This window comes from Dysidea avara, chromosome 2 (genome assembly GCF_963678975.1).
Source record: "Dysidea avara chromosome 2, odDysAvar1.4, whole genome shotgun sequence".
Lineage (NCBI taxonomy): Eukaryota > Metazoa > Porifera > Demospongiae > Dictyoceratida > Dysideidae > Dysidea > Dysidea avara.
The window spans coordinates 6,819,753-6,880,700 of record NC_089273.1 but is presented as its reverse complement, the minus strand read 5'-3'; the positions used below and the strand labels follow the sequence as shown (position 1 = coordinate 6,880,700).

The following is a 60,948-nucleotide window of genomic DNA, read 5'->3' as shown; positions in this document are numbered from 1 at the left end:
TATGTTTATTTGCTTTTCATTACAAAATGACAACTTTGTACTCATGTATCTACTGTGCGTAGGTACCACTTGGGCTGGCTCACTGGGCATTAATAACTGTATAACTGTATTCTCTACATGGCTGCTGGAGATTTTGTTTTAGAGCTTTGGCTATAGTCATGCACCGTTTAAAACAGGGAGCATGGTCTGTAAAGACTAGATGCAAATTTACAGGATTTTTTAACTTCTTAGTGGAAATAATTATGTGTCAAGTAACACAGTAAAAAATTTATTCAACTGTACAAGTCTCTATACGATGGTACCATTGTTCCTAATCAATTTTTCAAGGATCATAAAGTGTCATGTAAGGTTTTATTTGTCTATATTAGCATTATGATATAACACACTGTATAGTACTGTAGGTAGTTCAGGACTCAACATCAGTTAGAGCATGTACTACAAGTAATGACACTGTACTAACCTGCACACAGTGACTCATCCACACATACTCCATCTTGTCCTACAGCACAGAAACATCCTTCAGCACATCCTCCTTCACAAGGTTGGTCAAGATTATCACATGTCTGTGGATGTAATGGACCACATTGTTGATATATCATCCCAGCTGGACATGGAAGTGCTGTGGAGAAAGTTATAAGAAAGTTTTATGAACTAGCAACTTGGAACACTGCTTTTGCGAAAGTTAACATTAATATACATTCTTTACAAAATTACTTTTTTTTTTCGGAATCTAAATAATTTCAATTGGAATTAATAGTATGCATTTGCACATGGTGGTGGTATTTTAAAGCAAATCAAGACACACGGTAGGGTCCGCAATCCGAAAAATCAACTTCTACAAATCAATCCCCCTACCATTGTGGGATGTTCATTGTAGTATCCCATTGCTTGATCCACCATGAAACCGGAGGCACGATTGTTGTCTTCACAGAAATATCATTTTCAGTATCTCACAAGATGCAAGATTTATTTTTAAAATTTCGTGCTCCACACAAAGGACCGGATGAAACTTGCTACTTAGGCACATTGTATCCAGAGTTGTTGTAGTTGAAAACTACACACAGAAATACGTAAATGATTTGCTGGGTGCCCGGCACAGGGTTGCTTTCTTTGAAAAAACAGACAAAGAAATACGAAGTTTCGAATTCAAACTGCCCTACCACCCAGGGCAAGAGAAGCCAACTATTCCTCATAGTGTTTCGATACGGTTGGGTGCATAGTCCGTCTATGCTGTTAGTTTGGAAAAGATCTGAGACTTCTCACCATCTGGGTGACGAGCGTCAAAATTTTCTGCAACATCAAAGAATTGTGTCGCGCTTTCTAGCCATTTCCAGCGCTTCTGCAGCCTCAACAATCATCAATTATAGACTAAAACTATGGCAAAAGATGTCCCTGAACGTCTGATAATAGCGGTTGTCAATTATTGCTTCATCCACAGCTTCCACGTCTCGCTCTAAGCTATGCATCAAGGGAGGCAGCAAAATCGTCCAAAATTGACTTCACCTCTCACGCTCCACAGCAGCTTCAAATTTTCACTAGATCACCCTACATCACCATTATGCTGCAAAACATCCAAAAACAAACCGAAAAATGCACAAAATCTTTCATTTTTGATTCGAGCTGGGTGGAGCTCCTGGTGAGCTGCTGGTATACTGCATCATATGAAATCACAGAAATACCAACTACTACTACTACCAAACGTTTTGAACCATCTTTTATCATCATTCTAATCAAAATTAAGTGACCAGTGTGGCATCAGAAGTACTGGAAAGTACTTTGGTACTATTGAGAGAATCCCTTGAAATGATGCACGAAAATTTTGACGTTCTTCACCCAGATGGTGAGAAGTCTCAGATCCTTTCCAGACTAACAGCATAGACAGACTATGCATCCAACCTTATCACATCACTATGAGGAAGAGTTGGCTTTTCTTATCTTGGCTGGTAGGGCAGTTTGAATTTGAAAATTCGTATTTTGTTTTCTGCTTTTTGAGAGAAAGCAACCCTGTGCCGGTAACCCAGTGAATCATTTGCGTATTACTGTGCGTACTTTTTAACTACATTAACTCTAGATAATACCTAGCTAAGCTGCAGGTTCTATCCTGTTGTTTGTGTGGAGCACGAAATTTTAAAAATAACTTTTGCATCTCACGAAATACTAAAATCGATAGTTCTGTGAAGACAACAATCGTGCCTCCGGTTTCATGGTGGATCTAGCAATGGGATACTACAATGAACATCCCACAATGGTAGGGGGATTGATTTGTGAAAGTTGATTTTTCGGATTGCGGACCCTACACACGGTAGTGTGTCGTTCGGCCCAAGAAGCCGGCGCGTAACACCCGTGAGTATATTGACAGGAAGAAAGAAAACGCAATTTTCGCTCCTCCGTAGCTCTGTGCTTCCATGATGAAACAAGACGATTTTTGCTGTGGACATTCCCTCCAACTGCAGCACTCCACATTCCAAATTTGAGCGAAATCGCTTAGCGCGTTCCCGAGATATGCGACTTCAAAAATTGGCTCAGTTTCTTCGTTTTTTTTTCTTCTTCTTTTCTTGTCGCACACTTACAAAAACTGCTATAAAACTCGAACACGTTATCCGATTGCCTTGAAATTTGGCACACAGAAGGGGGATATAAAGGCACATCTCGGTACCAACTTTGGCTGGAATACGATAAACAGGCAAAGAGTTATGAGCGATTATTAACGAAAAATAACACCAATATGTTGTCACGCCTACAGGGTAAACCGCGTATGGGAAGAAGCTGAAAATCGGTGGGTGAATAGGTTAACTATTGAACCTCAAACCTTTTGTGGTTTAAAAGAAATCGAGCTAAAAACCAGGAAGATACAACGAAAAAACCAACAGTATGTAACAATTACGCAATCAAGATCAGCTAATGAAAAAACGACAGCTTGCCACGCCTACCAGATAAACCGCTTAGGGTAATGCTTTGAAAATCGTTGTACAGATGGAGTAATCATCTTAGAAAGGCTCATCAATGGTGTAGAAGAATCAGACTTAAAGCCACGTAGTTATAACACGAAATCCAACTTGGTGCGGCAAGTGCGAGATCGAGATACTCTAATAGAGCAGTCATCCTAATAGAGCAGTCACCCTGAAGAGAATTCAAGAGATCAGCTAGAAATAAGAAACCTGTATAGAGATCAGCTACACACAAGTCACCCTGTAGAGAGATCAGCTAGAAGAAGTTACCTTGTAGGGAGTTCATGCAACTATGGAAAGAGATAGTTCAGCTAGAAAAAATCACCTTGTAGAGTTCAGCTACAAAGAAACCACCATGTAGAGAGTTCAGCTACAAACAAATCGCCCTGTGGAGAGATCAATAGAAGAAGTTACCTTGCAAAGAGTTCAGCTACAAACAAATCTCCCTGTAGAGAGATTAGCTAGAAGAAGTTACCTTGTAGAGAGTTCAGCTACAAAGAAACCATCATGTAGAGAGTTCAGCTACAAACAAATCTCCCTGTAGAGAGATCAGCTAGAAGAAGTTACCTTGTAGAGAGTTCGGTTTTAAACAAATCACAATGTAGAAAGATCAGCTAGAAGAGGTCACCTTGTAGAGAGTTCAGTTACAAAAAAACCACCATGTAGAGAGCTCAGCTACAAACTAGTGACCCTGTAAAGACATCAGCTAGAAGAAGTTACCTTGAGAGAGTTCAGCTACAAAGAAACCATTATTTAAAGAGCTCAGCTGTAAACAAATCACCTATACAGAATTCAGCTACAAACAAATCACCATGTAGAGAGATCAGCTAGAAGAAGTTAACTTGTAGAGAGTTCAGCTACAAAGAAACCATCATTTAGAGAGTTCAGCTTCAAACAAATCACCCTGTAGAGAGATCAGCTAGAAGAAATTACTTTGTAGAGAGTTCAGCTACAAAGAAACCACCATGTAGAGAGTTCAGCTGCAAACAAATCACCCTGTAGAAAATACAGCCACAAACAAATTGCCCTGTAGAAAGATCAGTTAGAAGAAGTTACCTTTTAGAGAGTTCAGCTACAAAGAAACCACCCTGTTGAGAGATCAGCTAGAAGAAGTTACCTTGTAGATCGTTCAGCTACAAACAAATCACCCTGTAGAGAGATCAGCTAGAAGAAGTAACCTTGTAGAGAGTTCAGCTAGAAAGAAACCACCATGTAGAGAGTTCAGCTGCAAAGAAATCACCCTGTAGAAAATTCTGCCAAAAACAAATTGCCCTATAGAAAGATCAGTTAGAAGAAGTTACCTTTCAGAGAGTTCAGCTACAAAGAAACCATTCTGTAAAGAGCTCAGCTGCAAACAAATCACCTGTACAGAATTCATCTACAAACAAATCACCCTGTAGAGAGATCAGCTAGAAGAAGTTAACTTGTAGAGAGTTCAGCTACAAAGAAACCATCATTTAGAAAGTTCAGCTTCAAACAAATCACCTGTAGAGAGTTCAGTTACAAACAAATCTCCCTGTAGAGAGATCAGCTAGAAGAAGTTACCTTGTAGAGAGTGAAGCTACAAACAAATCACCCTATTGAAAGATCAGCTAGAAGAAGTCAACTTGTAGAAAGTTCAGTTACAAAGAAACCACCATGTAGAGAGTTCAGCTACAAACTAGCCACCTTTGACAGACATCAGCTAGAAAAGTTACCTTTGTAGAGAGTTCAGCTACAAAAAAACCATTCTGTAAAGAGCTCAGCTGCAAACAAATCACCTGTACAGAATTCAGCTACAAACAAATCACCCTGTAGAGAGATCAGCTAGAAGAAATTACCTTGTAGATAGTTCAGCTACAAACAAATCTCCCTGTAGAGAGATCAGCTAGAAGAAATTACCTTGTAGAGAGTTCAGCTACAAAGAAACCATTTTGTAAAGAGCTCAGCTGCAAACAAATCACCTGTACAGAATTCAGCTACAAACAAATCACCCTGTAGAGAGATCAGCTAGAAGATACTACCTTGTAGATAGTTCAGCTACAAACAAATCACCCTGTAGAAAGATCAGTTAGAAGAAGTTACCTTTTAGAGAGTTCAGCTACAAAGAAACCATTTTGTAAAGAGCTCAGCTGCAAACAAATCACCTGTACAGAATTCAGCTACAAACAAATCACCCTGTAGAGAGATCAGCTAGAAGAAATTACCTTGTAGATAGTTCAGCTACAAACAAATCACGCTGTAGAAAGATCAGTTAGAAGAAGTTACTTTGTAGAGAGTTCAGCTACAAAGAAACCATATTGTAAAGAGCTCAGCTGCAAACAAATCACCTGTACAGAATTCAGCTACAAACAAATCACCCTGTAGAGAGATCAGCTAGAAGAAATTACCTTGTAGATAGTTCAGCTACAAACAAATCTCCCTGTAGAGAGATCAGCTAGAAGAAATTACCTTGTAGAGATTTCAGCTACAAAGAAACCATTCTATAAAGAGCTCAGCTGCAAACAAATCACCTGTACAGAATTCAGCTACAAACAAATCACCCTGTCGAGAGATCAGCTAGAAGAAATTACCTTGTAGATAGTTCAGCTACAAACAAATCACGCTGTAGAAAGATCAGTTAGAAGAAGTTACTTTGTAGAGAGTTCAGCTACAAAGAAACCATATTGTAAAGAGCTCAGCTGCAAACAAATCACCTGTACAGAATTCAGCTACGAACAAATCACCCTGTAGAGAGATCAGCTAGAAGAAGTTACCTTGTAGATAGTTCAGCTACAAACAAATCTCCCTGTAGAGAGATCAGCTAGAAGAAATTGCCTTGTAGAGAGTTCAGCTACAAAGAAACCATCATGTGGAGAGTTCAGCTGCAAAGAAATCACCACTGCCCAAATTTCAAGGCAATAGCTCTTTCCAATCTGAAGTTATCAATTGTCAAAGTTGGCAAATTGGATGTGTGTGGAAGGCCCCTTTTTGCAAATCCGGTCACATATGTATTATATATATAATTTGTACATTTACTGATAAAATATTTAAAGTATATCTACTTCATCTTTACTTCTTCCTGTAGTAAAGAAAAAAAACATAGGTTAAAAAAGTCCCAAAGCTGGCCATAGGCCGGCTTTGGCGTATACAAATACAAAAAGAAATGAAATCTAATCCAAAACAGCCAAGCTGTAAAAAAAGTGTGCGGCCCTCAGAAAGGCTATGGTGAAAAAAGATGTGAAATCCAAGGTGGCGGCCAAGAAATGGCTGTGATGGTAGGTTAATGGTAAAAATTTTAATAATGACAATTCAGGTGAATTTTTGTGCTGCTTCACAAAATTTACCTGAATTGTCATTATTAAAATTTTTACCATTAACCTACCATCACAGCCATTTCTTGGCCGCCACCTTGGATTTCACATCTTTTTTCACCATAGCCTTTCTGAGGGCCGCACACTTTTTTTACAGCTTGGCTGTTTTGGATTAGATATATATATAACATTAAGAACAAGAAACCTTAGCATGATGAGATTGTCCACCATCAGGGATAACTCTAATACAATAATCAGTGTTGTAAGTTTGGTATACCTGTATAATGGATCACTAAACTAACAAGTGTTAGACTATGATATAGCTCATTTAGAGGGTTACTAAATCACTTAGTCACCTGACATGCTCATTTAGTCACCTACACATGTTCATTTAGTAACCCGCTCTCGGGCAATTTTGTACGTGAAAAATATTATAACACAAAAGGTACACTGGAGTACTTGATAATACTGTAATACAATTCTCCGTGTTCTGCGAATAATTCTGGAGAAATAGTAGACTAAGCGGCATATCTACTATAGCTCTAGCTGTTACTCTGGTTACCGGTCGAATAATTATTTTGTGGGGGCTGTAAGTACTTCAGGAAGAAACCATTCTGCTGTTCTGCATTGCTCTTTCATGCTACCCTAATGCTCTGGCTATAAAGGTATGTACTTTAAACCATAGTCTAAATAAGTTAGACACCGCGACCAACGGGAACTAAGCGATTTAGTAACCCCTCTGGCCCTTATGCACCTATCAATGTATTGCCCCACCACCCCCCCTCGGGCGTAAGTGGGGCTTTACAGGGGGGATTGACAAGAAACTGCTGCCCCACTATGGGGCATTTGACGATCGTTCAGTAAGCACCCAAATATTTTTTGTTGTAACTTGCTTCGCTATGTCAAATTCCGAGTAAATCCCGCATTGCAACTGGGGCCAACGGTGGGGATTTGACACAATAGGTTTGTCCTACTATGGGGCATTTGACATTCGGCTGTGTCAAATCCTCACTATAGCCCCATATATGCCCAATGGGGGGGTAGTGGGGCAATACATTGATAGGTGCATTAGTAGCGCCCTCGCTGCGTTCGGGACGCTACAGCCTCGGGCCATCAGGGTTACTAAATTGCTTAGTTCCCTTGGTCTTGGTGTCTAACTATTATGTAAGGTTGTCTGTTACTGTAGCCTTGGCTGTAAATTTTAGTGTTGAATTGAGTTGTTTATATGAATTTTTGAAGCTGTATTGAGATAGTAAATCATTCATCAGATAAATTCTTTGTTTAAATATTATTCCTCAGCAGCATTCATGCAGTACCTTTGAACTGCCACACAGTAAGTTATACCCAATTTTTTTTTTGTGAAATTTTGTGAATCAAAGTATAAGTCGCAAAAACTTCTACTGGAAAACTGGTTGTTTAATACCCCCACTATCATTTTTGAGTGAGCAGTGTTTACCTAAACCTTCTATATATTCTTAATTAAGTTATAGTAAGTTTTCCATATTATCCAAAGAGATGCATAGAATTACAGAGAAATTGTTTGTATTTCACAGATTTCACAATCACAGAAATGTATATTTTAGCTGATTCATAAACATTTGGAAGCAAATTCATGAAGATGTCATGACTGCCTTTCACAATGGGGCTATTTGGTGGTAAAGCAATCGAAAAACAGTGTATCTAGCTTCAGAGACCACTAGAAATAATGACGCAAAGAGACATATCTAGAACTTATGGGAGCAAAAATGAAGGGCAGCCTCGAGGCTTCCTATAAACAAGTTGTGTGAAAAAACATGACAATTACACTATATATAACAGTTGAGATGGCCATAATTTGTGGCTTAAAGTGGTCTGCTTGGGTTACACTTCCTTAGCAGTGAATGGCAGGTAATTAACAAATTACAAAAAAATTCATGAATTATTAAATATGCTAAAGTACAATATTTATAAATCTGATTATCTAGCTGAACTAATAATGATATAGCATTAAATTGATTTAATGAGAGATTAATTGCTTATTTAGATACTGTAGAAAGTAAGTTTTCAACTGCATGGGCACTTTCCATCTGGTTTTTAGAAGCACAACAACACTAACTTATTTTCTTATTATATCACAATTATTTACAATAAGTGAATTAAGATTTTCACCATGAAATTTAGTAAGCCCACTCACTGTATGTGATTGTGTTTGCAATAAGAGGTATTTCTCAAAACACATCATATTTAGGTTTGAACCAATTATGCTTTGAAAATAGCCAGTTATGTTAGCTCAAAATCAAGCCTATTATGCTCAAAATCATACTTTGAAAGTCAAGATTATGATAGAGAGCTGACTATTTTATTAGAGTACATCAGTATTATTTTTTCCTGACTGAATGGACTGCTCTATTAGAGTATCTTACTCATATATTTGTGAAATGTGCCTAAAGACAGTAAAGGTAATGACATTACCTATTAAATACGGTATAATGTATAGTGTGTTCATATTTTGTTGTATTTTTGGTGCATGCATTGCACATTTGTGACCGGATTTGTGAAAAGTATTTTTCAACACATTTTACATACCAGCAAACAAAATGTCATAACGGTTGACTTCTCATACTGATTAAGTTGCTCTTTACATCAAAATACAGCCACATACTGTAGTTACACTCATGAAAAAGTTCAGATGATTATATGCAATGAGTAAAAAGTTATGAAGTTGCAAAGTTTAAAAAATGGGTCAAGTTTTGTGTGTACCTTTTTGCAAATCCGGTCACATTTTCTAGTATAATGCTCATTTTTTTTGCTAGCCTTTTTTACTCAAAATTATGCCAATCATTTGATAATTCTTAACTACAGAATGAAGCAAGTGATTAGCTTGAAACTTGGTCAGAAGTGGATAATAACATAGCATAATGAACAGATAAAATTTAAGGTTTCTATTTTGCTTTGGTATATGTAATTATGATCTTTCAAGCTCATACTAGAAGGCATGTGTAAAAGACCCCTTTAATTCTGGTCACAAGTGTGTATGTCCAATTTTTGAAGGCCTGTCGCAAATGTAAACATTATCAACTTACAACAATACATGTTCCTCCAGTTTGATGGTTGAGCTCCAGCATCAGCACAAACACTAGCATAACTGGATAATGCATCACAGTAACAATTTTCACGTTCTGTCTCAGTACAACAACAATAGTCAAATTCACAATTGGCTATGAGCTGTGTGACATTAACTGCATCATGACAGGTAGTGAAGGGATCTTGCAATAAAACGCTACAGCTATTTTGTGCATCTGACACAATATTGATATCAGTAGAGCACTCTGTTACACTGGGTGCATTTCTTTTCTTCATTCCTTCACCCTCACAACCAACAGTGGTAGGATCTGGTACTAACCAACTATCACCAAACTCATCTACTGAAGATACCACTACTCCAGTTGGTGTCTGAAGATCATCAGTAGTATTGTCATTGTAAGTACCACATAGTCCACACACTTGTCCTTGTAGTGTGGTTGATATAGTGATCTGTACACGATATACTCCATCATAAAACAGTCGGACTCCTCGTGTCTTCAGGAACACATTAGGATATCCACCAGTACGAACTACATCTACACTATCTGATTCATATACTACACCATCACCCAAGTTAGCTTGCATAGTACCATTTACTGTGATATTTCCAAAGCTACCTCTTTCCAATACAATTTCAAGGTTTTCACTGGGAATTTTAATTCTTACTAGACCCACACAAGATACTGGACTACTGTCATGTCCACTATTACCAACAGATATGATAAAATCATCACCATCGCATGGTTTAGTGAGAACATATTCACAAGTTCCTTGGAAGTGATGCCAGAACCCATCAAATGTTTTATAATGAGGATCACCAGTAGCCAGACAGGTTGGTCCATCATAAGAACAAGGTACTGTCTCACATGATAATACTCCTCCAGGCATACATGTACATCTTGTGGAACAATTTGGTTGAAATTGTTCACCAATTTTGTACTGTTTACCATAATCTGTGCACACTATAATAGAGGAAGACAAAATTACCCAGCATAATTCTGAAAAGTAAAAGTTTTCATAACTAAAGGAAAATTAATTATGAATCATAGAAAAAGTTGCGAAACAAGGGAGGTCACCTACACCTAGTGGACATTTAACTGAACTAGGGATTATATAAATGTCCACTAGTACATCTTCAGGTGCAAGTGACCTTTCTTGTTTCACAACTTTTTATTTCTATGACCTGAATTTTACTTAAATAATTAGAGTAATGTTGACTAGTGAACTCATGCATACTCTATCAAAAGAAAAAAATGGCTCCACAAAATTAATTTTGCATAATTATGAATATGCATCTCAACCATAATGAGGTGAAGATGCTATTTGCCTGTTTTCTGCTATGTTCCATCTGTAACAAGCAAAGAACAGTGCGAAAGCACCTCTAAAACCAATCCAGATTTTACCATTATGAATGCAATAGTCAGCCACAAGCAAGCCATCACCTGGATCACAACTTTGCACTACAAACAAAAACAAATTATGCATGCATTGTATGTACTGTGGCATGCCAAAAGGTACTTGACAAGCTAAAACAACGTCTAGCAGAGCAAAAATCATGTCCATAGCTTTAACTGATATTGATTTGTACCTGTCTTAAGGAATCAGACAGGCAGGCAGTTAGTCATTCAGTAGAAAACTATGCTACATATAAACTTCTGTGGCAATTTATCAGGAGTAGTTCCTTTTGGTTTGATTCTATCTACAGTAACTAACACTGCCAGGGTACCATTGTGAGGCAAGTTTCTGATCACATTTTGTGAGAAAATACAAACCACCATGATCCCAAATAATACAGTACTACTTTACTGCATGATGGTACCAAACATATTGCTAAATTCCTATACTGTAGGAATGCTTGGGGCGATTGAAATGCAGAAACACTTCTATCATAAGCTTTATTGTTACACATATTGTTACAAGTATATTTTCTAGTGCTGGGTTAAACATAGCAAATCAGACAGAAAATTAACATCCTTCCGTACTGGCAAACACACATGCTGTCACATTTTCAGGATTATTGACTTTTTTGAAGTTTGAATGCATGTTCAAATCTATGGTACACCTATTGAAAGTGTAGGCTACATAATATTATGCAGTTTCCAGTGATTCCTGCAGTGAACATGTATATACGTATGAAGTGTGTGATAAAAGCTGAAGATCCTTTAGTCATGTTAGCCCACAAATAGCAGAACAGGTGAACTGATTTTTTCGCCTAGATTCATTTCAGCACAGCAAATCTAGAAATATGAAGTGTGCAGTCCCCACACCCTCCTAGGCCATGCATTAGGGAATTTGTAGTATGTACGTAGTTTGTGTGTGTGTTTAATTGTGTTAAAATAATAGTGTATGTAAGAAAACCAGTCTTACAGGTTTTGGCAATTGAATTCATCGCTTTAGCAATTGACACTTTGGCAATTCAATTCATCGTGTTGGCACAAGAATTCGGCATACTTAAATTGTCTTCAACAAAACAACTGCTCATTATGAAGTGAATCATTTTTGCCATGGACAGTTACGCTTGAGATACTAGAAGGTAGGTTGTACGCGAAGCTGATAGCTGTCTGGCCAGGAGCTTTCATGGAGCTCTGGCCAGCCTGGGGATGGCTGTATGTGGCTGTACAGCTCCGCTCCACCACCCTTCCACCATTCCTATTGAAGCTAGCCACATTAAGTTAAAAACTATCTAAAATGGGTGGAAACTGGCTACTTGGATACTCTGGATTGCTGTAAAATGTGTCACCTAAAGTATAGTAACAAAGTCATAACATAATAATTATTATTTATTATTATTATTATTAGCACTATAATGTATGTACACACAAATGCTAGTCAAGTACCACAGGAAAAAAAACAGGTGCTTTAGCTAATACAGTGAAGTTTTATGCATCTAACAAGTTAAAGGTAACACTGAAAAACAGGTTTCAAACACAATTTGTGACCTGGCCTGCGAAAATAGGGCATGTGGGCACAAACTACACCCCATCACTTCACAGGTCATATCTCAGTACTGGAATACAATATTTACATTCTGTAACTTGCATCATAAAGCCAATTAAATGCTTACAGAGAGCTGAAAATAGCATTGCCATAACATAATGTTACAAAACGTTACAAGCGATGAAAGTTTGAACAAGTAGGGAAAAATCATGCGCCCACATGCCCTATTTTTGCAGGCTCAGTCACATTTGCACTTTCATAGCTGACAAGCACAAGTACTCTGGTGTTAAACCTTAAAAAGTTTGTTCGAAGTTTGGTATTGTGACACCACAAACATCAACAAATATCACTGTCTAGTAAGGCTGTTTTTTATGATGCTCTGAGTTATTCAGACACAGTATTCGTGGCTCCAAAGCCCAGTCACTAATTGAATTGCACAACAACCTTTGTCACATTACACCATTTTTTCATCGTACAGCACCTTACATCATATACGTCCATTGCTACAAATAAATAAATGTATAGAAAGTTCAAAACTACAAGATTACTTGGCTCTCACTAAGACACTCGGCAGTGAGAAAATAGTACTAGAAACCAGAAAATTGTGTTTGCTGTGTCTGTTTGAAAGAGTGCACAACCATACCCGAGGAGAGTATGACAGACAGCATACACAATATGACTCACCCACTGGAGCTGTCCCCTTACTGATATCAAATATAAACACTCCTGGTGTACCAACATTACTATCATTAGCAATATTAATGATATTGTTTGTACGTGATCCATTTACAATGACAGCTTCCAACCCATCTCCCTTGTTAATTCCAACTTGTGCTGAAGTTCCCCCTAATCCATTAACTCCACCATCATTATCTCCAGTAGTCCATTGTATCATACCATCAGCATACAAGTATATGACATAAGACTTTGATTGTCCATCTGTGGCCACCACACACTGGAATGTGTTGGTCTGTAACATGATGTTAACTTACATAATATTATATTGTTTTGAAAAGTACAACATGTACTCCAAGATCACTCTGCTTGTTTTCCTATGGAATCTTATTATGGCAGCACCCATGGAATTAAATTTAAGCATGGAGTGCATGTTAAAGGCTACATAACTCTTCCCTGGTCAACACACCAACTATACCCATGATTTTAGTTATGAAGCATTTCAGATATGTAGCCAGTGAATGATCAGTTGTGTGTAGACATAAAGGTAACTACCTACTGGGGTATTGTAAAGGTAGCACTTGAAGTGTACAACAGCACTACTATTCCGTTACAAACACTCACATTATTAGTAATTGATCGGTTGTATAAAGAATTGCCACACACATCTGCACCATATATTATCAGTAGTTTATATGGCTTTTGTAATTTTATATATATCAAATGGCATGGCTTACACTGTACATGGTAGGTAGCTATATCAATGACTGCACTACAATACATTACACTGCTGCATTCATTTAATCCTACTGTGTATGTTTACCACACTGAGTGGCTAGTGCTATGGACTTAGAGCTTGAGACAAATTTACACTTTTTGTTACACAGCAAGACATACAATGCATGCATCAAAATTTGTCCTTGACTATTTTTTGACTTCTGACATAAAGGATGTGGGTTTGTGGTATTACATCTATGGCTTCAGAGTCAGTGTGTCTACCAGGTATGTAGCTATGGAGATACCATGGTCTTGTGTAATATTTGCAGTATTCCTGCCATTGTAAAAGTGAGACACGTTTTGTGTATACGTTTGCTACTTGTAAGGCTGTGTAATGGAAGGATATATATAGCTTTCAGCATTTGGTTTATATCCCAATAAGTTTGAAGCCTTTACTATGTAAATTTTTACTGCTAACAATAAATTGAGAATGATAGGTAAATGAATAACTGTATAACATAGGAAAAACTAAGTGAAAAGGAGGGAGAATCCCAGTAAATCCCTACTCTAGTTTAATTTGCTGATGATTATATTGAAGGGAGTAAATAGCATGTGAAAATTCTTATTGTCAGGAACTTTTTAAGTATGCTATAAATTGCTAACTTTCTTTACAACTACTCGGTGCATATTCTTAACATTATTTACTCATTTAATATACCAGTACAAGTATTCATTAGCACACACAAGTATAGACTAGGGTTGAGACAAATAGTTCGAAGCTTCAAAACTTTGTTCAGTTTCATACCATCCAGATGCTACTTTACCCTATCAAAGCTTTTTTACCATGGGTACTAACAAGTTAAACCAGTTGTACAAGTGCTGTCACTCCGTGCTTGTGGAAGCTGCCATTTATGTATTTCTTTGGTGTAGTTATAGTTTAAACAATAGTTATACTAGAGCTATAACAAAGTGTATGAGTTTGTACTACAGTGCACAACCTAATAACTGTCAATTGTGTTTATTAATTGTTGACAAACATGTGTAACAAAGCTTCAAAGCTTCAGTAAAATTTTCCAAAGAAGCTTCAGAGGATGTGTTTGTAGATTTGTTCCAACCCTAGTATAGACAACTTACCCGATCAACATTACTATCAAAATATCCCACTCTATCCCAAGTAAAGATATACATTTGTGTAGTACTGAAAGGAGCTTGATAGGGGAAGGCAGTTCTTATTTCAGTGTTGGCTCTATCAAATAGTAGAGGATCAGTACTCTGATGATACCATATATCACCAGTTCCTCTAGTGTCCACATCAGCCCAGAACACTGCTAATAATGATCTACCTCTATCCAATGGTAGTGGATCAGTTGTAAATGTTAATGGATTATTAGTGAAACTGATACCGCCATTGATGTGGAACTGGGAAAAGATGGAATATGGATATGGATTACAATAACAGCAATGGTAGTGTAGGTAAAAAAACTGGTAGCATTATAATGTAGTTGTATGGCTGCCAGTAGCAAGCTATACAGTATGATATTATTATACAGCACACTGTCATGGCATTGTGTACAGCACATATCAGTTCACCAAGGGCATGGAAAGTAATATTTAAGATTTTAGATTGGGCAGCTAGCTACTGGGCACTAAGCTTGGCTGGTTTGCCCAGTAACTCCAAATGGTAGCTACAATCATAAATCGTACCAATCATGAATCGTACCTAGCTACAATCGTACCTATCCTATAGTCTGGCGTAGCTGACCCGCGCGCGTAGCGCGAGGGTCTGGTGACAGCCGCATTCAGTACCTGTACCAACCTTACGAAAAATTGGTTCGTCCAATCAGATCGCTTAGTGACCAATTAACAACATTCTATGACGTTATTTCCGATTTGGCCACTGATTATGGTGAGCTTCTTATGTCTTTTCCACAACCAGCACAACTGTAAGGGTTTGTAGAGGAAATATCAAGTTCAAGTACAGTAGCTGTCGCGCTCTGTTACCCGAAAATTGTCCAAGTGTTTCGCGCGTATTTTCAAATTTAATTGCATTCCATCTGCACATGTACAGGTACTGAATGCGACTGTCACCAAACCCTCACGCTACGCGCGCGGACTATGCGCGCGGGTCGGCTACGCCAAACTACCTATCCTATCCTATTAGCTCCGGCACATTTTTCGCACCATGCCAGGATTAGCTAGTGAAACATTAACTAAATTATCGCTAATTAGCTACGCTAAAACACGAAACGCTTAGCTAACGAAACGTCACTTACAATCAGTCTGCTTCGTGGATGGTTGTAGATATAGTGAGTCTGATCGGGAAAGAGTATCAGTGGCCCGTCATTTCCATTGCCTATTCTGGTAACGGTCTCTGTAGAGTTCATACCAAATGGATAGAACTGTTCAATCCTTAAACACATCACGATGTGTATTAAGTGAAACAAGATGACTGCTCTGTTCAACACTGGCATGATCCACCAATTTCCGTCACCGTGAATTTACGTTAAAATGGACAATAGCTAGCTATTTATAGAGTTATTTCAGCACGTGATTCAGGTTATGTATTCCATGCCTTAGTTTTATCACTTGTGCATGAAAATATTGCCATGGAAAAATACTAGCGTTTTTTTATTTTGTTTATTTTGTGTGACATTAATGAAGTGTTAAATACTAATTACACAGGTGATTGCATGACCATTCAAAAAAGATGATGGTTCCAAGTATGAAGTATTTCAGCTGTAAAATCTCCATACAAAAGAATCATCCACGTAAAAATTTCCCTTTGTAGGCACAATGGCAATTGAATCACTATAGTGTGGGGCTGTACCTGTTATGATATGCAATTTGGATTGTTTGGTTGAAAATCTGGTAACATTATAATGTAGTTGTATGGCTGCCAGAAGCTATACAACATGGTATAATTGCAAAAATAGGACATGTGGGCACATGATTTTTGGGTGGGGTATATTCGAACGGAACAGAATGATGGACTAAACCACGGAATGGAACGCTTTCTCAAATTGAAGCTTGCAACTTACCATTGCTGAAACTGCCCTTACAAGCTATCAGTGGCACTTCCAGTGGGTGATTAAACATAAGATAAAAATAATTGAAGGATTGATTGTGGGTTCTTGCTGGTTGTCATTAGTAACGAAGTAGTAATTGTGAGATGAGCTGTATCAGTGATGTTCATCCATGGTTCATCTACGGATATATCAAGAAGGGCACTTTATGTGAGCTGTTTTGCTTATTTTGACTTTAGAAAATAGTCTGGGCTGGCTATTCAAGTCATAAGTGAGTGTACAAATAAAGCAAGCAGGAAGACACTGGTAACAGGGAAGAACCTGCTGAATTAAAACTTGAAGAATTTGTGCAGTGTGTGAGGAGCAAATAATTATTTAGGCAGACCGCAAGGAGGCTATATTCTGCAAACATCACTGAAGTGTATGCATAGAGTTATTAACAACTGGTGCAGTGGATAATGCCATGTTCAATAGTGAGCTGATTTCTTCTGTTGGACAAATTCAAGGATGTGTCTGACTGCTAGCCTTGAATCAGCCTAAATGCCAGAACTCCAAGATCAACCAAATCTTAATTATAAGCCTTCTATGCATGTGAAACCATGTCCATAACTACCAGGCAAACGTGATTTGGGCCAAGATGCATGTTTAATTTCAATGTATCTAGTCAGACCTGAAATGGAATACTGAAATTAATTACATGCCACCTAAGAATCCTAAGATTTCTTAAGTGTAACATTTCACACGCTTCACTTCAGGTTAAATTTGTTTGTCTATTTTCAAGTGATTCCCAGTCCAGTTGGTCCATAAAATTACAGTTTATTTGTTACAATGTGGGCTGCTCCCTGTTGGATCTACTCTAGAGTTGAGATTTTAAGGTAGACTGCCAATATATCGACACTGTTGTAGCATATTTAAGTGGAGGACAAATGAATACATCAATGCTAGATTATTTGTGTTCACAAATTTTCATGGTGAAATTGATATCCCATTTTGATTTGTACCTCCACTTTGCAACATATTCAAGAGCAATAAGTTACCACCCTTTTAATCTCCAACCACTGTTGTTAATTAACCAAGATCTCACCAGTCTGTCTTTTCCATCTACAATTTTGCTTTGGAAAAATAACTATCTAAAGGCTCTAATTCATATTAAGTATTTAAATCTGTAATTCACCTTATTGTAATTGTACTAATTTTATTGATTTGTCTATGTTTTCTTCATTTTCCTTTGAAGTTGTACAGTATAGGTAAACAAAGATAAATTTTCTCTCGCATCTTATTCTAGGATTTCTATTAACTAACAAATATTTAATTATTTGTATACTAGTACAGGCTCAAAATTGAGAAAATATAAAGAAAGTGAATTAATACTATACAGTCAGTTTGCTTTAGGATATTTAATGTCTCCAACCGCAACAAAAATTTGATGAATCCATGCATCTCATTGCTGGTCGTCTGAACATTCTGAAAGTGATACCTCACTCAATCAACCATAATATATTCTGTTTATTAGACTGAATAAAGTCATGATCTCCTAGCCTTTTCCTATCACCAGTAACTTTCTAGTTAATTTCTCTGTGAATTTTATGCTCTGAAACTGAAGAAATTGAGTGGTCTTCTAAACTATTTATCTTGTCAAGATCAGCAGAAACAACTGACATCCAGTCGGTTACTGTATTATAGTAACAAAACTTGCCTTGGTCATGCAATAAATGAAGTGAAGAGACCTGCTATCATGTAGGAGACAGCTAATGATATTTTATTATCCTATTCCACTTTCCCCGGAAGCTCCACTGATAAAATGCAATTTCAGCAATGATAGTGGCTAGCCAAGCTGCAAGTTTTGATTCAAAAAGCATTCCATTCTGTAAAATAGACCCCATCCTGGATTCAACTCACTACTCAGGCTGAGATATCTAGCATTAGTCCACTACTCTGTTAATGAATCATTGATGTTCAGACAATATAGCCTCCATGAGGTATCTAAATGTTTGCTCCTCACACACTGCACAAAATTCCTTTAGATTCTGCTTAGACTGAGTTGATTCAGCTTGTCACCATACTTATTTCCTTTGTAGTGTAGCTAGCTACATAGCTACTGATTCATGCTGATTAGAAAGGCTGGGGCCCAGACTGTACATTCTAAAGCCAAAGTAAGCAAAAACAACTCACATACTATAGTAAAAACAATTAAGTCACGCATTAAGTTCCCTACTTGCTACATCCGAAGATGAACACATTGAATCAGCTCACAATTAGTACTTTGTTACTAATGACAACCAACAAGAACCCACAATCGATCCTTAAATTCGTTTTATCTTTCTTGGGGTGTGTTTGATTACCTGCTGGATAGGCATGCGTCTATTATGCCGGCATAATTTCGGGAATAATAGGTACTGAAAAGCATTGGGGAATATTCCGGAATAATCGGATGAATTCTAAGAATAATTGGTACAAATTTTTTTTTTTTTCCGGGGCTAGATGTAATGCCCTTTCCTACCACCCCCAGCACAAGAGGCAAACGTGCTGGGCAAGAACTGAAAAGCGGGACATCTAAAAGTCCCTAGGGCCATTTGTTAGGCCCATTTCCGGGGAAGCATCTGGTGATCTAAACGAGATGGAGCGGCTTCCACGGATGCACATCGTCGCTGACCTCAACAGGGAGAAAGACAGGGTACAGCGAATCCACGCCAAAGTACTACTGTACGATAAAGCACTATGTTTGGAAAGGAGCTCAGCAAGCCGGCGATAAAATGTGATGGCTTCCTTCCCCATGCCCCCAGTTGTGGCAAACACCAATGGAGTAAAAGATGCAAACTCCACCTCACGGACACGGTCACCATACTCCCTCTTCTTCTGCATCTCATGACGCCTATACACAGATGGTATCGAAACATTGCGGTAGCTTTGTGCGTTTGGGTGGATTACATCGAAAAAGGCACTTTGCCGCCGCCCCCAAAATTCGCGTGCATGAATGTCAGCCCTGGCATTATCTTGGCAGTTAGCTGATCGAGGGGTAAGTTCTTCGCCACTCAGGGATTGAAGTGGTGGCTCAATTGCAACATTAGTACAAACATTTGAAAGTAATTCAGCAGTTGTATCACGCAGGTCATTGTGGCGAACAAAGGTCAAACCACCATGTCGACAGATCATTGCCGGCATGATCAGCAGTGAAAGGCGAGCCACACACACAGTGGCTAGGAGTATTCAGTAAAGTTATCCATAACGCAGGTGAAGAGCATTCCAGAAGTCCTGCTTTGTCAGATGGTAACCCTGGTCTTGCAGTGGTAAAGCCAGAAGCCAAGAAGAGGCTCCAGGTTCACTATTCAGATCAATAGCTCTTTGAAGCTGTGAAGAGAGACCATTTCTGATCTCAAGAGCCCGTTTCTTAGAAGCCTCACGCCCGTGTTGGTGAACCTGAGCCTTGATGGATCGAGTATCTGGAGGAAAAAATTATAAGTTTGGTACAAAATTGGTACAAAATTAAATTATAATTATTGGTACAAAATTATAAGTTTTTGTTGTGGTGTAGTGTAAAAATCTTTTAGATTTATTACCAAAATAGTGCAAGCATAAAAACGGTGAAAACGATCGAGATACTCTAATAGAGCAGTCACTTAATCTAATAGTAATAGAGCAGTCAACTTCGAGTCCATAATTCTAATAGAGCAGTCACTTGTTTAAAACCCTAACAAAATTACTAATTTGGCACACATAATTGGGAATAATTTGAGAATAATAGGTAGACTCAGGAATAAATTTGAGCATAATAGGTGAATAAAAAAAGAAATGCCAGAAAGAATAATAGGAAGATTTTGGAACATAATAGACTTAAGCCTACTGCTGGAAGTGCCACCGATAACTTGTACAGCAATGGTAAGTTGCAAGCTTTAATTTGAGAAAGCATTCCGTTCCGTAGTTTAGTCCATCATTCCGTTCCGTTCCGTAGAATAGACCCCACCTGATTTTTGCCTACTTTTTCAAAAGAGACTCATAACCTTTTATACCATTATGCTACGGAAATGAAGTTTTCAGCTATTAATAAGCATTTAATTGTCTTTATGATTCAATTTGTGACCAGGCCTGCGAAAACATGGCATGTAGGCACATGATTTTTGCCGGTGAGGTCCATTCTACGGAACGGAACGGAATCATGGACTAAACTACGGAATGGAACGCTTTCTCAAAATGAAGCCTGCAGCTTACCATTGCTGAAACTTCCCTTACAAGTTATCGATGTACCTCCAGCCGGTGATTAAACAAAGCCCCAAGAAAGACAGAAACAATTAAAGGACTGCTTGTGGGTTTTAGTCGGTTGTCATTAGTAACGAAGTACTTATTGTGGGATTAGCTGTCTCAGTGATGTTTATTAAGAATTTATCAAGAAGAGCAGTTAATGGATCAATTATTTTAAACTTGCACTTGTTTATGCTTAGTGTGACTATAGACTACAGTGTGGGGCCAGCATTTCAATCATAAATCAGTACACTGAATGTTGTATGCTACAAAGGAAACAAACAGAAGGCAATGGTGACAAGAAAAAACCAGCTGAAGGAACTCAGTCAAAATGTAAGGAATTTTGTGCAGCGTGTGAAGCGCAAACATTCTGGCAGACTGAGTGCCACAACAAGGCTATTTTCTGTGAAATCAATAAAGTTCATGGATTCATTAACACTGCAGTGGACTAAAACCAGTAGTGAGTTGAAATTTTTCTGTTGTATGATAAAGAGCTTGCCAAGTCTTCGACTGTTAGCCTTGAATCAATACTTGAGACCACCGACAAAATCAACCAGACCTTGATTTGGACCAAGATCCTAGGGATTTCTAGAGTGTAACATTTCACATGCTTCTTTCCATACAATGAAACTAGCATGTACTGTAATTTGCTGCAACAGTGTGGCTTGTGTGGTCTCCCTGGGAGTCTACCTTGAAATATCAACTACAGCAGATATAGTGCAGAGCGCGCTTCGTAGCAAGAACCTGTGATTCCACTGGACCAGCTACATGGACTAAGAATCCTCACTCGAAAATAGTGGTGAAAAAATGTTAAGATTATCCCAACATGTGAAGTTATTTGATGTGCATACACCCACTTAGCAACATACTCAAGACAAGAAATTACCACCTTTTAATCTCCAACCTTCACCTTCATCCAAGACCCAGCTCATACCGGTCCACCTTTATTCCATCAGTGATTTTGTGAAATTATATATCTAACCTAGCCAAAGACTTTGCCACTCTAATTCACATCATTTCTTTATTATCACCATACTATATAATTGCTGCTATGTGTATATCTTCATTTGTAAGTACAAAATAGCTAGGTATGTAAATTGTAAGGCAGGATTCTATTGACTGAGAAAATTTAAACAAACTTAAAATTTAGAAGACAATAATTATGACAGTCAATTTACTTTAATTTGAATATTTAATGTCTTGCAACCCAAATCTAGGCTCACTCGTCTTTGACTGCCATCTAAAAGATTACAGATTATAGTAAAGTTTTCAGTCAGTAAGAAACACCAACAAGAGTATCATCCAACTCACATGTACTTGTAAATAGTACATTATACTTTATTAAGTAGCACACAATAATTATAGACTATTAGTACATAACTATTTATGTATATAAGGCAAGAATTTTTACAGTTAAAAACATGGTAAGATTTTCTTTTTACTGAGAGAAAAATTCTTATCAATGTCCAAAAATATGATGAATCCATGCATCTCATCAACCTTCACATTGGTGGTCTAAACTTTCTGAAAGTGATACCAGGCACTATGTGTTTAAATAAAATCGAGTTATGATCAACTAGCCTTTTCCTGTCACACCAGTGTCTTTCTGGTTTCTGATGACAATTTCAGGAAATTCTACTGTGATTATGCTCTGAAACCAATGAAATTGATTAACCTTCTAAATATTGTACTATCTCATCAATATCAGCAGAAACAATTAACTGCATGACATCATCCAATCAGCTATACTGTATATATCCAATAACAGCCTCACGATCATGTAATAAATGAATTGAAGAGCACTACTAGGGAAACAATCATTGAGAAGGCTAATCTTGTTGCTAATGAAAACTAACAATCAATCCTTTAATAGGGGTATGTTTGATCACACGCTGCCGCTGGAGGTCAGCTGATAACTGTAATGAGGATAGTTTCAGCAATGAGTTGCCGCAATTTGAGAAAGCACCCCATTCCATAGTTTAGTCCATCATTCCATTCTGTTCTGTACCATAGATCCCACCTGTTTAGTTAATGGATCCATGCACTTATAGTGATGTTCACAGAATTACTATATGATTTAGCATCCGAAAATTAGGAAAATATTATTGTTGTCATCTGGAAATTTCAATATTTTATAATAAATTATTGCATTTCTAGTATATTTGTATTAGGAATGTAATACTATAAAATACTGAAATTTCCAGATGACAACAATAATATTTTCCTAATTTTCTGATGCTAAATCATATATTAATAGATGGCTGACAACTTTTGATGCTATTCAACAGCAGCAGTCTTTTCACTGCTGCACCATGTTGTCTTAAATTTGCATTCCCATATGTTTGCAATACATTATTTTTCCTTTTTAAATCATAACTGTATGTCCATCCAAACTTGGTAATGAGGCTCAAGTACTGCAGTTCATAATTATGAAATTATTTGAAGGCACACAGGTGACCAACTGAATATGTGTAAGGGACAAAGTGATTTAGTAAACCTCTAAACGAGCTGTGTTTACCATAGTCTAAAATTTTTAATTACTTCTTAAATTAAGGCCACTACAATGAGATAACTTGTTTCTCATCAGCTTCTCATAGAATCACACATGCGGGCAGGCGGGTTATCTCATTATCTCATTAGTTTTAAGTCATATAAATTGCAGAAGTTTCATGTAGCTACTAGCTATATCTACACTAGATAAAACCAATAATAATAATAATAATGATCTACCATTTTATTTTAGAATTCTAGTTGCTTGGCATGCAATTCAGAATTCAAATAAACTTCAGCTTATTCAGCACAACAATAACAAAGATTCCTAATTCAGAGAATCGTTTAAGAGATTTCCACAGTAGTTAGTACCTTCACCATGCAGTCTTGGGAAGTGGCATAGCTACCATTGAGGCAACCGAGGCAGTTGCCTTGGTAAAAAATGCTCAACGATTCAGGCTGAACAGACCTGAGTTTTGGCACCCTAAATTTTCTACTCAAATGTTACTACTATAGACAGCATTACTACCACATATAATAGAGTCTCTATGGCTGTAGTAAGTAGGGCCAGAGCCCACGGTGACAGAGTCCAGCATTGGCTGCACCACTTTTCAGCTCCTTGAATTTGGAAAAGATCGAGATACTCTAATAGAGCAGTCATCGTAATATACTCTAATAGAGCATTCAGTGCAGATTATAGCCACTGCTCCCATTGCAGTGCTTGGTCTAAATCATTAACATGTTAATATATGTTACTAGCCTTTACATAATTTTCCTACTGAGTTCCAGTAAGACAACTGCATGGCATTGCATCGAGCTAATTGATGAAGCATATCATACATTGGCAATATTATAGCCATTTCAAAGCATGTATTTTCAAAAATTTCCTTGAGGGAGCACGCTCCCATACTCCCTAGCTTGACATGCTTAGCACATGTAGTTGAGTACCACATGAATGAGATAACTACATAATTTCTGACTTAAATATGACATCAGATCAATAAAAGTAGATGACCTCCATTGCTGGTCCCTCTAGCATTACAAATTTGTAGCGGTGGAATGTAATTAAACAATGACATCACAACAATGGCAACAAGAATAACATGTCTGACGACCATACAAAGTAACAGTTACATCGTATAGACGACTACCAGCAGCCTCAATCATTATCTCATCTTCATGAAACTTCGCGATAATCTCTTTCACCCATTACGTAATTCCATAGTATCTATGATTAACTTCTAAACAAACGTCACAAAAATTCAGTAATTACCAACAACGCGATCTGATTGGTGTTACCTGTTTTCGGTAACAGGCTACAACTTTTTTATGCTAGAGTGACCAGAACCTTCCTCTTTATGCGAAGGGGCGGCTGTGCCAGACTAGGCAAACCTATCGTGTCAAATCCCCACCGTTGCCCCCAGTTGTAACGCGGGATTTACTCGGGATTTGACATAGCGAAGGAAGTTACAATAAAAAATATCTGGGCGCTTACTGAACGATCGTAAAATGCCCCATAGTGAGGCAGCAGTGTCATGTCAATTCCCCCTGTAAAGCCCCATTTACGCCCGAGGGGGGTGGTTGGGCAACACATTGATAGGTGCATAATAACGATAGCTGTAGCTGCTACCTGGCTTCTAAGGATTTCTGTTTCCACGACTGGTGTTCAAATCACTCCAAAACTGTAGTGGGTACAATCGATTCCCTCCTAGCAGAAATTCTTTACCGTGATTTATAAGCGCATGCGCTTAACAAGCATAGTAAGTTTCACAAAAAGTCCTCCGAAAATTATAAGAGCATGCGCTCAATAACCAGAGTCTACGATAGCATGAATTATCATACATAGTAACACTATACAGTAGGGATCATGAAGGTATATAATTTTTAACCAAAATTACCCATCAAGTACCATCCTCATATTTCCTCAATAACAACTTGGCCCCAAATGTGCATTGAGAGTGTTTGTTAATTGGAATGCAAAGCAACTGATATCTATCCCCTTAGTATCCTTGAGGCCCTAAAAAGGCAATATATAATTTGGAGGGCCCTCCTTAATTGGCAGAAAACAAAATACATGGATATTATTGCTAAGTAGATGGTATCCATACAAATTCTTAGAAGTGCGTGTGGCTGCATAGAAGGAACTATGAATGCAATTAACACATTTTACACAGGCTCTTTTAATTGGAGCTTGGAGGCCACTTTATGCCCTAGGCAGGCTACCTACTCAGCTTATTGGTAAGGTTGGTTCTGTGCTTTCAGCCAAATACAGTTTCAAAAATGTTATGGCAACACTCCATAGGTTTGTGCAAATTAAGCCAGCATGATTTCAAGCATAATAGGTTAGTAAAAGCATTAAGCATTATAGGACAATTTCCAAGATTTTTTAAATACAAAATACGTGTGCCAAAAAGCAACAAAATATCAACACACTACACCTTATTACTGCATTTCATATCAGGAAAATGTATAATGTTAATGTTTTTCTATTTCTAGGCTAATTATTGATTTCAAATTTCACAGAAGTAAGGGATACTGTAATAGAAAAGTCACTTGTTCTAATGAAGCAGTCAGCAAAAAAATTATGCTGATATCACTGGGATTCACTGCTTGAAGGTTCTTAGTTTACTAATTTGTTAAGATGCCTTACTGTAGTTATACTGATAATAAAGTGTCAGTAAACTTAAGTACGTATATGGAACATAATTATTTTACTAAGTTTTAAACTCTCAGTAAAACATCAGTGAATGCGGGTTTACTGAAAAACTACTAAAATAACAAACAATTAACTGTTCCATATACTGGGGATATACCACTGTAGTAAACTAAGATACTTCAAGCAGTGTATACTCTAGCATAATCACCTTGATTTAAAAGCATAACATAATATTATTGTGAGCATAATAGGTTGGATTTCTGAACACTGCCCAAAAGTATAATGGGCTAGCTTTTAGTATAATTCGCTCAAACTAAACACCACAAACTTTAGATTATTTACTACTCACCAGTAGTTAAAGTTGATAATATCTCTACTGAATCTCAGCGGCTAAACAATGCATGCATCATGGACTTACCTTTGCCGCTGAGCGAAAACTTGACTGGTTTACATAATTCTGATTTTGAGATATTTTCTATTGGATTACATTGGGTAAAAATGCGTGCTACATAAATAATTTTACACATGTTTTATTTGCTTCATAATGGAAGACTCCAATTGAAATATCTAATATACTACTGATATGTTGTCTATAATTTATATATACTAGCAGTAGTGACCAGGCAACCTGCATGACTTTGTGTCAACCACTAGAGAATTACAAAATAATTTATGATGGTGTTCATTATCTTTGTGCGGATTCTAACTATAGGCAATGTAAAATAATACTTATGAATTTTAACACCCATTCATACTATATATCCAGGGTTGTATTAGCCAGTGTATATTATCTTAGTCGCGTCATTAAACTGAAGTTTGTAGCATATATAGCAAAACAGGGAAAACTAAAAAGCATATGATTATTCATCTTAACTAAATCTTCCACCTAGCTGTTGAGAACTTAGGATGTATTTGTATGGAAATAATTTGAAAAATAAAATAAATTTATGATACTGGATGGCTTGTTTGTAACCTACAAATGACTTACCCTGAACTCTCTATAAGGTAATTAACTTGTTATGTATACAGCTGAACTCTGTATTAGGTGACTTGTAACATATCCACAGAGTGCAACAGCACAATGCCACAACCATTGGTGATGAAGACATGTAGGGACCCACCGATTATGCTCATTATTTTACCTATTATGCTCAAATTACGCTCAATATTTATACCTCAGTTCCCATGTTTTTGTAGTAAATTTGCGTTTTATGGGAAAACAGTTGCTGAAGCACAGACTTTAAATTTTAGCTTGTCAAAATGCATGTCACAGAAAAGATCGATATACTCTAATAGAACAGTCAGCTGTCCGATTATTCTCTGACTGTTCTATTAGATATTTTTCTGTGATATGTATTTTGATAAGCAAGAATTTATGGTAATGCACAAGTGTTCTGCCTATTATGCTAGCATTATGCTCAATGCTTTCAGGCACCTATTATGCTCAATATTATGCCAGCATAATCGGCGGGTCCCTAAAGATATGGCATACAAAGTTGTAACAGAAAAGATACATTGGTAACAGCATAATACAGTACAGTAGCTACTGTTAAATATAACAAACTATTCCTATGACTTATTCTAAATAATATTTTTCTAACTTTGACAATACTTAAGATATTTTAGCAATAGCCATTCAACATAATAGCAACTGATTCAATGCTGTCTAGTTTAAACCAAACATACGTATACATGACATGATCAATTTGTTTTGTATAATAATATAGCTAACCACTAATAATACATCAGGTATTACAACTCCATGATCATATAGAATGCATTAACTATAACTAGTATAGAGTAATGTATACTGTATAATACAACATCTAAATGTTTCAAGGAGACTTGTCATCTAACTCTTCTTTAGTCAGTTGAGTTACTGAGAAGGGGTTCAGTGCAATTCCTATGTGTAAACAACAATAATACAGCGTGGGACATGACTAAATATAGCAGGGCCACTCTAGTAATGGTAGTACTACAAAAATGATTGTCTTTCTGTTTAATAAATTTTCCAGTAAATTATTTATTTACTATTTGCTTTACAGCATACATACAAGATATGTACAGTATAATCACTAGTAGTCCTTAAAATCTAGTGTATGCTGAAGGTCCACTGGAATCCAGTGCCAGTGGCCAGGAGTACGTAGTTAAATAGATCAGTTGTATTATGTAGTTACTTATATTATATAAAACTCATTTAGAGCAAGGGTTACATATGATCAAAGTTGGGAGGTTTGGGGGACTTCTTACAGTTACTACAGGGAAAGATAAAACAAAAAGTGCATGTGTTGTCAGGATCAAAACTCTGTTCAAAATGATTCCAAAGAAAATTTGTAAGTTTGTACTTGATAGTAGGTAGGTTAAGATTGTAATTTATTATCAGTAAAACATTCCATATACAAGAGTCTGCCGAAATAAAAGTTGCTGCAGGAAACATTGGTATTTCTTCTGTGTTGCAGTTTATAACTAGATTCTAATCATTTGTTTCCCGAAATGAATTTAACACATAGTCCTTAGAAGGTAATGGAATGTTGACATCCCTAAACTTTGAACATCACCCTCACAATTCCTTTTCAGTGACTTGGAATACAACTACTGAAACTTGCATCAGTTGCATAAATAAACATCAATTGTTCATTGCAAGAGTTCATTACTTGTATTATGAACTCTTGTTCATTGGTATACCATGCAGTTTGACAACCTTGTTGTGTAGAAGTACAGCAAGCAATTGATGATATATATATATATCTCTTACCATGCTGTAAAGTTGATGGTGGTGATGTAGAAGATGACAATGCTTGTTTGTTATCAAACATAATAACATCCTGTTGAATAAATTCAATACACATGTACACAGCAATAATTTTCATATAAAATGCTGCTTATAATTAACACATATGTATGGCTATTAATGAAGACTTTGTACAGCACACACTGGATGCAAAGCTAAAATATTCTCTGAAGGATGACCTTATGGTATTTCAACCATTAACAATAATTTCATTGCTTATGTACTGTTACAAGTCTTATATCAACTTTGAAGCATTATTGCACTGTTCTCTTAATAAGCTTAACATGTACTATAACAATTTTATCCCATTAACACTCTAAGCATTTATCGATACTCACAGTAGCGAATCGTGAGGCTAGGAAAATAACAGGTTCACACCTCACAATAATAAGTACATGTATGAGCCACTCTGGATACAGCGAGTTATTTAATTGGTACAGCCATTCTGCAATCCTCACCATCCATGATTCATGTGTATTATGACATTTACCCTTTTATACCTCTGAGCTCAGAGGCGGATCCAGGAGCTGGTAAGGGGAGGGGCACAAACAGGCTAAGTTGTAACTACTGTAGGTGGATGGAGAGAGCCAGGGTCTCTGGTTAGATGCTGAAGAGCAAAACATAACCTCTTAGTAGTGTCTTTGGCCTTTGCAGATGGTTATGGTTTCTTAAAAGGGCTCCGAATGTCTTAAATAATAATAGCAGTAGCAGCAGTAGAACGATAATTATTTTTAGAGGTACTTAGTATGCAGGAAGGTGCTGGGTGACAATTTCACAGCTAGTAACAGCTAGCTTGACTTTGGTTCACTTTAAATTAGCAATAAATGCTAGTAAAACATCTTGCTTTCATAAGTTTTATAAACTGATCTTGGCCTAACAAAGGTTAGTATTTTAATCAGAAGTAGTTAGTAGAGTGGCTCCTCCACAAGGTGGGGGGGAGGGGGATTTGGCCCAAATTCTCCATCTTAGATCTGCCATTGGAGCTTATGGACGTACAACAAACTTTTGAGTTGATATCAGAAACAAACATAGTTGTATCCATACTAAGTCACTCACACACACCCTATACATAGGTACTCTCTCTTTTAAATGAACGTGATGACAATGGATAAAAAACAGCAGCTGGAACTAGTATTAATAGAATGTGTATTATTTTCACTGATCCACTCCAATTTAAACCTAAAATAGTTCTCAAATCTATTTTACCAACAAAACACCATTGCTGAATTCAAGTAACTCAACAATGTGACTCTAATTTATTTGGTCAAGTGCACATGAAGGCCAGCTTTGTTTGCATAAATTGATTCTTAGTTTTGTAGATATTCATCATGAAAGAGATGGGAAGTTATGTGGTATCAAACTTTGATAATTGGAAAGGCTGTACGACTTGAACTTAGATTCATGGTGTTATATGGTTAACATTAAAATTGAAAAGTGTGTAAACATTTAATCTGAGTATATAACTATTAGTGTGTTATACTGGTCTATGAGAGTATCTTAACCTCTTATGATTTTTATGACTAATCTACAATTTTGTTGTCCAATGTCATCACATGCATGATGTTATCAAAACTGGACTAGAACATAATTTCAGGATAAGAATAGAAGTCATTGCATTTGTCATTGGATACCAGCATTATTGTGTAAATAACACTTTACTACAAAAACTGATTATTGTTTCATGCAGTGATGATAAGACAAAGTTACCACCTAAGTTACAGAAACTATTATTTGTAAATTCACAGTGATACTGTACCTTGGTGATTAGTAGGCCTGACTCAAAATTTTGCCTAACATGCTCTTCAGTGTTCTCATTATGCTTCCATTATGATCATGTCAACGACATTTCTTTCAGTTATCTTGGAACATTTTGATCAGTGAATGCTCTGTTAGAGTATTTCACTACAAAGTGACTGTTTAATGTCTGCATCAATCTATGGAGCTATGTACATTGTGTTTGAGTGCTCTATTGCAGTTAGCACTATAGGTGTACCGATAATCGGATCGGCTAAAATATTGGCCATCGATATGGTAATTTTTACCAATATCGGTATCGGGTGCAGGACAGCAGGAGGACCGATATCGCTACCGATTTTTATACAGTAGCAATAGTCTGTACATAAACGGATTATTTCTACATTATCCATGTGGCTCTTTAGTGCCAGTGGCCTATTGTTCACTCTGAAACAAGGGCTACGCTACGAGAAACCATATAAATACACGTGATTCTAGTATTTGTTACTGGAAAGCTTATCGCAGTCTTTACAAATGAAGCAGTTATAGAGTACCTTGTAATAAAAAGAAGGGTCACAGATAACCAAGGAAATTTGCTGTACCAGCTTCTCACAAGCCATTAGAATGCGGAGTAATGCAGAAATATCCGTTTAAAGCTTCATGGGAGTATACATAAAAATGTTTGTGGGTGCCTAATTGTCTAGATTGCACAATAGAAACCCAAGCTGGATATCACCACAGGCAGAGTACAGCAATGAATACATGCACATGTTATAGGGTAGGTAAATGTACACTTTTAACTATAATGCAAATATCGGATCAGCTATCGGTTATCGGCTTCTTTTGGTGGCATCAATATCGGATATCGGGACATGCCAAAAACCCATATCAGTACACCTCTAGTTAGCACTTTCCATTGGCTGCTCATATGTTAGCATTATGTTGCCATACCAATCAAGCCTGTTTTGCTTTTTGTTATGCTGGCATACTTGCCTAGTAATTAGTGTTACAACAGTTGCCTACCTTAGGTCTTGCAAAAGTGCTACTTGTCAATGCTGTCACTCGCTCCCAGCCTTTCTTGTAACAAGTGGCAATCTATAATTACATGTAAATTAGGCCACTCCAAATAAATTTTCTGTTTCCCATCTACTATCTGCATCTGGTTACTGTCACCTTCATTTTTACGTATTCTTCATTCTTGCATACTATAAAAGCTCAGTAAAAGCCATCTTGCAATAGTGTCAGTTCACGTGTCAGCCATGTTATCAAGTCGGCACAAATTCATGTTTGTGTTGTTTTTGCAACTTATAAATGAAGGTCTAAGCTTAAGCATGTTTTTATGCAGCTTTTGGTGGCTGCATGTGCCAGGCAAGTAATAGCTTGAAAAGCTGCCAATTGTATAATGGAATAATGGAAATGGACAACCCGGGCACATGAAAATATGTCTGAGTCTAGGATGGGAAACAGAGAGTTTATTTTGAGTGACCTTACAAGGTTGAAAAACCATATGCATTTCATACCTCTTGATTCCTCAGTACACGGAAGTAGAATATCGCTGCACCCTAAACCAACACAATAATTATTAGCATCATCACAAGCTTCAGTACTATAATCATATTGTATAGACAAAATTAATGTAACATAGATGAAAAAGTATGGGGAAATTCAGAGGAAATGTTTCGTAGCTACATATGTATTTTTCATAGCCTACAATATTCATTTGCATTTGGTTGCATTGTTATGAAGAACAGTTTGGTAGCTGTAGTGTAATCTGCAAATTTTAAAGCATTTGTGATATTAAAAAGTATTAAGTGTGTAAAGTGTGCAATAATATTATGTTGTATTATGTTTTGTTTCAAATCTCAAATTTCATTGTATTTTGTCTGTGCAACACAGACAAATACACTGCACTATACCTGTAAGGAATTCAATATAGTAAATATCCAGGCCAGTGGTTCAGAATCACTATCAAACAGGAACAGTAATCCCAATATCCAAGTACCTCCAAGTAAGGGTAGGAGGGCCAGAATACTGATCAGAACAGTTCTGTATGAGGTTAGAAAATTTGTAAACAAAGAAGTTGTAGTTTCTGTATGCATTGTTAGACTTTGCAGTTTTAAAAATGTTTGTAAGTATTGTATTGGCCTAATGCTTATTATAACTGCTGATATCATGAAAAAAATCCATTTTGTTAATGTGCATTGTGTTCTGTGGTAGAATACTGATTTGGGAAACACGAAGTCTTGTATTATTAATGTTTGTAGTATAGTTCCTACATTATGCATGTCTAAGTTCTACACAAATTGCACATTAGAAATTTCAAGATATTAATGGTTTTAAAGAATTCTAATCAGCATATTATTAACTTTCCAAGGATAGCAAGCACAAGTATGAAATTTACACAAGTCAGAGATGCATCAATCTATTACCTTTCAGACCACTTCCAGTAGTTGTAGCGGCTTGTAGAGCTTCCTGCCAAATACGTAAGATAGAAAATCTGAATAGTTTGATGAGCAAAGTAGCATCACAAGTGGTGGAGGATGGCAGTGGTGGTGGGGTGGTAAGAGATAGACTTAAAAATGGAGACAGACCACAACCAAAGTTCAGACACAAGATTACAGGGCTGTGTTGGCTTCTTAGAGGCTGATGTACAGCAACATCAACAGAAAAAAAAGGTTTGGCCAACAATATTAGGCCATCCACCACTAAACCGCTGATTCTTTCCAAGCCAAACCCTTCATAAGGCCAAAAACTGCCATTCGAGCTCTCCACACCAGTCAGAAAGGCGTCTATAAAACCAGCCTCTAGTAGTTTATATAGTACCGAGGGTCAGAACTAGTAGTATGATAATGTAGTTATCACTGGTAGTGTTAGTTTGAGTTTGCCTGAAGTGCAATTTGGTTATAAAATCTGGTCACATATGTACGTGTGTATTATTCCCCATACCGAGCTATATCAAATTTACGCTTTTCATTGACTGTCAAGTTTTGGTGGTATTTCCTTGTTTTGTAGATGTTATATACTGAGACAGCCAAAAAGAAATAGTTGACCTGTATACAGATACACTTTAATATATCAACACATTTCATTACATCAGCTCACTATTATAATGGCAATCATTGGAGCAGTAAAGGCCCATATTGCTCCATCATCATCTGATATCCAACATCTAAGATCGATGAAATGTAACGTACAGTACTACATTATAGGTACCATGAAGGGTTGAACTTTTTTGTCCAAAATATCAACAAAATTGAAACTACATTATAGCTTCACATTTTCTTCCTGCCAAGTTGGTAGAATTGGTTAGACAAAATGAAGTCCAAAAATGCCTTCATAGCAACCCTAAAGTCTTCTAACAAGTTTAATGAAATTTTATAATTGACTAACTGATCTTTTTTTAGGCAGTAAAAATTGGGGGGGGGGGGGCTCCACTTTTCTTGCAAGAAAGGATTGAGTTACTGTAATAGAAGGTGTAACCTGTCCAATAGAACAGTCACTATTACTGTACATATATTACTTTCAAAAACTGCAATTGGCTACCTAATTCATTAGTAAATTGCAATAACTGGTTGAAATCATAAAGAATACTCTCTCAGAGCTTCTAAAATAAGAAAATTTTCCTAGGCCTAAGCCCCCAGTTCCCATAAATAACATTCGTATCTGTTGTATACTTCAAACTTGATTTTGTAAAATTGATTTGTCAAAGTTAACCTGCTCACTCTGTTGCTTGCTCCACTTCCCCTGACCTGTATAACTGATGTCTTCAGCCAAGAGCAATAAGTAACACTACAGGCTTGCAATTGATTGTTTATAGCTTTTTGCCAGCTGCAGCAGCAACAATGCATGCATCATGGAATACCTTAGTGTCACATTTCTGTTGTAGGTGTTTTTGAGGTAAAATGCATGGTGGCTTCACTGCTGGCTAACACAAGAATTATCTAATTTCCTTAGTCAATGGTTTGATTGTAGAGACACTGTACAACAGGTAATACTTAACTGAAAATGAAGCAAACTGGCCACAATAATTGATAATAGGGGTGCAAGTTTAGGCACGATTTCTGCAGTGACTCGAGTGATTACAGAGGCACATTCTGTTTTATTATTAAGGTGCCTGGCCGATGTTTTTTTCCCTATTGATCCAGTATGTGTTGGTTCACCAGTTTTAAATGTGACCGGATTTGCAAAAAGGGGTCTTCCACACACATCCAATTCTATGAACTTGGAATACCATAACTTTGTGTTCAAGAAGGACACAAACCTGAACTTTTCTCCATCCAATAACCTATGTTGGTACTCACTACTCTCCAAATCTCAAGTCAACAACATTTTTCAATCTGAAGTTATGAATTATCAAAGTTCGTAAATTGGATGTGTGTGGAATACCCCTTTCACAAATCCGGTCACAAATCATGTTATTAAAAAGTAAACAAACAAACATAAGGAAAATTTGAAATTTCAGTAGGGATCATACAAGAAGCAATGAGGTTATCTACACCTATCAACAATACAAGTGGACATTAATCTCTACTTCAGTTATTCTACACTACTGACATGCTGTATATGGTTGAAAAATTTACTATCTGGTGCAGATGACCTCACTTGGTTTATTGTATAATCCCTACTCAAGAGTAGACTTTTAAATCTTGTGCTATTTGCATACACAGACACTTCAGTATCATTACTTTCTGCACAAAACACAACAACTCTCAGCAGATAGTATTATGTGAATGGTCACAATAATGATGATAATTATTGCAACAATGCAATGCTCATCTGATTCTAATCAAAATTTGAACAGACTTTTGCTTTTGACCCCCTTTTTAACACAATGAATTTCAGAAGTTAGATAATACTTCTTGCACTCTATGAGAACTGTATGATGCATCTAGACAAACTTACGCCCATCTTTCATTATCATCATCATATAATCCATAATGATCATGTGATACTCCAGCAGATACTACCACTATTGGTATGGGAAGACCTGTAGATAACAAATGAGTAGTGACTACTAGTACATTACAAGCATAGTACAATCTTACCCCAACCAACTATTAGATAGAATAACAATTTTTGTAAGAATCCCTTGTAGAATGGTGCCACAAACATTGCAAAGACCATTATTCCTTCACACAGTGACCAAGAAAATACAGCCAGGAATAAGTAATGTAATAGAGATGTGACAAATATACAGGCAGGCTAGAAGAATAAAGAAAAAACCACACTTGATATACGACAGTAATACTTACTATAGTACTAAAATAGAACACTACGTATGCAAGAACCTATTTTAAAATTGTCACCCTTGAGGAAAATTAGGGTCTTGGTAAGAAGCCAGTTATATTAGCTATAAACATGTCAGTGAGGGATTCAAAGTTGTCCTTTTTGGAGAGGTGGCAGTACAGAGACATGCTATCATAATTGTGACTGGGCCTGCTAAAACAGGGAATGTGGGCACAAACTATACCCTGTCACACTAAAGGTCATATCGCAGTACTGGAACAGCATATTTGCATTCTGTAACTTGCATCAGAATGCCAATTAAATGCTTACTAAGTGGTAAAAAGTTCATTGCTATAGCACATTGGTATATGTTATGTGATTCAAGGAATTTCGAAAAAGTCGACAAAAATCATGTTTCCACAATGACTCCACATGCCCTGTTTTTGCAGGCCCAGTTACATTTTACAAAATTTCAGTATTATATTTTTTCCAATTCTGTACAATATACACCCTATGCATGTGTACTATAATACACATTAACAATACACTCAATAATATTATTATGATTAATATACTATCTACTAGGGATCAGGAACAGTCTATTTTTCTTCCTATTCTTCTTTTGAGCAACTGTTTCCTACATATATATGCAAACTATTTCAGGGGCTTCTCTAAAGTGTGGTATAACAGTGAAACATCACTCTATTTTGCTCAAAATTCTTTTGATGTAGTGAAATGAATTTATAAAATAAAGAAATTAATTTTGATGTGGTAGTGAATTGATAGTATTATCATTGCTCTACTTTCTTTTGCTAGTGGCATTCTACCATTATTAACAAAAGTTCTACCATTCCACTACTATTACACTTACTACTATTATAATTTGCAGTGACTGTTTTATTAGAGTAAATGGAACTAATGACTACTGTATTAGAGTATTGCAATCTTTAGTGATGCAAAATTCTGAAGGAGAGGCAAAACGGCACATTTCTTGATCTTTTTATTGAATTAACGAACTTAATTTGATGTGTTATTATCCATTTTGCTTTTGTTCTGCCATTTATTTTTCTTGATTTTTTACTTTTATGCGAGAATTTTGCTCTTTGTATTTGTCTGCCTACTACTGTAATCTGCTTTGTTCGCACGAATAAAATTCATGATAAAAATTTTCGTGTAAAAGTATTTTTGTATGATTGACATAAATGATCACTCTATTTGAGTAGTTTGGGAAAATTTTCGTGTAATAAACTTTCGTAAAATTTTACATATGAAAATTATTTTACAACAAAAAAAACACCAAAATATGGTATATAAAATAATTTTTTTCAGATTTAATGCATCCTGACTACTCATAAACACACTTACAGAATCACTTACTCTGTTATCTGTGGCAGTTTCTACTCCACTTACAAATGTAATTAATGCAAGCAGAAGAGCAATGGAGAGGTTTAGATGTACCAAATGTTGTTTTCCTTTAAATGCTCTTTTTCTAAATCAATACACATGTAACAAAATAAACTAACAATACCACTTACAGGTATACAATTCATACAGTATTTACAAACAATTATGTTAGGCAGGATTAAAATTTGGAGTATTTTTATAACTTTTATAACTATTATATTATAACTAGTAATAATATTAACCTTTAGTTGTTTTTTTGCATGCACAGTTAAATTATAAATCTTAGTATACGTAATGTATATAATATGCTGTAGAAACTAGATATCTAGCTACTGTAAAATTAATTTTGTTTATCCTGACATTAAAATTGAATGTATAACCATCTCTTTGGCCCTGAACACTACTATAGTGGCTTTCTTCTTAATAACAAAATTTGTTTTATATAAAATATGTGCTTTTACACTGAAAACTTGTGCTACTAATCCCTGTATGGACCAAGTATTCCTCTGTGATTAGCATTGAACTACTATACTCGATGAGCAGATCTTCAATATCATATAATTTTTAATAACCCTTCTTTATTTCTTCCAGTGAGACAAGTATTATCATCGTAAATATCATTTTAATAGGATCAATTTTTTTCCAATGCAGATTCACCTTATAACATGTTCAATCATGCTACAACATTCGGATAGATCTTAAGAAAATGGCCATTAACTGCAGAGTAACATAACCATTTACGCATTAGACATTCCATTTACGAGATTTACTGTAAGCCTTTGAACACATGGGTGTTGTGAGAGCCACTATAATAGTGGTGTTCGCATTTAACAAAACACTTTTTTATTAACTTTGAGGCCAAAATTAAATAATGGTAAATCTAGTGTATGTTTGTATTTACACAAATAGATAATTTATCTAAATTACACACTTAATAAAAATCTATTACAGCATTGCCTCAGAACATTGCGTAGTTTAAATAAAATAGTCCCACATAGCAACAAATGCCACACATTGTATCACACCATTTTTGCCGGGATAATTATTATGTAGTGATCACTCAACATCCATAAGAGCACGTATTATTATTGAGGTTAATTACACACATATTAATGCACTGTTGTGTGCACACAACCTTTATAATTATATTTGTATACAGTACCACTAACCTCCATACTATTATAGTAGCGATAGTCACTATTAGACACACAATAGATATACCACATCCAATATAGCTGACTATACGAAGTGACAGGGATCCCTAGGAAACACACAGCATTATCAACACATCTACTGTATATAGTGTAACAGTACATAACATACATAATAATGTGTGGTTTGAAATTGCATTAGCACTACAATCATTGAAATGTAACAATGAGAATTCATTTAGACAAACAATAGTAGTTTAATTTACCACCAGAGTACATCTTCTCTACATTAAAGGTAAGCAATGTTCAATGTGCCAATCTGTGTGTAAAGTGATTTATTTACTTTTTCACAGTGTACAGGGCCATTTATGTCTTTGAAATGCTGGGAAGTTAAGCGATTACATTGTCAATGCTACATACAAACTTAAGCCTTCATTATGAATAGGTGCTGCTGTTATAGAGGTCAATGCAGTTCCATTAAATTAATGTAAGTTTACCAAACTGAACAGATGTTTAAAACCCTCTCACCACCACATTTCATTTATAAATACTCATGGAATTTTTCAGCACTCTATAACTTCAGTTAAGCATTTTAGTAGTCCCTACACTTATCCTGTCATGGTCACGCCTTAAGTGAATGGGAACAGGGATAACTGGTCCCTCACTCACTATCATGGGTAAAATGATGTCATTGTACAGTTTTGGAAGGTCGATAATAACCATTGTAGACAATTTTTTGAAGTGAAAATCTAATAAAGTGAAACAATAATAAGGACAGAGAATTTATACATTGTACATGTAGGTTGGAGTGGCATGTTCCTACTTTCAGATGTATCGGACCAGTGACCTTGTGGCAATATACGCATGCACACTTGTTCAAATTCCTGAAAATCAGACTTTGAGATAATCACTTCAACTGTAAACAGGACAGTGTAGTGAAATTTTACATTAAGGTTTTGCTTAGGCTGATTTTCAAATTTTGATATTATATAATGGCTTTGTGGTTGCATGCTGTTGTGTAAACAACAGCTTGATAATCAAATTCCTTATTCTACAGCAACTAATTTGATTATGTGGTTTTATAGGATTATATGGTATGGTTTTTAAGCTAAATCATTTTAGATCACTAGATTAAAGCCTCTACAAATTTGGTGGTGAGACTGTTTATGTATTTTTAATAGCTTGCAATTAAAAGATTTTCTATAGCTAAGCAATTTTAGTTTAATAACCTGCAAGCTCCCAATCTTACAAACGACACACAACATAAGGCTCTTACCACATTTACTGTACATTTATAAAATCGATAAATCTCTATAAAGACAACCAGGACCTTACTTCACTTCCCCCAGCACTAACAAGTACAGCAAAACTAGTTAGATGTGTAGTATTACACAATACAGGTAGACCTGGACTACTATCCTGTATGATACCATCAGTAGACCATCCTCCGACTGTTTGACCACTATGATAGAGAGCCAGAATTAACTAAAATAATAATCTAATCAACATTGCATTACTGCAATGCATTTGCAGCACTGTTTAGATATTACAGCAGTTAAATATATACAGGTAAAATCTTATGCTTTAGCCAAACAAGTTTGAGTGCTTAGTTGCATGGCTTTGTAATACAAGTCACTACAATGCATTATATCCAGTTCTCCTGTGATGTGGATATGTGTAGCTTGCATCTACATGCCCATTTTGCAGGCCTGGACTGACATAAATGCATTAAAATACTGAATGTATAATTACATTTACACATATAAGTGAAGATTGCATTGTTAACTTACTTGACAGTTCGAAGGTTGTAATCCCAAAATGCACATTGAAAACTGGTGAATGTACTGCTATTGAGAAACTGAAATACAAATAAACAATACCACACAAGCTCAGTAAATTGACTATGTGAATGAAGTTAGCTATTAGGTAAACAATGCAAAATTAATGGGTATCAGTAAGTATCTTCAAATACTTGTATGTGACAGCTAACTCTATGAATTATTGGTTGTTATCACTGTAACAGTATTATTTAAATCTGCAAAATGTACGGATTTGGTTATGTACATTATAAGTTATGCACAAACATTTCTAAAAAAATAGCTATTAAAAGGGCAATGCATCACAAATATATATATATATATATTTGTTGTGAAGCCATTCAAGATTGCATAAACACAATTATTTTGTGTACAACTAATCACATGTGTGTCAGTGGGTGGGAGAACAATCTTAAAACTATCCACAGAATTTATTCTATCACTGTAAAAGAAATAAACAAGCAGCTGGGGAGTAATTGATACTTGACAAAAACTTGAACTGTGTTTACGTATCACAACCAGGCGGGTTGTAACAGCAATGTTATTGTATTAAGTGAGGCGCTTCATTTTGAACAAGATAATCACCCCATCTACTACAGTATAATGTATTGCCTTTGCTAAAATGTTATACAGCCCAGAGGCCATTCTACGCTAGCTCACTTGGCTTACAATCATTGTACAAGGACAGATATACAAAGACTATCACTCTAATGGCACACATGTTCCTCAACAATGATGTGGTTTGTTTATATACAATTGCATCATAAACTTGAATAGCTTCAGATATTATAAACAATTCACAATGCATTTCCCTTTAACCTCAATCTTACATTATCAAATCTCAACAATACAGTACTATTGGGTGGTAGTTCTATCATTTCATCTGAGATCTGAGTGGATAAGATCATACTAGCAGCAAAAGTGTCACTGTCACTAGATAGGAAAGATCAACCAAGTATATTATATTTCATACTTCTTACATATCATTATAGATTTCTATTGCATTTTTAGTACTGTGATTGATACAAAAACTTAATCATCAATCACAATTTATGATAACTACACACATGCTGACGAGACCGCCCAGAGAAATTAAGGACGCCAGGGAAAATAGTTAAAGTGGGGCCCCAGGGGCAAGGAAGGTCTGAACTCAAAGACCAAAAAAATTTCTTATATTACTGTAGCTACACGGCTCCTGAAGAATATGGTGACTGCTGTATTTTAGAATATCTAGATCTTGACTGTTCTATTAGAGTATATTGATCTTTTAACAAGTATTCAAGGATCCCTTGATGGGGCCCCCTGGGGCCCCTTTCATACTGGGGCAAGGGAAAAATTCCCCAGTTGCCCCCCCCCCCCCCCCCCCCCCCCAACCTACTCCTCTAGGAAACCTTCATGGGTGATACCAAATTAGCCACTATCATCCTTGTTTACATTTTAAGGTTACAAATACAATATATATCTAATCAAAAACAGCCAAGCTGTAAAAAAAGGTGCGGCCCCAATAAAGGCCATGGTGAAAAAAGATGTGAAATCCAAGGTGGCGGCCAAGAAATGGCTGTGATGGTAGGTTAATGGTTACATTTTAATAACAACAATTCAGGTGAGTTTGGTGCCAAGACCAAGAGGCACAAAATTCACCTGAATTGCCGTTATTAAAATGTAACCATTAACCTACCATCACAGCCATTTCTTGGCCGCCACCTTGGATTTCACATCTTTTTTCACCATGGCCTTTATTGGGGCCGCACCTTTTTTTACAGCTTGGCTGTTTTTGATTAGATATCACTTCTTTTTGTATTTGTATACTGCAAAGCCGGCCTATGGCTGGCTTTGGGGCTATTTTAACCCATGTGTTTTTTTCTTTACCACAGGAAGAAGAAAAGAACTTAAAGAAGAATTTTAGTACTTCAATTATTTTTGATTTTATTAGTAATTATACAAATTATATACATATGTGACTGAATTTGACAAAACCCGGCTTCGACGCACAAAACTTCGTTAGGAGATATGGCGATTTCAAGTAATCATTGTGTAATAACTTCCCAGTGCCTACAGCTGTGCAAACAAAATTTGCACCAAGTATGCATCTATTTACTAGCTATCACTGAGTGGGTGTATACATTTCTGATACCCAAAATTAGCCCTGTTTTGGGCAGCTTTTCTCGAGTGAGTAATAATATCACAGGTGATAGTAATAGGGTGGGAGGGTGGGGGTGGATGGTGGTGTTAATATACGGGTATAAAATGGAGTAAGAAGACGTTTGTAATCCAGAGGCCAAGTTTGGGCTCTCCATGGCCCTCAAATCACTCCAAATTGACCGAGAACACTATTGGTGAGCTCTCTGTGAAGTCCCAGCTCACTACACACCATTATCACAAAGCCATGGCCATTCAATGGCACCAATCTCCCACTCGTGGCTTTGACAGGGTCGGAAGAAAGCTGCCACAGAAACCAGACTTGCCAGTCCTGAAGGAAGTACAGTGTGGAATGTGATAGTGTATTAGGCCAGCAATCCATTTCTGGTAAAAACGTAAGTTTGATTTTGTGTGTGTGGAAGCCTTGTTATGTGAAATCCGGTCACATATATTTATTACATGCTCATTATTCCCCACAGGATTTTTTTGCAGCTGATCTCTCTACTGGGTGACTTGAAATGTAGCTGAACTATATACAGGATGGTTTCTTTGTAGCTGAACTCTCTGTAACAGGTGATTTGTTTGCAGCTAACTCTCTACATGGTGGTGTCTTTATAGCCGAACTCTCTACATGATGGTTTCTTTGTAGCTGAACTCTCTATAAGGTGACTTCATCTAGCTGAACTCTCTACAGGGTGATTTTTTTGTAGCTGAACTCTCTGCAGGGTGATTTGTTTGCAGCTGAACTCTCTACATGATGGTTTCTTTGTAGCTGAACTCTCTACAAGGTGACTTCGTCCAGTTGATCTCTCTACGGGGTGATTTGTTTCTAGCTGAACTCTCTACAGGTGAATTGTTTGCAGCTAAACTCTCTACATGGTGGTTTCTTTGTTGCTGAACTCTCTACAAGGTAACTTCTTCTCTACAGGGTGATTTGTTGTGGTTGAATTCTCTACAAGGTGGTTTGTATGAGGCTGAACTCTCTACATGGCGGTTTCTTTGTAGCTGAGCTCTCTACAGAGTGATTTGTTTGCAGCTGAACTCTCTACATGATGGTTTCTTTGTAACTGAACACTCTACAAGGTGACTTCTTCTAGCTGATCTTTCTACAGGGTGAATTGTTGTAGCTGAACTATCTACAAGGTAACTTCTTCTAGCTGATCACTATACAGGGTGATTTGTTTGTAGTTGAATTCTGTACAGGTGGTTTCTTTGTAGCTGAACTCTTTACATGATGGTTTCTTTGTAGCTAAACTCTTTACAAGGTGACTTCTTCTAGCTGAACTCTCTACGGGGTAATTTCTTTGTAGCTGAACTCTCTATATGATGGTTTCTTTGTAAATGAACTCTCTACAAGGTGAATTCTTCTACCTGATCTCTCTACAGGGTGATTTGTTTGTAACTTAACTCTGTACAAGTGAGTTTTTGTGGGTGATCTCACTGCAGGTTGATTTGTTTGTAGCTGAACTCACTAAAGGGTGATTTTGCTTGTAGCTGAACTCCTTGCATTGTATCTAGTTTCTAGCTGATCTCTCTACAGGGTGATTTGTTTGTAGCTGATCTCTCTACAAGTTGATTTGTGTGTAGCTGATCTCTCTGCAGGTTGATTAATTTGCAGCCGATCTCTCTACAAGGTAATTTGTTTGTAGCTGAACTGTCTATAAAGTGATTTATTTGTAGCTGATCTCTCTGCAGGTTGATTTGTTTTAGCTGAACTCTCTACAGGGTGATTTACTTGTAGCTGAACTCCTTACATTGTGACTAGTTTCTAGCTGATCTCTCTACAGGGTGATTTGTTTGTAGCTGATCTCTCTACAAGTTGATTTGTGTGTAGCTGATCTTTCTACTGGTTGATTTGTTTGTAGCCGATCTCTCTACAGGGTAATTTGTTTGTAGCTGAACTCTGTACAAGGTGCTTTTTTGTAGGTGATCTCACTGCAGGTTGATGTGTTTGTAGCTGAACTCACTAAAGGGTGATTTGCTTGTAGCTGAACTCCTTACATTGTGTCCAGTTTCTAGCTGATCTCTCTACAGAGTGATTTGTTTGTAGCTGAACTCTCTATAAGGTGATTTATTTGTAGCTGAACTCCTTACATTGTGTGTAGTTTCTAGCTGATCTCTCTACAGGGTGATTTGTTTCTAATTGGTCTCTCTACAAGTTGATTTGTGTGTAGCTGATCTCTCTGCAGGTTGATTTGTTTGTAGCCGATCTCTCTATAGGGTAATTTGTTTGTAGCTGAACTCTCTATAAGGCGATTTGTTTGTAGTTGATCTCTTTGCAGGTTGAATTGTTTTAGCTGAACTCTCTACAGGCTGATTTGTTTGTAGCCGATCTCTCTACAGGGTAATTTGTTTGTAGCTGATCTCTCTGCAGGTTGATTTGTTTGTAGCCGATCTTTCTACAGGGTAATTTGTTTGTATCTGATCTCTCTACAGGGTGATTTTTTTATTGCTGACCTCTCTTCAGGGTGATTTGTTTCTAGCTGATTGCTCTACAGGTTGATTTGTTTGTAGATGAACTCTCTACAGGGTAATTTGCTTGTAGCTGAACTCCTTACTTTGTGTCTAGTTTGTAGCTGATCTCTCTACAGGGTGATTTGTTTGTAGCTGAACTCCTTACATTGTGTGCAGTTTCTAGCTGATCTCTCTACAGGGTGATTTGTTTGTAGCTGATCTCTCTACAAGTTGATTTGTGTGTATATAGCTGATCTCTCTGCAGGTTGATTTGTTTGTAGCTGATCTCTCTACAGGTAATCTGTTTGTAGCTGAACTCTCTATAAGGTGATTTGTTTGTAGCTGATCTGTCTGCAGGTTGATTTGTTTTAGCTGAACTCTCTACAGGGTGATTGCTTGTAGCTGAACTCCTTACATTGTGTCTAGTTTCTAGCTGATGTCTCTACAGGGTGATTTTTTGTAGCTGAACTCTCTTCAGGGTGATTTGTTTCTAGCTGATCTCTCTACAGGTAGATTTGTGTTGATTTGCTCATTGCTGATTGCTGTAAAGGTTATTGATTTGTTGCAGTTGAACACCCTGCAAAGTGTTTTGTCTGTAGCTGATCACTCTAAAGGGTAATTTGTTTGTAGCTGAACTCTCTCCACAGTGACTTGTGTGTAGCTGAATTCTGTGTAACTGAATTCTCTAGAGAGTGAATTAATTGTAGCTGAATTCTCTACACAGTGCATGACTTGTTTATAGCTGAACTTTCTTCAGTGTGACTTGTAATGTTCTGAATCTCTATAGTGGTATATTTGCTTAACTCTCCACATAGTGGCTGTCTTCTTGCTGAACTGTCTATAAGATTAACTGTTTGCAGCTGAACTCCCTACAGAATAACTTGTGATGTAATAAAATTCTATAATGGAGTAAATAAATTAGCCGAATGCTCTATTAGGGTGACTGTTCTATTAGAGTATCTCTATCTCGCATTTGCTACACGGAGTTGGCTTTCGAATCATAACTCAGTGGTTTGTAATCCGATTCTTCTGTACTACTGCAAGGACTTTCTATGAAGATTATTCCAGCTATACACCGATTTTCAGCTCATTGCTCTAAGCGGTTTGCGTAATAGGCGTGAAAACTAATACTTTTTTATTCATAAAAATCGATCGCGTAATTGTGACACAGGTTGGGTTTTGTGTCATATTTCCGTGGTCTTTATCTCGATTCCTTTCAAACCACCAAAAGGCACTCCTACGATGGTTACTCCATCTACATAGCAATTTTCAACTCATTCCGTGAAGCGGTTTACCCTGTAGGCGTGACAATAAATCGATCTTGTTTTATGCGAATAATCGATCATAACTCCTGAACCATTCACCGGATTTGTACCAAATTTGATGCTAGGATTCGCCTTTAGACTCCCTTTCTGTGTGCCAAATTTCAAGGCGATCGGAGCACGCGTTTGCTTGTTATAGCAATTTTTGCAAGTGTGCGAAAAGACGAAGAAGAAGAAAAAAAAACGAAGAAAAAAGAACGAAAATTTGGCAGCTCGTATCTCGGAAATGGCTGGAGCGATTTCCTTCAAATTTGGAATGCAGACTCCCTTGGCTGGCGGGCAACTGTGTAGCAAATTTGGTTCCAATCAGATAAGTGAACACCGAGATACAAAGGTGTGAAAATGACGTTTTCGTTCTTCCTGTCAATATACTCACGGTGTGGCGCGCCGGCTTCTTGGGCCGCACGACACACTACCGTGTGTCTTGATATATATATCTAATCAAAAACAGCCAAGCTGTAAAAAAAGGTGCGGCCCCCATAAAGGCCATGGTGAAAAAAGATGTGAAATCCAAGGTGGCGGCCAAGAAATGGCTGTGATGGTAGGTTAATGGTTACATTTTAATAACAACAATTCAGGTGAATTTGGTGCCAAGACCAAGCGGCACAAAATTCACCTGAATTGCCGTTATTAAAATGTAACCATTAACCTACCATCACAGCCATTTCTTGGCCGCCACCTTGGATTTCACATCTTTTTTCACCATGGCCTTTATGGGGGCCGCACCTTTTTTTACAGCTTGGCTGTTTTTGATTAGATATCACTTCTTTTTGTATTTGTATACTGCAAAGCCGGCCTATGGCTGGCTTTGGGGCTTTTTTAACCCATGTGTTTTTTTCTTTACCACAGGAAGAAGAAAAGAACTTAAAGAAGAATTTTAGTACTTCAATTATTTTTGATTTTAGTAGTAATTATACAAATTATATACATATATTTATTACATGCTCATTATTCCCCACAGGATGGTTTCTTTGTAGCTGAACTCTCTACAGGTGATTTGTTTGCAGCTAAACTCTCTACATGGTGGTGTCTTTATAGCCGAACTCTCTACATGATGGTTTCTTTGTAGCTGAACTCTCTATAAGGTGACTTCGTCTAGCTGAACTCTCTACAGGGTGATTTTTTTGTAGCTGAACTCTCTGCAGGGTGATTTGTTTGCAGCTAAACTCTCTACATGATGGTTTCTTTGTAGCTGAACTCTCTACAAGGTGACTTCGTCCAGCTGATCTCTCTACGGGGTGATTTGTTTCTAGCTGAACTCTCTACAGGTGAATTGTTTGCAGCTAAACTCTCTACATGGTGGTTTCTTTGTTGCTGAACTCTCTACAAGGTAACTTCTTCTCTACAGGGTGATTTGTTGTAGTTGAATTCTCTACAAGGTGGTTTGTATGAGGCTGAACTCTCTACATGGCGGTTTCTTTGTAGCTGAACTCTCTACAGAGTGATTTGTTTGCAGCTGAACTCTCTACATGATGGTTTCTTTGTAACTGAACACTCTACAAGGTGACTTCTTCTAGCTGATCTTTCTACAGGGTGAATTGTTGTAGCTGAACTATCTACAAGGTAACTTCTTCTAGCTGATCTCTATACAGGGTGATTTGTTTGTAGTTGAATTCTGTACAGGTGGTTTCTTTGTAGCTGAACTCTGTACATGATGGTTTCTTTGTAGCTAAACTCTTTACAAGGTGACTTCTTCTAGCTGAACTCTCTACGGGGTAATTTCTTTGTAGCTGAACTCTCTATATGATGGTTTCTTTGTAAATGAACTCTCTACAAGGTAACTTCTTCTAGCTGATCTTTCTACTGGGTGATTTGTTTGCAGCTGAACTCTCTACATGGTGGTTTCTTTGTTGCTGAACTCTCTACAAGGTGAATTCTTCTACCTGATCTCTCTACAGGGTGATTTGTTTGTAACTGAACTCTGTACAAGTGCATTTTTGTGGGTGATCTCACTGCAGGTTGATTTGTTTGTAGCTGAACTCACTAAAGGGTGATTTTGCTTGTAGCTGAACTCCTTGCATTGTATCTAGTTTCTAGCTGATCTCTCTACAGGGTGATTTGTTTGTAGCTGATCTCTCTACAAGTTGATTTGTGTGTAGCTGATCTCTCTGCAGGTTGATTAATTTGCAGCCGATCTCTCTACAAGGTAATTTGTTTGTAGCTGAACTGTCTATAAAGTGATTTATTTGTAGCTGATCTCTCTGCAGGTTGATTTGTTTTAGCTGAACTCTCTACAGGGTGATTTACTTGTAGCTGAACTCCTTACATTGTGACTAGTTTCTAGCTGATCTCTCTACAGGGTGATTTGTTTGTAGCTGATCTCTCTACAAGTTGATTTGTGTGTAGCTGATCTTTCTACTGGTTGATTTGTTTGTAGCCGATCTCTCTACAGGGTTATTTGTTTGTAGCTGAACTCTGTACAAGGTGCTTTTTTGTAGGTGATCTCACTGCAGGTTGATTTGTTTGTAGCTGAACTCACTAAAGGGTGATTTGCTTGTAGCTGAACTCCTTACATTGTGTCCAGTTTCTAGCTGATCTCTCTACAGAGTGATTTGTTTGTAGCTGAACTCTCTATAAGGTGATTTATTTGTAGCTGAACTCCTTACATTGTGTGTAGTTTCTAGCTGATCTCTCTACAGGGTGATTTGTTTGTAATTGATCTCTCTACAAGTTGATTTGTGTGTAGCTGATCTCTCTGCAGGTTGATTTGTTTGTAGCCGATCTCTCTATAGGGTAATTTGTTTGTAGCTGAACTCTCTATAAGGTGATTTGTTTGTAGTTGATCTCTCTGCAGGTTGATTTGTTTTAGCTGAACTCTCTACAGGCTGATTTGTTTGTAGCCGACCTCTCTACAGGGTGATTTTTTGTAGCTGACCTCTCTTCAGGGTGATTTGTTTCTAGCTGATTGCTCTACAGGTTGATTTGTTTGTAGATGAACTCTCTACAGGGTAATTTGCTTGTAGCTGAACTCCTTACTTTGTGTCTAGTTTGTAGCTGATCTCTCTACAGGGTGATTTGTTTGTAACTGAACTCCTTACATTGTGTGTAGTTTCTAGCTGATCTCTCTACAGGGTGCTTTGTTTGTAGCTAATCTCTCTACAAGTTGATTTGTGTGTATATAGCTGATCTCTCTGCAGGTTGATTTGTTTGTAGCCGATCTCTCTACAGGTAATCTGTTTGTAGCTGAACTCTCTATAAGGTGATTTGTTTGTAGCTGATCTCTCTGCAGGTTGATATGTTTTAGCTGAACTCTCTACAGGGTGATTGCTTGTAGCTGAACTCCTTACATTGTGTCTAGTTTCTAGCTGATGTCTCTACAGGGTGATTTTTTGTAGCTGAACTCTCTTCAGGGTGATTTGTTTCTAGCTGATCTCTCTACAGGTAGATTTGTGTTCATTTGTTCATTGCTGATCGCTCTAAAGGTAATTAATTGATTTGTTGCAGTTGAACACCCTGCAAAGTGTTTTGTTTGTAGATGATCACTCTAAAGGGTAATTTGTTTGTAGCAGAACTCTCTCCACAGTGACTTGTGTGTAGCTGAATTCTGTGTAACTGAATTCTCTAGAGAGTGACTTAATTGTAGCTGAATTCTCTACACAGTGCATGACTTGTTTATAGCTGAACTTTCTTCAGTGTGACTTGTAATGTTCTGAATCTCTATAGTGGTATATTTGCTTAACTCTCCACATGGTGACTGTCTTCTTGCTGAACTGTCTATAAGATTAACTGTTTGCAGCTGAACTCCCTACAGAATAACTTGTGATGTAATAAAATTCTATAATGGAGTAAATAAATTAGCCGAATGCTCTATTAGGGTGACTGTTCTATTAGAGTATCTCTATCTCGCATTTGCTACACGGAGTTGGCTTTCGAATCATAACTCAGTGGTTTGTAATCCGATTCTTCTGTACTACTGCAAGGACTTTCTATGAAGATTATTCCAGCTATACACCGATTTTCAGCTCATTGCTCTAAGCGGTTTGCCTAGTAGGCGTGAAAACTAATACCTTTTTATCCATAAAAATCGATCGCGTAATTGTGACACAGGTTGGGTTTTGTGTCATATCTCCGTGGTCTTTATCTCGATTCCTTTCAAACCACCAAAAGGCACTCCTACGATGGTTACTCCATCTACATAGCAATTTTCAACTCATTCCATGAAGCGGTTTACCCTGTAGGCGTGACAACAAATCGATTTTGTTTTACGCGAATAATCGGTCATAACTCCTGAACCATTCATGGGATTTGTACCAAATTTGATGCTAGGATTCGCCTTTGGACTCCCTTTCTGTGTGCCAAATTTCAAGGCGATCGGAGTACGTGTTTGCTTGTTATAGCAAATTTTTGCAAGTGTGCGAAAAGACGAAGAAGAAGAAGAAAAAAAAACGAAGAAAAAAAAACGAAACTTTGGAAGCTCGTATCTCGGAAATGGCTGGAGCGATTTCCTTCAAATTTGGAATGTAGACTCCCTTGGCTGGCGGGAAACTGTGTAGCAAATTTGGTTCCAATCAGATAAGTGAACACCGAGATACAAAGGTGTGAAAATGACATTTTCGTTCTTCCTGTCAATATACTCACGGTGTGGCGCGCCGGCTTCTTGGGCCGCACGACACACTACCGTGTGTCTTGATATATATATATATATATATAAATGCAATTTTCAACTAGGGTAAGGACCATAGCACATTGATAAAAAGTACTGAAACAAGTAGGATTAGTCCATGATATTAAATTGCAGTAAAACAATAAGAAGTATTATATGTGACCCAGTCTTGGAAAATCGGTTTGTCACCTATTTAAAAGTATTGAGAAATGCCGATTTTAAGTATTTAATGTGTTTTAGCTCGCCAATGTTTGAAGCTATGTGTACCAAATTTTCACACATTTTACACCAATTCCTTACCTTCCAAAGCATTCACTGTGTAAGTAGCCAGCAACTAAGTTTCCGCCATTTTAGATAGTTTTTAAACCAAGGTTGACTGTATCAGATGAGCTCCAAAAGGGGTGGAAGGTGGGGCACAATGGTGTTCAAAAATTGAAAAGGAAGGCATAGGGGTCATGTTTTGGACCATTCAGGTCTCAAAATTGGCTAAAATGAAAGTAAATTCACAGCAGAGGTACTTATTCAACACCACATAGCTGTACAGCCTAGCACAACCATCCCCAGGCTTACCAGAGCCCCATTAGGCCCCACACTGCACGTACGGATTGCCACTGGGCTTGGGAAAAGCAGACAGCTAAACCAAATCACTCAAGTCTAGCTGATTTTGATTGTGGAATTAGATAGTTTATTCATGCAGCCTTGTGTCCTGAAAAATCAAATCTGCTGACGTGGGTGATAAGACCTTTTTCCCAAGACTGGGTAACATATTACATCAGCCCTGACAAATTAATGCTGACTAAAATTATAATTCTATAGATGATATCATCCTTTGTAAGGGCACTAATTTAGGTCTGCTTAATTGTTAACTTTGTCAAATTCTTTTCTATGTTAATTTTCATATGCAACATTAGAATGGCCATGATAACTCCATTATTTCAAGGAAAACATCATTAAGGAAACCACTTTGTGACATTTCCCTTCCATTATTACAACTTTCTCTCTGTGCATCATCATCTCCACTTTCACACCTCAATATTGCTTATAATATCAATGTGTATTTTATGCTTTAATGTATAATGTGTGATTGTGAATACTATGGCATACAATATTATTAGCTTACCTCAGTGACTCATCCACAAGATATCGCTGCAAGTTATTGGCAACAAAACTTACAACTGGTTCAATATCATCTACAATGAAAGTGGGTAACATGGTACAGTTAGGAATCTTCTAGGCCCTCAAAACAACATATATAATGCTCCAAACAGAACTTTTTGTGATGATGAAAACCTTTACAGAGGAATTGTAGTCTATATCTATTAGCATTAGAAGTACTAGTATATAGTGGGTGCAACCCCAAAAGACACTTTCAGCTAGCAGGGATGGTGGAGAAGAGGGCAAGGGGGGCTGTAACCCTGTCAAAAATGTTATGGAGGCTTAGCCCTCCCTAAAATTATCTATAGCTGTTATTGAGAGCCTAGCTCAATAGCATCAATAATTTGAAATACTCTTATAGAGTAGTCAAGATCAAGATACTCTAATAGAGCAGTCACAGTATTCTTCAGAGGAGCAGTGTAGCAAGCTACTTATGTATGTAGTTATAAATAAGGAGGTATAGTTGGTGGAGGGCAGCTGTTGTCAGCAAGTAATCACCTTTGTTTGGGTAGTTGACTTACAACTAGGCCATGGCATAACCAAATGGACTCCAACTCCCCCCCCCCCCCAACCTTAAATAAAGGTGTCTCCACACCCTTGGCTAATGATTGAGAGCTTCTCATGCCAGTATCATTAGTGAAATATGCCTGGCAGATGTCCATTGCATACCTTTAGTCCAGAAACCTTGCAGACAGGCAAGCATACCAGCCAAAAAGTCATTCTGTTTATAGAATTTTTTCTGTGTGCCATGACTTTCCCCTTCTCTTCCAGTCCTTCTGTTGTTCTAATTTTTTTAATGCAATATGAAACCATACTGAAGTGTTTATTTTATGTACTGATACATTTCTTACAGACACCACAGACTTATGTGGATAGTTTAGTACACAAAATAACTGTATTTCTGAAAAAATCAAAAAAAAAAAAAAAAACCCAAGTGTTGAGACCACAGACATTAACAATAATTTATTGCATGGAATAGTTAGCTAAATTGTAGACTCTAAATAGTTGGATCAAGCTATCCTAACAAATGTTGCAACCTACATGTAATACAGCAGTCAAGGTACATGCAAACTGCTTTTGTATAAATACAATGCTATAGAGCTCTCTAATAAATAAAATACTCCTAAGATATGGTGTAATAATCACAGAGACTAAGTTAAGATGATTATTACATCATTCCTGAGGAGTGTTTTTCCACTGAAAAATCCTATTAATGTATTAGTGTTTTAAACAACTGCCTATATAACTGGAATTTTGATAGAAACCCACATACCTTAATAGAACATTCATACTGTAACAATACAATCATTCTACCATTCAGTTAACCAGTACTCTGTAATAAATAGGCTCTGGGAAAGGTGTAGCAATGTAACATAATAAAACTAGAACTGGAGCCCAGATAATCTAAAATTCTAGTAACTCAATCTATCATCCTAAAGTACAGTCAGGCCTGATGCATGGTGAAAGCCGAAAGACCTTGAGTCCTGGTATTCAAGAAAGGCTGGTTACAGCACTATGTCCAGTATATACAGCATGTACATACACTATTATAAATTATACTAAGGGGAAATTCCATAATGCATGATTTGTAAGTATTCTGTCAATGAAACGTATACATTTATTTTGTCAAACCTTTGACGCTTCTTTGCTGTATGATGGCATCAGATGGTATAGTGACTTGAGTATCACTAGCTAGTGGAAACACTATATCACTTATCAACTCTGTTTCTACCGGTGGTAACTGAGCATTGAGAACTACATGTGAAATGGAAGCAGTCACACATAATCAATATTTTATATATATCACATACCAATGTTGTCTCTTTCTATTGTTATGTTAGTTTGGTTGGTGATGTTAGCAGAGACAGCAGCAATTAGGATGTCACCAATTGCTGCAGCTAAGTTTTCAATAATCTGTAGTAAATCTTCACCTACTGGTAATCGCATCTAACACAAAACAACATAATAAAACATTTCAAAATGCACGCAGTTGTTCTGATTCAGTACACACATATACGTACAACTGGAAACAATAAAATAGCATTAATATTTGCCATATAAATATATATATATATATATTTGTAAAATACGAATTATGAGATAGAGTCAATGGATTGAAACTTTTAAATTACTATATAGTAGTAGTAAGTGAATCCAAAAGGGGATGCAGGGGCGAATGTCTCCCTTCCCCCTCCCTCCATATACAAACATTTAATACCCAGTGAAATACTTTAACAGAACAGCTACAGCATAAGTATAACATTATTAAGTACCCTTCACACCTATTGCTGATAATGAAAAGTTGTATCTGCACCATCCCACAGGCACACTTACATAATCTGTTTGGATTTTTTTTTACAAATGAAATGCAATGGTTCTTTGCATATGAAAATATATTTAGAGCACTACTTGTAAATATGTGACCAGATTTTACAAAGCCAATCAAAATCGTACATCAGGCAAAATCAAACTAACACCACCTGTGGATAGCTACAGTATCGTACTAGTAGTTTTGACACTCAGTACCACTCAAACTACTCGAGGCTGGTTTCAACAGACGTCTTTTCTGGCGGTGTGTAGAGCTCGAATGGCAGTTTTAGGTCTTGTGAAGGACCTGGCTTGGCAAGAATGAGTGGTTTACTGGTGGACAGCCTGGCCATACGTTTTTTTCTGTAGATTTTGCTACATATCAGTCACTAAGGAGCCAGCACAGCCCTGTAGCTAATCTCATCTCTGGACTCCAATCGTGGTCTGTCTGCATTTTGAGGTCTAACCCTTGCCCACCCCACCACCCCCCACCCCTTTCTGAGCACTCGTAATACTACTTTGCTCATCCAACAGCTCAGATTTTCTATCGTATTTGGCAGGAAACTCTACAAGCAGCTACAAGTACTGGAAGTGGTCTGAAAGGTAACAGATTGATGCATCTTTAGTGTAAATTTCATACGCATGCTTGCTATCCCTGGAGAGTTATGCTGGCTTGAATTCTTTAAAACTGTTTATCTTGAAACTTCTAATGTGTGATTTGGATTGATTTTCCAAAATCCAGTCACATATTATATTTATATTCTTGGGCTGACTCCCATGTCATTTATACATACTACCTCAGTGCATCCCTCCTTGCCAAACCCTGGATCTATCCCTGAGAAGAATAAAGTTCTAAATGTAATTAAAATCACATTCAAAACCACAAAAAGTATTGAGTCTCTCAAATCTGACCACAATAAAATAGAGCTTCCTCCATACAGTATACGTACATAAGTTATGTGACAATGGCTGTGAGATTCAATGGAGATTGACAATTCAGCATTATGTGTGGACAATATTTTCAACAAATTCTATCACTATCCCTAACACCCTAAACACTTTTTTTGCTAGTTTGCATAGTTTAATGAACATACTGTAGGCTGATTTAAATAAGAGGCACAGTAGAGTGGGGAGTCAAAGACAACCTGAGGACAAGTACAGTGTACGTTCATTCTAAGATTTTCCACTACGGAGAAACCAAGATGGTACTCTGTGATGCATAAATACAGGTGTATATAAGCCATTCAGTGTCAGGGTTTACATTTAGTAGAGCGGATAAGTGAAAAAATTATTCACTTTTAGAAAAAAGCATCAAACTTGATACAACATTTGCTTAAATAAGGTACCATTAAAATTACCAATCATATCATGCTCAAAGAACCTGAAAAATAAAACCAGTAGAGGATGTATGGGGAAGCCATAAAGTGCTCTGAGCTGGTTAAATACTGAATATACTGAAACTTTGCACCTGAGTAGACAAGCAAGGGATGAATGGTCATATCCAAAAGCTGATCAAGGGAGGTGTCCACCTGGGTCACTAGCTTATCATGTTAAGAAGCACGGTATATGAAGCCATAGATGCACGATACATTATTTCTATTGGATCATACCTGTTACTTTTAACACTGAAATATTGTCTGCATTAGAAATGTTCTAAAACAGGTTTTTTTTCTGATTATATATACCTGTAAATTTGAGAAGCATTTATGTTATTTAAGCAAAGCAAAGATTTTGGATACACTTTTATGGTTTCCTGAGTAGCTAGAAATGGGTTTAAAACCTACTTTAAAAGTTTCAAAACAAGCCGTAAGGCTATGATTTTGATGTGGCACTGTATTTCAAATGGTTTAGTATACCTTACTCAACTTCCACAGAAAATTTTGTGCTTTTATCATAAAGTGAATGATTTCATCAAAATTTGTTGCTTATACGCTCTACTATATAGCCTGATACATGAGGCACACTCAGATTCTAACACTCTGATGCATATCCCATGAGAAAACTCTTAAGATTGGACTGTACTTGATTAAATTGGAAGATTTTTATTTCAAAAGCATGTGGAAAATTTATATCATTTGATAGTGTATTATGTTCATTACTTAAGTGTTCATAAAGTCAAATGATGTACAGTAGCATAATCAATAAACATTTAGTAACCAAGTGTTTGTTTAAGAGTATGCAACTGCTTTATTAGAGCCTCTTGATCTTGATACAATTCCTTCGCCCATTCACTATGTGGTAAATACTGAAGGGCAGCTATAGGGACCTGCCAATACACCTTTTCTTTTACCTATTACACTGTTTAGAAATATTCTAAAATTTTGCTTATTACACGCTCAAAATTATGCTCAACATTATGTCTCAGTCAGTGCATATGTTTTGTTAGTAAATGCACACTTGTGGGTAAATAATGAGCGGCTGGCATAGAGACTATATAAATCATTGCTTGTCAAAATGCATTTCAGAGAAAAATTGATGGACTCTAATGGAACAGTTAGCGGCTTGAGTGTTGTATTAGAATTTTCAGTGGTTTGCATTTTGACAAGCATTCTGCCAATTGCACTGTATACTAGCATTATTCTCAATGCTTTAGGTCACTTATCATGCTGAACATCATGCCAGCATAATTGGCAGGCAGCTTTGTCTTCTATATCATTAACATAGGTGTGTGCCTGTAAACCACAACTGTATACATATACCAACAACATTTCATTAATCACTTTCCATAGAACATGTAGTAAAGTGAGCTGCTACTCACTTTAATTGAGTGTAAGTATAAATACACTGAGAAAATGTTGGCATTTTGAAATAGGTACAGTATAAAGGGAAGAGATACGTAGTGATCAAATAAGTTACACATGTACTAAAAGAAAAATGTAACATAAAAAGCTCCTTATCAAAAAGGTCCAGAATATAAGAAAAAATTGAAACAAACTAGTATAATAAGAAAGAGCTAACAAATACTGCAAGTTATTAATTTAAAAATAAAGTAGGGATTCAAGCAATAAAAAAAGTAGTGAAACAATGTTATATGAATGATGGTATCACAGCATAGCTCAGTGGGAAAATGCTGTAATACCATCATTCATCTCTTGTGTCACTGTTTTTTATTACTTCAATCCATTCATTTTAAATATATGAGTATAATTGCATATTATGTATTTTAAGCACTAGATCTACACCACTGCTGCAATTTGAACATGTACAAACATACATTTCCAGCTATTTCATATGACACAGCATTTGAAACATCCAGCAAGTTGTCAACAGTCGATGAAACATTCTAAAATATTCACACAGCACATAAACAGACAATGATATATCAATAATTATCATAGCAAACAGAAACTGAACAATGCTTCAAGAAATCATTACATAGCTAAGCATATTCAATGGGAGTTAATAAAATGCAGAATACGGAATAATGGAAATGCGGAATAACAGAACTCATCTTTTGCAGATTTTACAAATACAGTGTACTTACTGTATATACTCTATAGTAGTTGTACTTTATTTACCTTGTAACAGCTCTGCATGGCACACCACGGCGATGGATAAACAACATCTGGACGAGCATTAAATAGGATGAGCACATAACCAATCATCCTAGAATGATCTACATTCACTAAACTTACTATATATACTTCTTAATTGATATTGCTAAAACTTAGTTCTACTCTTAGGTCAAACTAGTTGGCCTTCACATGCATCCGACCGAATTTATTAGAGTCACACTATCGAGTTAGTGGAGTCCAGTGGTTGTGTGTTGTCTTTAAATGGATTTCAAAACTCTTCAGGTTTAAATTAACAGTATATATATGCAAGTTTAGCAAAGGTAGATTGTTCTAGGATGGTTGTTTGAGTGATCGTCCTATTTAATGCACCCAGCTGCTGTTTATCCATTGCTGTGGTGTGCCATGCAGAGCTGTTACAAGGCAAATAAAGAACGATTACTATAGAGTATATAACTAGTTGTACAATCTGCAAAAGATAAGTTTTGCTTATTCTGTTATTCCGCATTTTACTAACTCACACATTCAAAGAAGTATTCATTGATTATTACTGACTATCATATAGTAAAAAAACTTCGGTGGTAAAAAACTTTGGCGAATAGCATTCGATTTGCCAAAGTTTTTTCACCAATTATTTTAGATGCACATTGAGTAATGCACCTGTATATATATTGCCCCACCATCCCCCCTCCCCCCCCCCCCCTTGGGCATACGTGGGGCTACAGTGGGGATTTAACACAGCCAAATGTCAAATGCCCCATAGTAGGGCAAACCTATTGTGTCAAATCCCCATTGTTGGCCCCAGTTTCAATATGAGGATTTACTCTGGATTTGACATACAGTAGCATAGAAAGTTACAACGAAAAAATACTTGGGAGCTTAATGAATGATCGTCAAATGCCCCATAGTGGGGCAGCAGTTTCGTGTCAATTCCCCTGTAAAACCCCACTTACGCCCGAGGGGGGGTGGGGCAAAACATTGATAGGTGCATATCTAGAACTTGAGGTGAAGGTCAGCTAGTACCACCACGCAATAAATATCGAACTGACTTTGGAGATCTTCCTAGGAATGTGTCCCACAGTTGTAAGCACTCCTTGAGATAGCATTTCCAACTGGCTTCCCGTTCCCATGTCAGCTATTTAATCGTCTTGCAATGGATTTGGCCAAATACTTTGATATACGTGATAACCTCTTCTACTAGAGTTCACTGGAAAAGTAAACACGGTCACTCTCGGCATCACAGGAGATAGCGAAGAACGCTTTAGCTAGCACGTTGTTAGATCAGTAGCTACAAAAGTACTGCTACTACAACACTAGCTAGCTACCTATACACTTACTACACTGCTTAATTGATGAGCTGACACCTTGTCATAACATCCTATGTACCGTACAGTAAAACTTTGGCGGTAACAACTTTGGCAAATATTATTTCAATCGCCAAAGTATTTTCTGCCAATTTTTTCAACAGAGGGGTTTCGTCACAATTTTCTACCACCAAAGTTTTTTACCATATGGTACTATAAGAAAAAATCTTTATTTGGTTTGTTTACTTCTTTATTACAAGTAGAAGGAATTTTAAGCTCACTCAGGAATCATAGACATAAAAAAGAAGTGAAATATGGTATGCCTGCAGATATACTAACAGATGTTCAAGTCCTAATGCAGTTTATACCCATGGCTGCTTTAGGAATTATGGTAAATGTCCACTAGAGCATCTACAGGTGTAAACAACCTCCATTGTTTTGTTTCTTTTTATATATAGCTTAAAATTTCCTATCTTCTACTCGTTTGTTTATTTTTTATAACTATGTCTATGACTGGTGAAAACAAAGAATGATGCCATGCTTAATGTTTTCATCTGAATCCATGCCCCAACTACCAACTGCTGAAAAAGTGAAAAAACTACTACACTTTGTTTTTAGCTATACATGTAGCCTGTTACACAGCATTGCATATGCAGAGCATTACGAGACGCATCTCTGCAATCAATCCAGTCATTATGGAAAATACTGATGATTTCCATAGCAAATGTAGGAAAGCCATCATGCACTAGCTACTGCAAAATGACACCTTGTATTGTCAGTGAGAAGAAATGGGACACAAAACAGAACAAAGGTAAGTCCATCATGCATACACTGTACATGCTGTGGTATGCCAAAAGGCACCTGTGGGGCAGAAGTGACACTTAACAGTTAAAGATTAAGCCCTAGAGTCATTATTAAGCTACACTTGTCTGATAGCATCAGGAAGCTACGTATGTAGTTGGTCTGTCAGTAGAAAATTCTGCAAAATTTTTTTTTAATCCATAGCAAATTAGCAACTTATCTGAAGTGTATTCGTTTCTTGGCCACTTTCAAGACACTTTTGGACTTGATTCTACACTTTATCTAACCAGTACTCATAAAGATGTCATGATGCTGGTTTCTGGTTGATATTTTTGTGAGAAAGAGCAAACCTCCATCATGCATCCTTAATATATTGTACTACTGCAGTGTATGAAAGAAAACTTCTATATTCTATAACACTGCATCAAAAGAAAAAAAGCTGTGCCCAATGGAAGAGGCTTAACCGAATATGTGACAAAACATGTGTCCCTATATCAATAATAAGTGATGATTGTTTCATGTTGTCTTCGACTATGTTCTACTGTTTACACAACCTTAAATCTAGATAGTGATATACTAATCTGCAATCTGCTTACTTCAACTGAAGCAGAAATTGTGAATGATTAGTCATTTGGTGTGCTACGATACCTTGTGCTGCCATTGAAAACAGTGCTCTCTAACAGTGAAAAATCAAATTTGTGACCTTAGGTTGAATTATTATGCTTGTGTGAATGTGTCAGTCAGTCAGTTAATCACTCAGTACAATAAAAAGTTGAAACTTCAAATCAACTTATTGAAGTTTAATGCTTGACCTTGATCTTCATGATCCACAACTACCATACTAGTGCATGCAATGATTACCTGTATTATTTGATCAACATTTTCAATCGTAGCATTTCCCAAATCTCTACTTGCAAGTGATAAGATACTGTGTAGTGAGATAAAGATGGGTTAAGAATGGTTCAGTTGCAACTGAACACTGAACATACTGTAATGATGTGAATGGGCCTGCAAACAAAAACTAGGCATACATGCATGTTGGCACAAACTATAACCCCATCACATAACAAGTAATATCTCAATACCAGCTACTGTATATTCTGCAATTTGTATTACATAGCCAATAGAAATCAAGTTGAAAGGTGTATTGCAATACCACAATAGCACATACTGTACTGTACCTTATCAAATTATTCAGAACACTGTTGGAA

At 36.9% G+C, this 60,948-nt stretch overlaps 2 protein-coding genes across 2 annotated transcripts; both read right to left on the bottom strand.

The window, feature by feature from the left end:
* Positions 1 to 363: 363 nt before the first annotated feature.
* LOC136247742 (alpha-tectorin-like) lies at positions 364 to 14,800 on the bottom strand. Its single transcript, XM_066039569.1, has 4 exons — positions 14,747 to 14,800; positions 12,905 to 13,190; positions 9,283 to 10,245; positions 364 to 619 (listed from the first exon to the last, which is right to left on the bottom strand). The coding sequence occupies exons 1-4, from the start codon at positions 14,798 to 14,800 to the stop codon at positions 456 to 458; spliced, it is 1,467 nt and encodes a 488-aa protein (XP_065895641.1). The 3' UTR covers positions 364 to 455.
* Positions 14,801 to 27,731: 12,931 nt separating this feature from the next.
* LOC136247741 (adhesion G protein-coupled receptor L4-like) lies at positions 27,732 to 51,870 on the bottom strand. Its single transcript, XM_066039568.1, has 15 exons — positions 51,779 to 51,870; positions 40,971 to 41,073; positions 40,114 to 40,181; positions 39,659 to 39,785; positions 38,342 to 38,433; positions 37,146 to 37,257; positions 35,588 to 35,744; positions 35,445 to 35,529; positions 33,645 to 33,711; positions 33,489 to 33,592; positions 32,459 to 32,588; positions 32,063 to 32,104; positions 31,566 to 31,637; positions 28,773 to 28,842; positions 27,732 to 27,920 (listed from the first exon to the last, which is right to left on the bottom strand). The coding sequence occupies exons 1-15, from the start codon at positions 51,868 to 51,870 to the stop codon at positions 27,853 to 27,855; spliced, it is 1,389 nt and encodes a 462-aa protein (XP_065895640.1). The 3' UTR covers positions 27,732 to 27,852.
* Between the last annotated feature and the right edge of the window lie 9,078 nt (positions 51,871 to 60,948).

What these genes read in the sequence shown, in the direction of transcription:
- LOC136247741 (XM_066039568.1), bottom strand. Translation starts at nt 51,870, where the DNA reads ATGTTACCCACTTTCATTGTAGATGATATTGAACCAGTTGTAAGTTTT. An exon ending in CTTGTGGATGAGTCACTGAG is followed by an intron (nt 41,074 to 51,778) that starts GTAAGCTAATAA and finishes TTTCCTATCTAG; the next exon opens with TGACAGTGACACTTTTGCTG. An exon ending in CGTAAATTTGATATAGCTCG is followed by an intron (nt 32,589 to 33,488) that starts GTATGGGGAATA and finishes AACCTCATACAG; the next exon opens with AACTGTTCTGATCAGTATTC.
- LOC136247742 (XM_066039569.1), bottom strand. Translation starts at nt 14,800, where the DNA reads ATGTATATCTTTACTTGGGATAGAGTGGGATATTTTGATAGTAATGTT. An exon ending in TAAGGGGACAGCTCCAGTGG is followed by an intron (nt 10,246 to 12,904) that starts GTGAGTCATATT and finishes CCTCTATTATAG; the next exon opens with TGTGCACAGATTATGGTAAA. An exon ending in CTGGAGGAACATGTATTGTT is followed by an intron (nt 620 to 9,282) that starts GTAAGTTGATAA and finishes CTTTCTCCACAG; the next exon opens with CACTTCCATGTCCAGCTGGG.